The 72,089-nt window shown below is 41.6% G+C and overlaps 1 protein-coding gene across 1 annotated transcript; it reads right to left on the bottom strand.

Annotated features, from left to right (window-relative positions):
* Nucleotides 1–36,612: 36,612 nt before the first annotated feature.
* LOC104271005 (myosin light chain kinase 3-like) lies at nt 36,613–61,563 on the bottom strand. Its single transcript, XM_009865541.1, has 13 exons — nt 60,904–61,563; nt 50,650–50,716; nt 49,712–50,177; nt 48,878–48,897; nt 45,953–46,058; nt 45,055–45,148; nt 43,844–43,953; nt 42,623–42,764; nt 40,127–40,197; nt 39,271–39,399; nt 38,656–38,808; nt 38,228–38,300; nt 36,613–36,660 (listed from the first exon to the last, which is right to left on the bottom strand). Exons 1-13 carry the CDS (start codon nt 61,561–61,563, stop codon nt 36,613–36,615), a joined length of 2,139 nt encoding a protein of 712 aa, XP_009863843.1.
* Between the last annotated feature and the right edge of the window lie 10,526 nt (nt 61,564–72,089).

Raw genomic sequence — 72,089 nt, 5'->3', positions numbered from 1 at the left:
GATTCATGAAGGGCTGGCACAGCGGCCGCAGCTGAGAAGACAGTCCCTGCTGGTATTTCCCATCCCATGTGTGCAAACCTCTGACTCGCCATGATTCCTAGAGAGGCACTAAAAGGTGAAGGGAGATCAGTGAGGGTTTACCTTAAAATCCCGCGTTGTCAGGCACAGCTGTTCAGCAGCTCCTCCACAAGCACTTTAGCCATCTGCTTGGGACCGGGTGCAGCCTCTCCCAGGCCAACAAATCTCATCTCCGCTTTGTGAATCTGCACGTCCACTCATCACAGACTTTAAATCCAGAAGGGGAGACCATTGACCTCGTTTGTGGGTTACAAGGCAACCTGATTTAGCGGTGTTATTACAATTAAATAGTGACTTTTTTCATTACATCTTGAACACTTTCCCCCACAGAAGAAAGCTGAGCGTGTTGGAAAAGCTGCTGTGCCCACAAGCCCTGACACTGAGTTCACAGAGGGAAGCGTAGTACAGACTGGAGCAGGTTATAGATGCAGGAGTTTCTTGTCATTCCTGTACTCAAACAAAAAAAAAACACAAACATTTGCTGATTTTTTTTTTTTTTGCACTGAGCTCTATCTACTGTCATTTTTGCATGGTCAAAATGCTACAAAAATTAAGCATAGACAGATCTATAGTGAAAGCAGTCTGTGAGGTGCATAATTAGCAGCAATAAAGAGCCCCTTAAAGTTAGTGGCTGTTGTGGCCTGAGTGTGCCTGAAGGAACAGCATTTGCGGGGCTAAAGTTGAAAGCTAGTGTCCTAAGAAAGTTTGGAAGATTTTAAGTCCAAACTAATTCCAATCAGACACCCACTAACTCGTTTGTTCAAGAGGTGTACAAGAACCTAAGTATCGTTTTGGTGCAGTCAGAAGAGAAGCAGTGGAATAGTAGATCTTGTGCCCTATAAACCTGTCTGAGTATTTCTGGCATTATTGTTAAATTGAAGTTATATTAAAATGAAACACTTCACTATTTAGCTTTCTGTCTGCCTGGAAGGTTTTGCCACATTAATCTAGTTGGAGAAAATTGGCCCATTTGTATTGGACATTGGATATGGCATTTCTGCACCATCAAGAAAATGGCTGCACATTTTTTCAATTGTTTGCCTCGCGTATAATTTTTAAGCAGTCTTATAAAAATGTTTTCCTTGTTTCCCTCCCCACTGAATTAAGAATGCACATGAATAGGTGCCAGTTGGCCTATGCAATAGTCATTCCAGCAGGCAGCAATAAGAAAGTATGAAGTGGTTTTTGGAAGAACTACCTTTCTTCGCAAACTGCACTAGACTTCACATAGCTTGAAAGAGATGCCTTTTATTCCCTGCAGACCACTTCCTTCAGCTTGAGAAGAAAGAACAATTTCCTAACCAGTGAACATAAAGGATAAACATAAGAAGTCTTGCATGTACTTCTTGCACTCTGCTTTGCAAGTAAACAAACTTTTGCTATTTCATTGAAATTCAAGTGACTTGTATTCTCCAAAGATCTTGACTGTGTGTTAAAAGAGAAGTCTCTTGTTGGTGTAGGCATGAGTGGCATTTAATTCCTTCCATGTCCCCTCCAAATTCTGCCTTTCTCACCAACACACACGTACATACACGTATCCATTAACAAACTTGTGAATGCCATGTAGTTGCTCGGTTATAATTCTTTTTTTAGGGGGGTGGGGGTGAGTCACAGTTTCCTGCAAAAAATCATCATCATACTGACATAAAAAATGACATTTCAGATATATGGAAAGTAAGGACAACGACCCAAATGTTTTGTGCTGCTAGTTAATCAGACAAAAGCTGCATGCAAAGGTGCAAGTGGTGTTTCTGTTCTGTCACTGGAAGAGAGAGAGAGAGGAAGGAAATTCTCACCAGGTCTGGCCTCGCCACCGATGTCTCCAGAGCTATGCAAAGTGAGCAGATAAGGAGACGGCTATTGTGTTTCATTGTATTAAAAATAAAAATATAATTTAAAAGTGAGTTTTTAAAAATAAAGTCAAAAAAGTCTTCTCAGATTAAAAAAAAAAAAAGGATAGCTGCAAGCGCGCGCAGGCAGGATGGTTACATGGTGTGACCGAAGGCAGCAGTGTTAGACTGGGCTACGGGAGCTCCCTGCCCTGCTCCACCGACCCCCTACTTGCGGGGCACAGAGGCTCCCCAGGGCCCCAGGGCCACCAGACAATGGCTGGCTTGTTGCAGGGACGGGCTCAAGCCCAGCTGGAATAACACTCCCTGCTCCCAGACTGGCCTGGGGAGCTCCTCCGCTGGGTAACGGTAACACCAGGCAAACCTACAGGAAGTGTGAATAATTGAAGGCTTTTAAAAACAACAACAAAAAAAGTCTCTCAACTAATTTTCCACTCTAGAACTCGCTTGATGCTTTCAGCTCTTGAGTAGCCCTGAAAGATAACCACACCCTGGGATGGAAGCCCAACCCTGACCCCAGCAGAAGAGCAGGGACCTCTGACTGATTTTTCAGGAGTCGCTACCACACAGGAACATCTTCGTGCGCTGCCCAGCTCCTCATCCAGTGCAGCTGATTTATTTGTGAGCACCATGACAGTTCAAGTGCAGCAGCCACAGAGGACGTGCACCCACCTCTGTCCTGGAGCTCTGCCTTGAGCAAATCAGCGTTTTTTCTCAGGAGCTCCTGGCCTGCAGTACAGGCACCGTTGGTCTGCTCCATCTTCCATGAAGCTCTCATGGCAGTTGCAAGAGCTTCCAGAGAAAAGCCACGAAAACCTGGAAAAGGCACCTTTTAAAACGCTCTTTTCTTGTTTCTGCTTTTGAGTGTTTGGTTTCTTTCAGCATGCTCTGAACTGTGTCATCTGGCAAGAGCTGGCTTTATCTAGATCTAATTGTTTTCTCAATTAAGCCTAGAGAGAGCTATTTTCCCTCTTGGATTACTAGGCTCATTTTAAGAAGATAATTTGTGGCTTAATTTAGTGACATTAAAATTAAATTTTTACTTAAGTTTTTCCTCCCATGCGGAGGCATGTAATGAATAAGTTGTCTCCTGGGAGGGGTAAATTTCTCTGTTTTACCATAGTGGAGAAGACACTGGAGAGGAAGGACTTAAGAGGCGAGTTGAAAAAACTAATGTTTTCATGTTTGGATCCTAATTCAGAGAATGAAGACTAAGGCTAAGAAAAATACAGGTTAATCCTGACACCCCAGCATGTCATCAACAGCAAGATCTTCCTGCTGCCACCAGGCTGCTTCTACTCAGGTCAGGCTGTCAGGATTAAAACAAATGGGGAAGGTATCTTCTATCGCACTCTGTGCCCTCTTTTGAGGTTAAATTGAGGAGACCGAGGAGTGAGTAGCACATTCCCCTCTTTCCTGGCTTCACCTGTGAAGGTGATGAGGCTGTGAAGGGCCAGGTGGAGAGACGGAGCTGCTTGTTTTCTTCCACACCAACAGCCTCCAAATAAGAATAAAATCAGTTAGCTGACTCAGGCTATTTAGTTTTACCTCTCCCCTCCTGAGGTCCTGTCTCCCGTTCCTCCAACTCCAAACCATTCCTCCGTCCCATTTCACCATCCTCAGTGCTGCCAGATCCCCAGCAAGCTTCCGCACAGCGGCCAATGGAGCGGTTCTGACTTCGCCGTCCCCACTAGCACAGAGAAATCCTGTGGGTAACCAGTCATCTTTGCATAAATTCCGCTCCTTCAGACAGGCCTGGTCAGTAGTCATTTGAAGTTAATAATTTCACTGGGATTTGCACGATGACCTGGAAGTTTCCAGTGTGGGATGCTGCTAAGCGTCCAAATCTTGTGCTAATCTCTGCTGTGATGGATGGTTTTTGACGTTTCTGAAAATCTAGGTCTGAAGGGAGGCAGGGCACAAGTCTGGAGGAGCAAACAAAGAGAGCGGCAGAACCATCCATCCACTGCTTCCTCACAGAAGGACTGGAGTTTAAGTGGATTTATACTATTGTAAGTTATTTTTCTGGATTCTATTCAGATCCCCTTTCTTATGCTTTGCACAGACAAATCAGTTGACTGCAGCTGAGGTCAATGTGAACTCTGTCTTACAAGAATGTTAGGAACATTGAACAGGGCCTTTTGTTCCTGTACTCGTTTTTATATTTCAAAACACACAGTGACAAATCGTAAGCAAATGATGATAGAGCTTTAGAAAAAGCTGACAAAATAATAACGTGCAAAAAAATCAGTTAGAATCTGTTAAAAAATGGCGATTCCACAAAGAAAATTAGCACCTGAGAGTTGAAATGATGGTTCAACACTGCTGTCAAAGGACTGGAAACACTTCAGTGGCATCTGTATTGTAAAACATGTGTGCTGTTCTCCAAATTTTTAAACTAAAAGATTTAATTTTGTTGGGCACTGTTTTCTTTTCTGTAATGCAATTCAGAAAGTACGGATAACACATTTTCTTCTTTCTTCCCTACCCGAATCTTTACCCATATTTTTAAAACATTAACACTGTTACTAACCGCCTACCTTACAGAATTATTAGCAATTTTGTCTTCCTAAGAAAATCTACCTTTGAGACATGTTCCTCATCACATATCCCTTTATGTATCATACACAAAAGTTCCTTTTCACACCCCACGTCTCCCACACATAACCCCTCACTCATGCTCCACACACTGAGGTAAAGAACAGAGAAATGGCAGAGTAAAAAGCATTAAGAAAATTATCACAAAGGAATGTAATAAATTTGACCATTTAAATGTCCTAATACTTCATAAATAAATAAATTACATTTAAACACAAATCTTATTTCACATTTGAGTACTAATTGAAATTATTATTTTCTAGAGAATTTTTCCTCAGAAGTTAGATAATTCATAATGAAGCCTTTCAGTAGTTAATGGATTATATTTTTTTTTACTAAAAGCCAAAAACAAAGTAATTGCCTCTATGAAAAATCTGTAAGACTATTTCTTCATAATTCTGTTTGTCAATCTTGTGAGATCCTACTTAGGACCAGTTGTACTTTTTATTTCTAGGTGTGCTTCTAGAAACTATTCCCATACACGTAAAAGCTAGATTTTAAAACTGAAACTCTAATGCTCTGTAATAATTTTGGACCCCTCTGCGCACGCTGAGCCTGTTTTGTGTTGATCGCTGCACAGAAAGCAGCAGGCAAAAAATTCATCTCCCTTGTGACTGTTCAAAGGAGACCCCAAGATGATTCTACTCCATGAGTACGGGTGTTGAATCAGTAGTGGTGGATTCAGAGGTGCAGTGAGGCCTCTGAAATGCTTTTCAAATATTTTTACAAGAAATGGAGAGATTTTGTCCTTGAGAATTCCCTGTGCCTTGCGGAGGGCTCATAAATAAACAGCTTTCAGGATAATGTTTCACACTTCAGCTAACTCAAGAAAGGAGAATATGTTACTCCAACAGTTTTTAAGGAAAAGAGTTCCTCACAGAGCCTCATAAAATACAGGAGTGCTTTCTGTCAAGCCTTGCCTCCATATGACTGTGTTTTCTTTGGTGTGAATTAATTACCTGTATTTTTTGGTCTCTTAAGTCACCCTAGTCACATAACTACCTGTGATTTTATTACCTAGCTTTCAGTGTTTGCTTGTTCCACCCTCTCCCCCCTCCCAAAGTGTTTCTCAAACCCCTCAACACTTCTTTTTTGTTTTTTGCTTGGTTTGGGGTTTTGTTGATTTTGTGAGGGTTTTTTTAAACATTTCCTGTTTCTCTTGATTCTGAATTGTCAGCTCCATCATACCAGCAAAATATGTACCAGGTCACAGATCACACACGCATCTGTTCCCACCGGGCACCAACAAGAATATACCAATCAATAAAAAGTGCCTTCTCTTCAATTTGCAATTTAAGCAGCCGTTAGAGGGAACACTACAGAAAATCCCTACTGTAAAAAGTGCCGATTGTCTGCTTAGGTATTAATTTGTTCCAAAATATTTGATCTATCCTGCTACAAGAGAAAAAGGTTTTATGTCTCACCTTGCTATACAATTTAGGAAACCTCTGTGCTGCGTTTGACGATCCCATTCGGCGTGAACTGTGGTTCTCTGCTCAGGGATCTGAGCTACAGCTTCTGAGAGACTTCGATCCACTTTATCAGGTTCCAAATCAGGTTGAAGTTATGAAGTCTGCATTTTTCTTCACTGCATACTGCTGCTTCTAGTGGGGTTTCTTGACAGCTTTTCAGCTCCTAATTCAGGCTACCTATGAAATGCACAGAAGCGTGCTGTAGGGATCAACTGGCCGCTCTTTTTCCCCAAGATTAGCAAAAAAAAGTGAATATTCCTGACCAAAACCAAATGTTTCATCTAAGAATGAGAAAAGTCTGTGGTAAATAAATGTGACAACATGTTGGTTTGTCTTGCTCCCTTCTCCTCTGCTGCTTCCAGTTTTACCTCCAAGAATATAAAAACTATTCAAACTGTGTTGTCTCATTCCTGTGCCTGTGTCAGAGGATGATAACAGCATGTTATAAGCAGCTGCTCACTTCTTTACATTAAGGTATAAATTGTTGATTTATATCTATATTAGTGCAGATATAGCAATCCGAATTAACATAAAGCTATTTGATTTTTCAGGTCATTAGTAAAACCACAATTTTTCCTTCATCATTTCCCCCTCATCCTGCAAATAATATTTTTTCACCCTACTGAGATAAAAACGTCATTGTGAACCAAGTATTTTATTCAAGGCATTTAATTTCCTGGATTGCCATGCCAATCAAAATTTCATTTCAGTAAATTATATATTGATTTTTTTTTTATTTTTGGAAGAAAAGCTGAGCCACTTTGGAGTGTCAAATCAGTATTGTTAAGCTCTCTCACATTCTGTGCAGGGGCTTTTTTTCCCAGTTAAGAAAAAAAAAAAACCAGGAAAGAGACCAAAACACCAAGGACATGGACCATGGCACAGCAGGTCCCACAACTTAAAGTTGTGGTTGAACCTTCTTGTATGATTTTTCATGCTACCCCCCTTCCCTTTTTCATGCAGGTGAGCTAAAAGAGAGATATTTGATGAAAAAAAAAACAAAACTGTCAAATTGAAGAACAAAATTAACAAAACCAGTGACATCTCGTAGGGACAGAGCAGGGGTGGCCTCAATGACAGCAAAGTTCAAAAGAGAAACGTGCCTTTTCAGTAACTTTTCAGCTTGCCTGGCAGGTTTCTAACTGGCAGCTATATCTGCACGCTGTTTTACAGAGGGAGGGACAGGGCTCCTTACGAACACCATTCCACAGGAAAATTTGGAAAACCTGCCTGCAACTCCTTTTCTCCTTTCACCTGCAGCCAGGACACAGAGGATGGAGAGGGACGACGGGGGCTGCCGCAGCGACGGGCGTTACCGTCCTCTCACCCCGGGCAGAGCGAAGGACTGCCGGTGTGGCGGTGGCCTCGGCTGGCTGGCTGACCTCCCCCTGACTCGAGGCAGGCAGAAACAGAAAGATTTTGTGCTTCGGAGGAGCTGGGCCTTCCCGTGACCCGGACGAAACCCTCCAGCCGCTTTCCCACAACGCCGCGCCGAAGCCTGGCTGCAGCTCTCCGTTTATTTTTTCAGGTGAGTAGAGGCTGTATCAAGTACTGGTTTCTCAGTTGCTTTTAATTAGGCTTCTGGAAGCCGCTCTTTCATCTCAGGCAAAGCCTGCGTCACTTCACTCCAGCTATTTTCGGTCCTAAAGCCGCGGGTTTGCTTTCATGCGGCTAATTGAAGGCACACGGGAAAGCAGAAAAGGGCTAATCCCAACAATTTGAGATATTTTACGGTTAGGGTAAAACCACACGTTTTTTAGCTGCAGAGAACCACTTTCTAAATTTTAGCCTCACAACCGCTTCCCTGAGGGGATGAGGATCGCTCATGGGAGAAACCATCTATAATGACACGAGACGCCCACGGGGTCCCACACACTGTATGGGAAGGTTGAGCAGGTGATGGAGACCTGACGTGCTATAATAGACTGTCTCTGTTTCAAAGCTCCCGTCCTTCTGGTCAGCTTCTCCTTATCTCCCAGGTAAGCAGGTGAAGAAAGCTGAGGGATGTCCAACAAGTTGCCAACTAAACCTTCAAGGTGCCGTGCAGGGATGTTCAAGGTGTGTGACTGCCGTTAATGTTGGTTGGACTTCGGTAGTGGGAATTGCCTTCATGGGTTTGAAAATGAAGCGACAAAGGCATTTCACCAGCTTACAGGAGACATTCATAGCAACCGGCCAAGGTTTGGGCTGTGCCATACGTGGCCTTTGCATTCATTGCTCTGTCCTGCTCAAATCTGCTGCATGACCACGTCACCTTGGCATGCATCAGGCCATCAGTACTCTGCAGCTGCTGTGTGCTGCTATGTGCTGCTGCGCACGTTGTTGGTACTCCCAGGTGTAGGCCCCAGGCAGACACATGCAACCTCTGCTGCTGAAGCGCTGCATGTAGCACACGTTACAGACAGCCATCGCTTACGAAACGTCTTATCACCTCTGTGTTTCTCAACCCATGAACAAATCATTGCAATGACAACTTTGGCGCTGTGCTTACGGACGCATACGCTTTAGAGGCAGCTGAGTGAAAGCTGGTGCAAACTTACTTAAAATGCATGTACTGGGTACTAGTTTATACCTGTTGTCAACCCAGCCTGCAGTCTGATACATCTGAAATACCTTCTCACACCAACAACCATTTGCGGTCAGAGTCCGTCACCCTCATGTTCTCAGTAGTGCCACTGAAGTGCATAAGAGCTTTTGACAAGTGCTTCTCTAACTTCAGCACCTGGCACTTACTAAACGGCATCTCTTACTGAACTTTGAGGCAGATAATTCAGAGCAACACTCTTGTATTGATTTTTAGACATACACGTGTATATATACATACATGCAGATAACAATGTATACACCAGTAGCAGTATGTTTTGTGTAGCAGTTGAACGCACAGCACAAGCACTAAGGAGGAGAAATCCCTCCACCCTAAAATGTGACAGTGCTACAAATTGCTGGAGAAAGCCCACAAAACCTTGAAGAAACAGTCATTTTCTGCCCTGGCTGTTCCACAGACCTTTGATAGCTTTTGTCTTTCATGTTACTGGACTTACATTTTCTTTTTCTGGCTAGACCGTGTAGTGCACAACACATCAAGTATGGGAGGAGCAGTGAAGAAGTGTGATGAACCAGAGAGATCATACATTACTGGTATGCCGAGCTCTGGAAGAACTCCAAGTTAGGGCACTTTTCTTCCTCTGGCAGTTCAGAGACCTGCAAGAATTCAGGAAAGAGCCAAGTTTCTGTTCATTGTACCTCAATTAAATTATTGAGGTGAATGGACAAAGTTTTGCTGCTTTTTAATTCATCCCCACACTCCCTACATACCATGGGGCAAACTTTGCCTCTCCAGAACATAGTGAAACCTCAGGGTGCTGTATTCCTGTACAAGGGGGGAAAACAGTTTTCTGCTCAGGTGTTGGTGGCAGGAATACAGACGAAGCGATGGCTGTGCTCCAGGCTAGCGTTAACCAACCCAGCCCCAAAGGCTTGCGACCCAAAGGATGCAAATGGGTGGACAGTGTAGGGTAGAAAGATAGCAATCAGGCAGAGGGGTCAGCGTAGCAGTCATCAAGAAACACAGTCGTCTGGTTTTGGTCTTTTCTTTCCTTTTTTTGAACAATAAATGCATTTAAAAATGCATTTCTAGGACAATGTTTATGGCAAATTTAGAAAAAAAGTAACATGCTTATAGGGACATTACAAGTTGCTGAAGGATTTTGTCCTGATAGTCTTATAAAGCAGTAAGTTTTAGGACGCTAGACCTCTCTGTTTGAAGGCTGAAGTAACACCGTGACTTTTCTCTCTGAAATGATATTTTTCACTTCACAGGCAATCTACAGTTTCTAAAGCATTTTAAAAATATTAAGTAATTTGAAACAGAAAATAAGTAATTCCTGTCCTTTGCCTTTCAAGAAAATCTGAAAAATTCTGCTTTGGTTTAAACCAAATATTTTTTCCTCCAATAGTTCTGCTCAGTGACTGAACTGAAAACCCTCTATTCATCCAGTCCCTACATTGGTAATTGCAGTTTTCAAATGGGAAGGGTTACATAAATTATGCTCAACAGTCCTTCTACTTAATTATTTGCTGGCTATTTTCTTGTAGCTTCAAAGCAGAAGTGGCTCTCAAAGCAGGATTTGAACGATGTGAAGGTATGGGGCTAGCTTACAGTGGTTATGGGTTCATATTTTGCATATGGAGCCTTTATTCCAACTAATAGATCACCACCAAGAGAAGCCATTTAAAATATCTTTATGGCCTATATCCTGACAGGGAAGGAGTTGTAAAAAGGTCATAAACCGTGCCAAGAAGCATAAAAAGAAGTTGGTGTTCTGCATTACAAGAAATGCAAGATAAGGTACTTGCACGTTCCAGGCATGGTGGGTGGGTGGGCAGGGGGCCTAACAACATCCAGATGGGCCCCGGAGCAGGGGCTGGAGGTGGCTCTGCAGAGCTTACCCTTTTCGTCTGCATTTCTTACCCACGTCACCACCGCCTTGCCCCTGGGTTTCAGCCTTTGCCTTTCCTCTGCCCGTTCTTTAGCCCTCGCTGGACTTGCTGCCTTGTGTCCCTATAACCTTCTTCCTTCGGTGCCTGGGCTTCTGCCCTGTTGTTCCCAACTAGCCAGGACCCTCCAGGGCTCTGCTTCTCCAGCCGTGCCCTCTTAGGAGACCACAAACCCTCTCCTCAGCCCCCATCAGAACAGGTGCCTGCTCTCTCAGGGCTTGCTCCAGGGGTGGCACAGGGGCAGAGGAAGCCAAACTGGTGGGCTGGTTATGCAGGAGTTTCCAGTTCTTGGTCTCATTCCCTGACAACAGTGAGGTTGGGGATTCGGTAACTCTGTCTTAAATCCTGCGCCTACATCCTCTCCCAGTTTCCCCAGGGAGCCTCTAATGAAAACATTGTGGCAGCTGGTGGCTGAGTGGGGTTTGTCTGCTTTTGCCTCACCACAGATTTCCAGGCAGGACACACTTATACCCCCACAGGATTTAGCTCTGACACAGTATTCCTGCTTTAAATTTTGTTCTTTCTGTTTCAAGCAGAATCTTAATTTTGAATTTCTGATCTGACTAATATTTGGATGTTTTGAGAAAGGTTTGGTACCCTTAAAATGGTTTGACTTTTTTTTTTACCTGAAGGAATATGCTTTTTCCAGTCTTTTAATCTAAATCTATCAAAGGAAACTGCAAAGACACAGATCCCCATTTATGATGTGACTATTTTACCTAATGCTGCCTGTTTAGACGGACCATATGCTGAGTAAGTTGAGTCTCAGGCTCTTTTGAGATATCACAACTGTGCAGAAGAACATTAGTGTAAATAAGAAACAGGCTGTAATGATCCAAAGTTTGGGTATTAATTCAGTCTTTACTTTGGCAAAAATCTCCCATTGCCTTAAATGAGAATTTCTGTGCACGAGAACAGAGCAATTGCTATATGTTAGTTTTCATAACCTTTGTACACACTTGTGAGCACTTATGCAGATGCTTAGTCACACCGGGATGAATTTGAACTGCTTACCTATCTTGTTGTAGGTTGCACTGTCCACTTCTGAGTAAAGCCCATGAAGAACTTTGACTCAGAAGAAACAACATGACCATGTTTGGGACACTCAGGGCTTCCCTGTCAAATTAGGTCTTCTATAGATAGTAACAGCAGAGCTCTGGTTATAGCTGTGCTTGCATAACTCCTGCAACTGTGATTCACTGAATCTGAAGTGGCAGGCTCAGTGTTATGCCATGATCGCATTTTAACCCTCTGCTGCAGAGACTCACAAACCTGCTGGCGCTAAATAATCTCTCCCTTTCAGTCTCTTCACTTGCACTGCTCCTTGCCAGACTCCAGTGGAGATGGCTTAGCCAACACCAAACTCTGCAGGAGAGCCCAAGTCTCAATACCCACGTTTGTTTCTGACAGACCTCAGCCAACGTGCCTCTTTTTCCTGCAAGAGGGAAAAACATACTTTACCATTCCTAGCTCTGCTCCCTGCTATGCCGTCTTATGAGCTTTTTGTCTGACCTATATATTATATAGCTATCCTACTTACGTAATGAGTCTACTGAAGCCAGGGCCAGAGGAAGCAAATCCATGGATTTAGGCTCATTATGGTATGGGGTCGCCTGGAGCCTCTCCTTCCACTTGCAGCAGAGATGGCCAGAAAACTCCCTCACTCTGGTAAAGGTGGCCATTGCAGGCAGTAACGCCCTTTCTCCAAATGTGCACTGAGCACCAAGGGAGTGTGTGTGGGACTGGAGATGGCAATGGGCTCGTTTTGGATACTACTGGAATTGTAGCTGGCACCGAGGATTTGGCTTTGCATGATAAGACCCCTGGTGAAATCTTGAGACTCAAGGCTCTACCTGAGGAAAACACACCGCTCTCAATTTCAAAAGGCTGCAGAGGCTTAAAAATCCCAAGAATGCCTAAAATCCTTGCTCATTTACCATTCTGGGTTGCAAAGCAAGTCCTCCACCCCCAAGGTTTGCCATGATCCACAAAAAACTTGTCCCTCACCTGTTTGACTTGTAAAGTTGATCTTGGACACTCCAACTGTGTTGGTGCCTACAGAAGAAGGAAGGTGGTCCCCCCTCACCAACCTTGCCCAAGGACTGAAAGGTTAAAGCACTCATTCAGGATCTGGGAGACCCTGGTTCAGACTTTTCCTCCATCTGCAGTAATTTGAACCTGCATAAATAGCCGGTGTGCCAGAGAGAAAGTGAGTGATAATGTCATAGGCCACACACAAAGCCTCCCCTTGGGATGAATGACGCAGATCTCCATGTTCCCACATAAATGTCCTGACCTCTAGGCCTCAGCTTCTCCAGTCTGGTGAAGAGTTATTACTGACAAAATGAAATAGTGGTGGGAAAGGCTGAGCCTGGAATACCATATACAGCTTGGTCATGGCTTACACGGACCTTCACCGAAAGTAGAAGGTGTGCATTCAGATCCCCTCACACAAAAGTAAAAATCAAGCTAAGATCTGACACACCCCAGAGTACTTTTCAGTGACTCCATCTGTGCCTCAAGGCCACGGCTGGGAGATCCATCACAACTTCTAGCATTAAGGCTTCCTATAAAAGTCTTCTAACAAATGACCTAGCACCTGACAGAGAAGTGCACTTACCAGCTTTACCAGTCATTGACTACCCAACAAGCAAGTAGTTGTTGCCACTCACCAGCTGTAGGAAAGACCTGGGTTAGGTAGTTAGGGTCAGAGCTGCAGATCTCAAACTGATGCAGGTGTTTTTCTGGATGTGCTTTAATGTTGGTGTCACTGTCCTGAACACTGTGGCAATGAAAAGTTTTGAGGATCCTTTGGGTGTGCTGTGATAAGAGAGGCAAAAACAATTTCTGTATTGTCCTTTTACGGGAGAGGAATGATGAAACAGAGAGGTGGAGCCTTGCACATTTCTGATCCTATTCAGATTTTCCTCTTTTGTATGTGTGATGCCAGAGTCACTCCTACCGCAGTGAGCCTGCTGGGCATGCCCACACACAGGTCCTCAGGCAGGCTCCTTGTGCCCCATGTGGAGACATCCAGCTGTATCAGTCTTGCGTGAGTGTCCATCTGGTGAGAGTCAGATAAAAATACAGCAATAATCCTTTTTGATTATGAGGAAAACCTTGTAGTTCAAGAGTTTTATGTGCATTAATGAAGAACCTTTATATGTATATTCACAAAGTCGTTCAAAAATATAATCCTTTTGCAGGCAAACGTTTTCCGACTGACCAGTGTGCTGTGAGGGCAGCCAATGCTCAAGTGATACTGAAGGGGACAGTCTAATTTTCATTTTTGGACCATGGTGGGCAATAGATTTCGACTTCTTTAATGCTTAAAATTTGGAGTGTTGTTTTTTTGATGACGTCATTTCACAGATTCATGCAAAATGACAACTAAACCATCATGGGAGAAACTCTAGCCAGAGGTGAACTGAAATTCAAAGGTTTGAGGTTTACATGTAAAGTTGCTCCTGAAGAGCTTTTGTGTTTTCTATGTTCACTACCTCTGGAAAGCTAGGTAACTCACAGCAAACAGAAAAGGTTCATGGCTTCCCTGGACTAATCACCAGCTGTGACTTTTAACCTCATAATCCTTTATTTTCTTCTCATTTACCCATGGTATTTTCAGAGCAAGAAGACTGTGTCAGCAAAAGAAGAACTAAGACCTCACTTTTTACCCCTCCTCTACTTAATTTTCTGACTTTTAGGCAAGACTCCTTGGACCATGGTCCCAGAGACTGCAATCAGTGAAAAAAGGGATGAAGAAAATGTTGAGAACCTTCAGGATCAATCCTTCAGGTCACAAGACCTAGCTGTTCACTATCGCATTTCTGCTCTCCAGATGGATGTTCCTTTCCAGCAAAATGTGGGAGGGAACAAAGGAACCAAGGGTTTTGTCCCCGCCTTCATATGTGCACACGGTCCTTGAAGAGTGTGCCTATGTCAAATACATGTGTAAACCAGCACTCTAATGCACAGTATTTTCAAAGCAATACAAGAGCCCTGGAAAGATAGTATGCAGATGAGCAGTATCAGCATGTTAAATTGCCTGGACATGGAGAGTTGATCTATGGTCTCATCATTAATTTGTGACTTCTTTCAATTCCTGATAATATTTCTGAGACATCATGCACCTCCAGAAGACTGACCTATGGCCTTTTCAGATTCTCAGATCGCAACAGAATTTCTAACTTCAGGAGAAAAGCCCCAACTGCTCCTTCAGTTATTTCTGGAACTGCAGGATGTGACAGAAAACAGAGTGAAGAATTTGATTTTAAGAATCCTTATTATTAATACTGTCTCAGAAGCCAGCAAGAGCTTAGTTTGACTTTTTTTAGATCCAGTGGTGAAACTAGAGAAAATTAGTTTTCTATTTGTTAATCAATACATTCAATTCCATGTTTATTTTTCAGACTACAAAGGCATGTTTTTTTGGAGCATAACTGTGCTGTCCAAATTTTTAGAAAAATGCCTTTTCTTTTACTGTCACCCCAGTCCATTAAATAACAGTTTTCAGGCAGAAAGCGTGCCATAAAATATAGCATTGTGTTCTGCTAAATACTTTGGTGATTATCTCAGATCTAAAAGCAGCATTGGCTTCAACCTTTGGTTATAGACTGCTTCTCTGTTGGAGAAACATAATTCAACCCATTCCCTTGATAAATAATTTTCTGTAGTTTTTGTCCCCTTGCATTTTAGCCTTTTGTTACAGAGTTAGCAGAAATGACTGAGGAAGGCAACATTTCTTAAGAGCTTCTTGTGTGATAGACTGGGAAAATAAGCATTCACATGCTGCCAAGATTGGAACGTAAGGAGAGAAAGGGCATGTTTTGGGCAAGGTCCTTTGGCAGGATGGAGATTTTTTGTGGTAAACTGTCATTTTAATCTGAGGTATTTTAGACCAGACAACTACAGCTGCTGTCAAAGAGAAAAGCTCCTCATTTCTGCTGATCTTGCAGCTTTGGCTAACGTGTGTATTTGCCGCTGCCAGTAAGAGCAAAGGGTTCTTCCAGAGGGCACTGCTGATCCAGAGGGCAAAGCTATGTATAATATTTTTTGGTATACCATGATACACTGGTCCTAAGGGAACTCAAGCATCCAGGAAAGACTGAAGTTAGAAATGTGGGTGGAAGTTTTGCAGCCCACAGATATTTCTAAATCCAAACGACATCCTGAGGAAGTGAGTCTGGAAAGGGACTTTCTCATGCTGTATTCTTTCCCAGCTATTAACAGCGTTATGTGCTTCGCAGCACCATTCATGCACCAGAAATGCAACCACTTATCAGAGATGAAGGCTATTTAATCTACTAAGGAATTCAGCCTTTGGATTAATGGATGGCATGCTGCTGATACTCTCTCTCCAAACATAATGTATTGCAGCCATAAATGGTGAAATTAGGCATGACAGATTGAGACTTGCAGTCTAACTGCCTGCCAGGCGGATCTGAGACTCGTTTAGCCACCCACACTGAAAAGAGCGTCTTTGGCCTCTCAGATGTTTTAGGTACAGTTGGAGCAGGCAAATCTTTAAAGAAGTCTGTTTGCAAGAGGTACTGGTCAACTCTGAGCACTTATGATGAGACATGTAAATGTAAAAGATGTTTTGCAAGAGGTACTGGTCAACTCTGAGCACTTATAATGAGATATGTAAATGTAAAAGATGTTTCTGTAGTGTCCCATGCGTGCACTTTATGCACTCATTTTTTGATTTTTTGACCCAAGCCTATGTTACTAGCAGTCAGGGAGCCCAAAGTACATGACAATAAGCTAATTGGACTAATAACATTTCCTTCATTTGACTCTTAGGTGAAAATTTATTTGGGACTCTCTTTCTTTAGACCACCTGACTCAGTACAAAGGATGACTCTGTCTGTTCCAGATAGCCTAAAAGTGAGGCCGTTTACAGTTGCTGTACATTACTGTCTCATCTCTTTTCCCTCCAGGGAGACAAATGAATAGTTCAAAGAAACAAAATGAGGGAAAAGGCAAAAATAGCAGCTACAGCAGAAAGAGCGATGAAGCATACATACTGCTTTTAAAACATGCTTTGTCAGAAAGGGGTTTGTAGTAATGCAGTTTGAGTCTGCAAAGGACTGGACTGCTGGGGAGGTCATGGCTTTATGGTCTGACAGCAGTTCTAGGGAAGTGCCTAGGGAAGAGGTACCAGCACCACTCACACACACCAACATGTACACACGCATGCCCACGCAGCCTGCACCATTGCCAGCATGACCTGGCACTACAGGAACATCATGGTTAGCAAATGTTTCACCCGGAAGTCTTGGAAATATTTCACATTGCCCTTTCCAGCCCAACATGTTTGACGATTCTATGCTATTCTATGATTCTATTCTATTATTTTATTCTATTCTATGATTCTCTTCTTGAATTTATGGCACCCTTATGGCACAGAATTAGTTCTGTTTTACAGATTAAGAGATTCAGAGGGAGTATACCTTGTGAATTAGGAATGGGTTAGAAGAAAAGGGTTAGGCTGATAGGGACAAATATGGAAGGCAACTACAAAGAAGCCATGGTTTTCTGGAGCCCAGATAATTTCCAACTTTCATAATTCACTGTTCCTCATCAAAAAGGCTAAGGACTTAAGAAATGTGGAAAAAATAGAGATCTCAAAAGCTGAGATGAAGCCCCTTGGAAGGGCTTTATCAAGGTTTTTTCAGTACTTACATTTTTCACAACAAGGATGTGCCTTCAAAGAAAGGACCACGAATTATCTGCAGATGACTTAGTGGCCTGTACAAAAAAAGATACATTTCAGAAACTCTTACAGGAATGGTACAGATTTTCTGACATTGTAAAGAGAAAAACTGCTTTGGAGACATGTCTTGCCTTTACAGATACTATATGGCTGCTGCTTACTTGGCTGATACAGATGTCACAATGTTCTGAGCATTTATCATGTATCTTTTCAAATGTTATGTGATGCATTAACCCTTTACATTCATTTAGTTGCATTAATATCCTGCCTACTGTGGTCCTTCACTTTCCTGTTATTCTGTGGTAACATCTGCTGGTGGAAAAGTCTCTACTACAGTAAATGACCCTCAAATACCCAACAGTCACTAAGCAAGTTCTAGAGCCAGTTTAGCAAGCTGGTTTAATAAAATAGTTCTAGGGAATGCTTTTAGGTGGTGTAGATTTCAAATAAAAAATCAGTTCAGATCTTACAAATAAACAAGAGGGGAGGAAGGTCAGTATGTTCCAGCAGAGGAGCAGAATGTATTTCCACAGCCTCAAAGTTACAATAATATTCAGGGTTCCAGAGATTTTTCTGATCCAATATTAAAACTCTGCTTTCTACAACGCACGGATGGCAGATGTTCCTATTTTGTACAGGAGCAAGGCCAGAGAGCTGGGCGAGAGTGACATGGTAGTGCTGGAGTTGGCTAGTAAGGAAAAGAAATTTAATTCATATTAGGACACTTGATTTTCTCTTTCTAGCAAAAATGTGCTGTTCTAGATGGGGACACTCACAAAAAATGGTCTGTGGATATAGGTGCATCCAGATTTTTTGCATCTAAAATTCAGAAGTCTGACCAGCTTAGGACATGAAGGACTGTGTTCAGGTCAGACACCTATGGGCAAGCTGAACATCCATGGACACATTAAATTATGTAAAAATGGAGGGATCGTGAAGCTTCCTTCACCAGACCTTACACCTTAGGAACAAACCTGTGCAGAGGAGAAGTGACTTCTGGAAGTTACGCAGACGTCTTCATCAGGCATAGGGCTGCTGGACTGAAGACCTGCCTCTCCCACTTGTCTTTGCTCAGGCTTTTCTGGCAGCAATACTGATGTCACATCAAAGGGCTTCTTCATACGTCAGCACCTGTGACTCCTAGTGTGATGAGGAATGTTTCTTTTCTTCCTCTCCGGATGCCTCTGGTGCATCCTGAAGTTCCCAGCAGATTACTTCCTGCTGTCTCCCTGCAAGTTTTGAATGAGATGGAAAAAGAAGGAAAAGAGTTTTCCATGTTGCAGAAGTGACAAAGGAAACAGGTTTCCTATGCGCTATGGGGCTCAAATTGCAAGGATGGATTTGGTGCTATCTCCCAGTCGCAGGTCAAGATGTTTTTTACCAGAGAGGTGAGGTTGGGGGGGAACTCAACAAACTCATTTGCATTTTCTTTAGTTCAAGCATTTCTTGTCAGAACTTACTGAGGGGCAAAAAAGTACTAAAAGAGCAAAAGCAGGAAAGGGCCATTTGGCTTATCTTGTTCACTTCCTGAAATCCAAACAAACTTTCAAAAAAAATTGTATCACACCCTATCCATTCACCCTGTTTCCCTGCGCTGAGGATGGGAGAGTCTAGACAAATCTGGGCTTTGGGAAACCTTTGGAACTTTTTCTGAAAATAGGTTCCAAATATTTTGCTAAAGGCTTCAAACATGTTGGAAAACACTAGCTGGGGGGTTGAGGGAGGTTTTTTGGTTTTATTTATTTGTTTTCACTCTAAGCACCATTGCCAAGAGCACAGGAGAGACAGGCTAGGAGGTCTGTGCCAGCGAGCAATTACTCACATGAGGCAGTCTCAGTGACTTCCCTGGGACACCATTTGCCAGCAGTGACTCAGCCAGTATCACCAAAAGCCAAGAGCCAGCCTCAGCTGGATGTGACAGCTCCTCTGGCCATGCCACACCAGGTGCCTTGGGAGAGCTCCTGACTTTATATCTCTCACTCCAGGTGAAGGAGCACGGTTTTTCAGGGTTTACCTACCTGGTCTTCCTCCAGCTGTGTCCTGTGGCTCCTCGTTTGCTCTGGTGTCCAGCTGTATGGCTTCTCTTTCTGGCAGGAGATTTTTGTCCCTTGGGGTGAGAAGCAGCAGCCCTTCACCAGTCCCCGTGCCTCGAAGCCAGGTCCAAAGGCAGGTACTCCGTTTCAAATGAGGTGCCTAAAAGCCCGTATGTATCTGGACTTTGCTCTCTGTTGACCCAAAGTGTATTTTGATGAGTGGCTGGCAGTTTCTAGATAAGTGAAATTAAAATAATCTAAACAAAAAAAAAAGAAAAAAGAAAGAAGAGCAGCAGCATCAGAGATATCTGCCACAATATTGCAGAAGAGAATTTCCTCAGGGTGTACACTCACTTCCTTTCCCTGCTCACTCCTCTGGCCTTTTGCTATGGTTGTCAGCTCATAAATATATTCCTCTTTTCTTAAATCCCAGTCTTTGCAAATACTCTGTTCTTTCTCATGTCCTGATGGAAGAATGCTCCAAAAACGAGCCAATCTTGCTGACTGTCCTGGAAAACATATGGCTGCCAAACATATGGCTGCCATGTCGTAAAATAGAAGAAAGCAGGGAAGTCTCTTCAGTCCATGGAGATTTAATTGACAATTCACTGAGCTAAGTGACGAAAGTTGGAAGCCTTCATCACAGATTTGACTTCTTAATGTCTTAAGCCTCTCTTGTCAGAACCAGAGAATGGGCATGTTCAATCCTAGCTGGTTTAAGTGCTAATCAACCTACTTTCGCCAATGCAACAAAAATATATAGGAGTATTTCAGAACACTTTTACTACTTGTGCCAACTTTTAAGTTCTCTTTTGAACAGTCTGCAAATCCTGATGCTGCAGAACATTTTTGACCAGCTCCATAAGGCAATTAACAAATGTAGAAAAGCTGTCAGGAAAAAATCATGGGGCAATGCTTCTGGGAGACAACGGAGGATTTAAAGGAAAGTGTCACCACGAAGGTAACAAAAAGGAAGCTTTGACCAGTGTCCACTTAATATGAAAATCAACAAACATAATGCCACGTTGTGACATTCTGAAATAGCCCGACTCCTTCTCTTATTTAGTGGAGGCTGGATGGCTTTGGGAAAAAGTTAGCTCACATGTTCCCCTGGAATAGAGGCTGGGCTTTGGGAAAGTGTGGGAAATGCATGCAAATGTTTTTCACACACTTCAGCATATCTTACACTGAGAAGTGGAAGAAGAGAGGGTGAAACCAGGGGTGTGTGAATAGATTTTGTTGGATCGGCACTTCTCAGCTCTCCAAAACCAAGACATCCCAGAGAACTTATAGGGAATCTCTTTCTCCTATGAAACAAGGATCAATTTCTAGTTTGGCCACGCAAAGTACCAAGATTGGCTAATTGCCTGAAAGTTTGGATTAAACTGTTAATAAATTAAACCTAAGGAACAGCCAAAAAATCACATCTTGCTGCTAAAATCCGTATTTGATTGAAAAATCCTGTGGTTTGAAAAAGAAAGGAATGTTGTGCCAGTTTTATATTGTTTTCTGGATTGGGACTTAATTGTCTTTTCAGGAGAGGCTCATCTGTGGTCTGCCCTGTGCTGGGGCAGAGGCGAGGGAGGGGGACAGACCTCCCCACCCTCCCCTCTGGCCCCTCACCTGGCTCACGACACAACACTTTTTTCATTGGCAAGCTACAGGGCCTAAGTGGACCATGCCTCATTTCAGAAAGAGGAAGACAAATCCAAGGCTCTCAGCAAGCTTCTAGGGATTAACGGGCATAAATAGACCTGGAAATGCCTGGAACTCCATTGAAGAGAAAAAGGAAGGAAAAAGAAGGAAAGGAAAGGAAAGGAAAGGAAAGGAAAGGAAAGGAAAGGAAAGGATAGGAAAGGAAAGGAAAGGAAAGGAAAGGAAAGGAAAGAAAAGAAAAGAAAAGAAAAGAAAAGAAAAGAAAAGAAAAGAAAAGAAAAGAAAAGAAAAGAAAAGAAAAGAAAAGAAAAGAAAAGAAAAGAAAAGAAAAGAAAAGAAAAGAAAAGAAAAGAAAAGAAAAGAAAAGAAAAGAAAAGAAAAGAAAAGAAAAGAAAAGAAAAGAAAAGAAAAGAAAAGAAAAGAAAAGAAAAGAAAAGAAAAGAAAAGAAAAGAAAAGAAAAGAAAAGAAAAGAAAAGAAAAGAAAAGAAAAGAAAAGAAAAGAAAGAAAAGAGAAAAGAAAAGAAAAGAAAAGAAAAGAAAAGAAAAGAAAAGAAAAGAAAAGAAAAGAAAAGAAAAGAAAAGAAAAGAAAAGAAAAGAAAAGAAAAGAAAAGAAGAGGAAAAAATAGTTAAAAAAAAATCAAAGACCCAGCTCATCCTGTAACTTGCAGCACTAGCACAGAACTCAAAAATTCAGATGTGTGGTCCTCGTGTTCAAAAAGAGGTCTTCCACTGGGCAAAAAGTGTAGGAGATGTTTTTCCCAGATTACATCTCGTAGCATATTCCTGACAGGAACAGTGATAGGATTATAAACCAGAGCAGTCCAATACAAACTGTGGTCTCAAAAAAAATAAAAAAAATTAATTTCCAAATATTGCACCATAAGCCTTTTACACTTTCCTGGCCAAAAATCCCTTTAGATGGATTAGTTTCTGAACACCTTCATCTGGTAACAGAGATTCGGTCAGGTATATCTCCCTGAATACCACAGAGACAGCAGTGCTTTCTGAGAGTTAAAAAAGGGAGGTGTGGGGGAAAAGGGACAAAACCATTTTTTTGGCAGAGATTCCCCTTTTGTAGACTGCTACTGTTCACCTGAGCCCATCCTGTTGCACAAGTATGACCAGCCAAAAAAGGTCAGGCTGGTAGAGCCTTAACTTTGGGATAAAGGGAGACACTGGTGTTACATTTTGCTGTTTTCTTTGGTTTCTTTGTTGGGAGGGTAGAGTTTTTTTTGTTCCTCCTAGTCTGAGCTCCAGTGATCCATCCATCTCTAAATGTTGACACTTTAACCCGATACAAATCCCCCTGCCTAGCTTTCTGTCTTTTCCATTTTCAGTTCAGATTTCCCTTGTGGACTTGCAATTCACTCTCAGATCATTAATATCCTTTGCTGGCAAATCCCTCTCGATGTACGGAGCAAGAGTGCTTGCCGCCGACTGATCTTCCTTCACCTCTTACTTCCAATGAGGAATGTAACCTCAGCTGCCTTTTGACGTTTCCAGCTCCTATTTTTCTGCCTCTGTCACTCGTAGTTGCATAATGGTCACTTCACCTCAGTTATCAAGGCTCTTTATTTCTACTCACTCATTGCTGATGTTTGCCTGTAACCTCACTTTGGAGGGCTGGCAGACAGGAGGCAAGATGGGCTCAGGCAGCTGAGCATGGGCTTTTCTGACTATCCAGGATGTGGCATAAGCCAAGAAAGTTCACCCTCCTTCTGAAGCAATAAGGACAGGAGGGAAAAGAAAAAAAAAAGCAGCAGCAATCAAGTCTCAAGACCAATTTAAGAAGAATGAATGGTTCTTTGTTCTCTAGGGCAGGGTTTGCATTTATATTTGCTGTGTTAGCCACGGTCGTGATTTAATTGCACATCTTAATGACTTTTGGTGTTTCCCTTAAAGACCCAGAAGCTGGAATCAAGGGAGTCCATACGGCCCTTTGCATTCATTCAGAGCAAAAGGTAAACCTTTACTTTTGCAACAGAGAGGAAGCAAATTCTCCCCAAAAGGCTTCAAAACCCAAAGGAAAATAAAAGGAAATTGACATTTGTTTTTTTTAAGAAGTCTCAGGATCTTTAAGCCACTCTCAGGATTTTGGAGGGCGTGACGCCTTGATGCCCAGAATTGACAATGCTGCCTTTATGTTGAGTGTGTCATTATGCACAAGTTTGCTCAAGGAGCTAAGAGTAAGGACCTTCATCAGCTTCATCAACCCTTTCAGCTTGTTTCGTATTCTCTTGGTTCAAGTGGTGGCAAAAAGAGCAGACACTGCCCATTTCACCTTCCCACCTTTTGAGGTTGCCCATATCCCTCATGCCTTTGCTAGTCAGACACTTGTGACATCTCACCGCTTACAAGAAAGCTGGTGGCAGCACACACTCTACCATGTTCAGCTTTTTTGTTACTCAAATAGGAACAGAAGAACACAGGGTTGGGGTCTACAGGAGAATGAGGCCAATGGCTGATTCCTGACTGTCCTGGGGTGAGAGCCTTCCCCATAAACCAGAACAACCAACGGCCCTGACCGTGTCTAGCAAAATCACCGGTAATGTTGCCATAACTTCAGTGCTGATCACCACGGCAGGAAGCAAAGTGTGAGTGGGATGATCTGCATCCTCCTCCTGCTGCTGTCTGGTTTTGCATATTTTTAACAAACTGCTTTCAGCCTTCCTTTACCCATTTTATCCTCTAATAAATTTATCACTGACTGACTGTGTTGCTGGGGCTTACATTCAATTTTTTTTCAAGGGAGCTAGCCCCATTTCCTGCCCGTGCCAGGGATTTATGCAGACAGCATGCCTGAGACTCCAGCTGAACCTCTTCCACAGAACATGCTGGGCCACCAGGCTGTGGCTGAGCTGGCTGCAAACACAAGGAGCTTCATCCCACCCTGGCTGTTCATTATCTTCCTTCTGCCAGAGCTGCTGCCAGAGCTGCTTTTTGAGTGTTTATTGACCACTCTCTGTCACCATGAGCTGGGCTAGTAATGATCTACCAGTCTCAGGACTTCTGTCCTGGCCAGCAGTGAAAGTCAAGCACTTGGAAACTTGCAAGTCATAACTGAGAATTAGTGACCTAATGACCAGTGGGTCTAACAGTGATCAAGAGCATGGGAAGAGCCAACTGGGGAATGAATAGGAAGGACCCCATGCTCACATTCTACCCGACACCGAGGTGGCAGCTCCTGGCATGCTGTGCTGTATTACAGTGCCTGCAGTGTAAGAATGGCCTCAGAAGACCAACATGTATATGCAAAAGAGACCCGTGAGAATGAATCAAAGGTTCTATGGGGAAAGACAGGAAAGAGCAAGCCTGCTTATCTTAAGGAGAAGGTGGAAAGGGGGCTTGAACAGTCAGTCTAGAAGTATATAGGTGAGGAGACATTTGCTAGTAGGGATTTTTCAACCTGGCAAATGTAAAGCAAGAGCCAATGGCTTGAATGTGAACAAACTCTGACAAGAAGTAAGATTTGTTGGGTTTTTTTTAGTGTCCTGTAGTTCAAAAAGAATTAATTTGGAGAAGGCCTTAGGTCATCCAACATACTGAAAATCAGACAAGGCCATCACAGAGGTCTTCTCTGACCGTATAATTTCCAGTTCTATTTAATGAATAATCATTCAGCTTCCATACAAGTAGAGAAAGAGATAATATACGGAACTCAAAACCTGCACTCTTGCTCTTTTTCTCAGGACAGCAACAGGACTTCTGTGCACAGAGCAAAACCAAAACAGGTAATACGAGTACTTGCCTAATTACATCCCATACAAGCCACCAGAGGAGTACTCATTTTCTGATTTGATGTGCTTAACTTCTTCCAGAATCTCTTTCTCAGCATATAAAATATAAAGTGTGGAGATTTCTACTTATAACAGGAGTATGCACACTTGTCAGATGATTTACATCCAAATCCTCAATGACACCTATTTTCTGTTCATGTTCTGCAAAGGACCTAATATAGTGCTGTTGTCAAAGGCAGAATGGTGTAAAAACACAGTAACAAGAGTTCCCAGCTCCACCATCAATTTCCCCACATTTGCCTTGGCCAGCCTCACGTTGCGCAAACTCACCAACCCTTTTCCGAAATCATACCTCAGGCATTTCCCTGTGTTCTCCTTGGTGTGCAAGAGCAGGCTTGGGGCAGTGAGCGATAAAAAGCTGCGTTTAGTGTAGCTTGTGCCTGAAAATAAAAAGACTTATATTAGAAATATGTTAAAAGTCACCCATCTATACATACATGTGCTGGCAAGGTGATTCCTAAATGGGCTTTGAGAGTGCCACAGCACTACACATCTCAGCTGGTGCTGGCAGTCTCTGTGTAACTTGTCTTTCCAAAGCAGCCCTTCAACAAAGGGATGGAAGTGACCCTTTTATTAAATAAAAAAACAACAATGCTGACCTCTGGTGGCTATATTAGCCGTTTGCAGCAAAGTATCACAAGTGGCATCCACACATCAGCCGCATAGGCTCTGCTGGGCACAGGCAGGGCAGAGGCTTCCTGGCCCTGGGAAGGAAGCGCAAAGGGAACTGGCATCTGACCCACACACCCTCTCTTGAGATCTTCCTCATAATGGGGACATCACCTTCTCATTGCTACCAGCTCCACCCCTCTGGTACTGACTGACTGCTAGTTTTGGCCCCACGGTCAGGACACAACTTGCAGCTATTGCACAGAAACCAAGCTGGGTGTCCAGGTTGACTTGCCGGCTGAACCTATCTGGAGAAGAGTGATTCGGGAGCACTGAGCACAGCCAAGTGCTGCTGAAGTTGAACATACAATTGCAATGCAATGGCAATAATGAAAAAGGACTGGGACAACAGGTTATAACAACATAAAGTCCTACCATGCATTGATGTAAAATACATGACAGAAAATTTTCTTGGTCATTTACATGTGGCAGTGCCACCCAAACAACAATCTGCAGCTTTTTGTGACATATCACATTTTTAATTTGCTTCTGAACTTTATTTTTTTTCTCTGACTACTAATGCTTCTGGGACTAAGTTTAATATTTCAGACCCTCTGAATAGCCCTTAGACAGTGCTTTCACTGGGAAAACCCACATAAAATAAATTAAAAAAATACAACTCCTACAACTGGAAAGCCTCTTGTCTCTTGAAGCACGGGCATCTGCAGAGATTAAGAACAGAGTAGGTGAAACCTCCTTGCAATGGATATTTCTCAGGTCTGCACAAGTGAAACATAACAAAAAATAAAGCTAAAAGCAAAATGCAGAAACTTAGCAAATGTTGATGCCAGTTAAATAGCTCCTTTCAGCAGTCTGGTGGTTTGGCATATTCAAGTGTTACCCATGAATGAGCTTTGCTGGTGAGGGATCAGAAACTCTTTACAAACTGCCCCATGAAGCAGAGGAGTACCAAGTGGTGCTGCAGTAGGAATGCTCGGTTGTCACATTGAGGCCATCACATGAGGCAAGACCTCGCCACTTGCCTTTAAATCATCTCTGACTCCTGAGCCCACACAGTCTGAAATGGGGTTGATGCATTCAAGGTCCAGAGCAGGGAGTCTTGGTAACTCCTCTTTGAAAGTGCTCCCATTTCTGGAGGACAGAGGTCACCTCGAAGGACACTTGCTATGAGTTGCTTGCAGCAGTCAGACGACACATGGACATCTAGTATGGAGACAGCCAAAGGTAAGAGTTTGTGAAACAGAGACTGCACACCTAAAGCAAAGAGGGGACGTGCATTTAAGTCAGCCACTGAGGAGTGGATGGCTCTGGAAAACGACGTCCACAACAGACAACAGTACGTTGTGCCCTGGAGACTGCTTCGCATCTGCTTTGCTGGTGGCAGGGAAGATGTTCGTGGAGCACCCGCTAGCGATGGCTGCAAGCTGGGAGCCTGAGGGCAGACAGGGTCAGCTCTGCTGGGGAGTGGTGCTGCTGGGGGTGGTGGCCCTGCTGGTGGCCCTACTGCGCCCAGAAGAGCCTGGAAACGGTGACTCAGGGAGGGAGCAAACCCTCCAGCACGGCCTCCCCCTGCAGTGAGTGCCCTCACGGGTGGTGGGGGCAGACCCCCACGCACTACGCTCCCTGCCAAGGCTGTCATTGATTTAGAACCTGGTCTAAAGGAGGTCAAGGTGCTACCAGCTTTCTGCAGGCTTTACAGCAGGCCCTCAGAGAGCAGAGCCTGGAGCGGTGAGGGCTGGATTCTGCCCGTGGCCAGGCACCCTCCTCCTCATTGCAGTCACCCAGCACTAAGGAGGGTCTTGCCCTTCGCCCCCATGTACATCAACAGCCTGTACCCCAAGTACAAGATGCCTTATTTCTCAGGTAAATACCTGCTGCTCGCAAGAGATGTGAGTCACCTCTGATGAAGTGATTTCTTTTTTTCCCCTTCCCGCTTTTTTTTTGGATGGGGAGGCTTCAAGAGAGAAATTTGGAAATCTCCAGTCGCTTTCCAAAAGCTTTCATTAAAACAGCCCATAAAAACAGTCTCTGGAAACTTTAGGAGACCTTTACAGAAAAAAATAAAATATTAAAATTCAGTTTTATTGAACAAATGGGTAGCACTGAAAATATTCAGAAAATTAAAATTAATTTGAAAATAATTAAAAATAAGAGAAGCTTAGTGTATGTTTCCAAGTCCTGGGTAATATTAAAGCAGCATTAAAAAAATTGCAAAGGAAATTTACTGTGAGCAGGTGTTTGAAATAATTGGGAGAGAAAAAGGGTTGACTATTAATTAATGAAGAATTATGAATGTCCCTTGTTGGATTTTTTTCCTGTAGTCAACGTATTTTTAACCACACGAACTTAGTTGAACACATTTTAAAAACGTGTGGAGTTGCTTTACAGACACATATAGGGAGCTGAGTGTTATTTTATCCCCATTTATTTTATTTTTGCCAGTGGCATGCATTTAGCAGGAGCTGTTGAGAGGACCGAGGTACTGTGGCAAAGTCTTCCTCATCAGCCATAAAGCACAGGCACTTATATTTTCAGGACAAAACCTCCCGTGCCAAGGTCAAAGGCACTGAAAACTAAAGCGCAGGGACTGGCTTCAGGAGAGGCAAATGAAGAGCAATTGCATAAGGCCTGGTCATGCACAGGTTCTCATTCCAGGGCTTCACACCAAAACATTTTTGGTTACATTGGTGACCACTTTTGTTCACCAACATCAGGGCCCTGTGCAGAGACATGCCAGCGCCTGAGCACAGGCCTAAGATGCGGCTACAGTGCCACCGTGTTCCCAGCAGTGCTGAGCACATCAGGGACCCCATTAGAAGACATTTTTCAGGAGAAAGGGGAAATAAAGCCTTTGTGTACAGGCCACCAATTCAGAAGGGAAATATCTCACTTACCTGCACAGGAATGATACCAGGAAAAGAGGTTTTGTCTGGGCTAATCAGCACGGTGCTGTTGAAATGATTGGTGGTCCCAGGGTTGGCTTGAGTGGATGTAAAGGAGAAACAGCCACACGTCCTCCGCTCAGCTGCTGTAGAATTCTCTGGCCTCTTCAGTTCCTCCAGCCTCCAAGCTCTGCCAGCTGGACTGCGATGGCTCTGCTCTGTGTTGGCCAGGAGCGCAGAGCAACCAGTGCAACCCTTCAGTTAATTTAACCTGCAGCTGAATCAGGAGGGTGTCTTGTTGCACACTTAGATCTTACACCTGCAAAGCTCAGGCTCATCAAATACAGGCTGATATTAAATGGGAGCCTTCCTAAGTAAGAAGATAAATTTACTCCTCAAACATGGTGAATGTCTCGAGTGCTGCAACCAGAGCTGTGGATAAACCACGCAGATAAAGTGCTACTTACTGAATGTAGGCCAGTGCCAGTCAGAGGTTGCTTCCTGCTTTCTTACCCTGCAACTTCTTCTCAGTTTTTACTCTTGCTCTTCGTTTTTCCACTAGCCAGCTCAATTTAAGGTTGATTTAACTCTGCAGGAAACATTCCTTCTGATTTCAGGCTATTTTATTAGTCAGTGAACCCCTAGATGGCGTAAGGTTAATGCGTGTTCCCCGGACAGCAATACTTAATACCAAGCCAAGGGTCCAAGTGTGACAGTTTAGGGCGAAAAGAGTGACATCAGGTCCCCAGGGTGACCGAGCACCAGAAATTCCAGTCATTTCTTCTTTTTTCTTTAGTGACCTGGTCTAAGGACCCGGAGCAAGATTGCAGCCAAGAGCAACTCAAGTCCTAGGTATTTGCAGAGAGAGCTGAGGCTTTCTTAAAAGGTATGAGTACAAGCTGTGACCCTGAGCAAACCTTCAACTTAGGTATATTTTTGTTTCAGTGGAAATTACTCCTTTTTTATCTTCACATATCTAGAGACAGCAGGTGGGAAAAATGCCGTGTTTTTCCGTACTACTTACTAGTATAAATAACAGGCACATTAAATAGAGCAAACGAAAACCCTGGAGTAAACAAAATCTCCATTTATTCCTCAGTCATCTTTTTACAAGATTGCTTCATGTTTTTCACGAAAGAACACATACCGGAGATACATGAGTGAATCTACAAAACCAGATATGCAAGCCAAAGTGATACGGTACACGAAAATCCACATGCTTCGTAATTTAGTTCTCACATGCCCGTCATCTGAATTTAAGAGAAGTTGCTGTGGGGGTACACAAACATGAGTTCTGCCACACCAAAATGTGCCCGCTAACTACAGGTACAGCTAAACAATTTATTTACAGAGCGTTATCGCTACCAGTCTTCATCTAAGATTTGAAACAGGTAGTTGTTCAGCTACCAAGCCTTCACAGAAGGTGAAACAGTCTAACGTCCCTAAACGGATTCATGCAGCGTTTAATTTTATTCACACAACACATAAGGACAAGTATCTATCGGTGATGACAGAAGTCGTATGTGAAGATGCAGCATCCTCCTGGGAGGATTTTGGAGCATCGTCACTCTTTCATTCGTCACTGCTGTGGGTTTGACACTAAGCAAAACTCCAATCCTTATCACATATTAAGAGTTCACAAGCTAAGCCCTGCTCACTGGTGGGGCCAGGGGAAGGGGATGGGATATTTTTAGGTCTCCCTCGGCAGAGGAGAGCTGACAAACACCTGCTTTTCTCACAACTCCTGCTGGTAGGGGCCATGTTGCTCAAAGAGGCTGTCAGTAATTTGTAATAGCAGCAGTAAGTTGAAGATGCTACTTTGAAGATGCACTTTGATTCTTACTGCAGCAATTTAACCACTGCAGAAAAACGGCATCCTGATTAAGATTCTGTTAAAAAAATTAAGGTTATTTTTATTTTTACTGGTCAGGACTGGTGCAAAGTAGATTTTTTTGGCATGGAGGGGGATGGTAAACTGGACTCTTGTGCTACTCACATCACAAAAGGTGGACCAAGCACTTCATTACTTAATTCTGTGGAGCTGCACTGTTATTCCTGATTGGAATCAAGTTATGCCAGAACTTGTCTTAGGGTCTAACTTTATTCAGCTTCTGACATTAGAAGGAATATGAAAAAGGAATTAAGAAGTAGCTTCTGTTGTAATCTCCAGAGAGGATTACGACAGATTATCGACTGCTTGTGCTGTGAGGGTACTCAAGGGAATGACTGGCTGCAGGTGCTCACAAACATAAGATATGATAGTATGGACATCTTTCTGCAGTAAAGGTTTTTACCCATTTCATAACCTGCAGGTTGCTCAACATGCAAAAAGAGTTGGAAGGCCAAGAATGTCTCACCTTGAGTCAAGTAAGTTTGCTTCTAATCCTAATGCTACTGTTAGACGACTCTAGAACTCTGAGATTTTCTCTAGCTGAATTTCTCTGCTGCATCTATAGGAATGGGAATAACAGCATCCTAATTCTTATAAGCGCCAGCTGACAGCTGTCTTTCAGTGCCTGACCAGTGAAATCATGCTTTTCTGAGCACAGCTACACCTGAGACCCTGGGAAAATCCGTCTGTTACAGAGTACCTTCAACTGCCAGTGACATCCCACAGGTCATCCCTGCAGAACAGCCCCTAGGTAATATCCCTGCTAAAGCTGCCTTCCCAAACAGAAAGCCCCTCTGCCTTCTTGCAATACAGCAGGGATTCTGTATGCAAACCTGGGGGTCAAATCATCACCTAGTATACATCACCATGTTCCCATGATATGGCCTTTGAGTTTTACATGTCAGGAAGAATATAATGGTGTTCACAGACCAAATACTGCATCTTGACACTCTATCCCTTCCACCACAACTGATGTTTCTGTATCAGTCTTGTAGTACCTGCAGCCATCACTGACTCTCTGTAGGTATACAACTAAATGGAGTAAAAACAGCCAGTATGGTGCCTTTCACACCCAAACCTGCTTTCAAACACAGTAATTCACAGTTTCTGAATGCACAGCTCAACAAAAATGAAAATAAGCAAACCCACATAGATGCAGTTGACTTGTTAGAATCTAGTCAACTTATTATTACCTAGTAGAAAATAAATAATGATGTGTCAGACCACTAATTTAATATAGCAGTCTCTAGCTATTAGTCATTAAAGTACGTATTTAAGGAAAACAGAATCAAAACCAAACTTGCGCGCACACGCACACAAAACAGCATGCTGCTCAAAGTGCAATGAGACAGAACCAGAATGCCACTGAAAAGAAGCTGTGTCAAGTTACTATTTAACTAAAATTACAAGAGCCAGAAAACAAACAAAGAAACATCTCTGGAGACATTTTTCTTGGGCAAATTGCTGCACCTGTGATAATTACAGAGTAGTATAGGTTTTTTTACCCTTGATAACAACAATCCTAGTAATGTGCCTCCCTTTTGACTTGATGCTGCAGAGCTACAGTCTATGGGGCAATAACAAGAAGGACACTCAGGATTTTTTTCCTCTGCTGCTGGATACCCGCAGAGCTACACTTGTGCTTAATCCTGGGCACCAAACAGCACCTTCAGTCACTGTAGAGACTCGCTCAATCCAACCTCCTCCAGCTGTCCCCACCCCAACCTCATCCCGCGCTCCAGGAGCTGTTCCAAGGATGAAACAGCGGAGCAGTTCACAGATAAGACTCAAGAGTCTTATCCATCATTATCCATGTCAGTAAGAATGGAAGTTAAATCCTTTGAGTGCAACACTGCCCTGTTGCACAAGCAAGGGGCTAGTGAGGCACCACCTCCTCAGCTCATGCCTTCTGAACGGCTCTGGCCTCCCAAAGCATGGGAAGGATGTCAGGCTCTTCCACTCTCTCCAGCAACTCACACGTTTGTATTTCTGAGGGATCGCTGTACAGACCAACTCCGTGGATGTGTGTAACAGAGGCCGTGTTCTCCCACACCTCCTGAAGGATTTGTGGCTGACTCAGTGCAACACACTCTAACACCGGGCTGATCTTCAGGGCACTAAGCTCTTAATCACTACTCAGATGTCTATATCCACAAAAGACAAATCTTCTTAACTTAACTGAGTAACAAAGCAGGTAAGACTGTAGTCACATTGTTGTTTTAGTATAGTTAATAAGATTCAAAATGAAATGCAATTTATTCACACTAACAGGGTATGAATAAATTGAATTGCAATTTATTCTACCTCAGGGAAAACAAAACTTCCAGCCCAATCCTACAATACTGGCACTAAAGCGTGTAACAAGATCTTGTCATTCCAAAGTGCTCTGATGCATTTTAGTCTGAAGGGTGTCCAAACTCAGGAGTGGGAACTCCAGCCCTGACAGAAAGGCAGATTTCTATTTATTTTGCACAGGCAAACATAAATGGTGACTAAAAAGAAGCAGCCCAGTTTATATCTAAAAGTCATATGCTTGTTTTCTTGCTTTGAGACTGCTTAGTCTTTTCCCAGAGAAACTTCCATTTCTGCTATTGAAAGTTTACTTTAGTGAAGGCTACACATGAGGATTTAAAGGTGGTAGTGCTCTACACGGTATCATAGTTACATGGTGAGTCATTCTGTGATAGCAGTAATGGGTCTCATGTATTTGCAACAACTACTACAACACATGGGTATTTCTTAGATTTCACAGCAGTAGGAAGCCATATTTGTTTACAGGAGCAATCTTAAAAGATCTGCTACAACATCTTCAAAACATTGGATCAAACTGGCTGTAGAGAATGTCATGGCCATGATGTCCCATTAATGAGACTCTTTTATTTCAATATGAATCCCATGCACGAAGGAAAAAGGTATGAAAAACAATTCATTGGGTGGTGTTGAATAATACTGTTTTGTCTTTATGTTGTTCCCCTTTATAAAAAGACACAATTTAAACATAAACACATATGACATGTGTAGATAAATATATAGAGATAGCTATGCTAATATGTAGTTTGACCAGAACTGGATTAATCTAAGAAAATCTAAAGGCACCACAATATGTCAGTATCATTGAATAAAATACTCACTGTACTTTACATTTATGTAGTTCTGAAACCAAGCAGTCAGAAAGCCATATACAACAGGGAATAAGTCTCACTATTTTAACCTCACAGCCTGGGCAACTAAGACTCAGATTCACTTAATGAATCTGAGCCATGCTCAAACAATCTCAGGTAAAGAATTCAGCTGTTCTGACTCTCAATTTCTTATCTAGTTAAGAATCAGAAAGGCTTGTTAACAAATAAGAAAAGAAAACTTTAAAAAAACAGAGGATTTTAATTTGGGCCTGTACCCAGAGATTATAATAAGCAGAGGACTGACTCTCCTCTTTGCCAATGGTCTTTATCAGTTCAATTAGCACTGAACAAATCAGATGTTATAAAATCACTCTCTGTTAAAATAACTCTGAATTATACTTGCATATTGGAGAATAGACTCTGCATGGGTACAAGTGAACAGCACCTTGTTCTCTTTCTTGTTTGATTAATCCAGGTGTATTTAAATAGAACAGTAATTCATCAGGCTAAAAGATCCTAAAATGTATCGTATCATGGTTGCAGCAAATTCACGTACGTGCAAGGAAAGCTTCATTTCTCACTTCCATTGGTGTCACATTAACAAGTCTTTAACTTTCGTTGAGCTAATCCTTAGCTCATTTTAGTGTGACAGGAAAAACAAACTTCAAATCGTCTACATAAGGTAGCTTTAAACTGGCTGCATTTTTTTTAAAAATTATTTGACTTCAGTGTCAAATCAACCTTGGCTATAGATATAACACAGTGACAGACTGCATTCTGGGCCAAAATGAGAAACAGTCAATTTAATCTGAAAATTTGAACCTTAAGGAGCCTTTCATTAAGTAAATGAGAACGTAAGACAAGATAGAGAGAAGTTCATTATGAAACCAGGCTAATGTAGCACTCCCAGACACAGAGAATATGGTGCTCCAGAAGAAATACCTTCCTGCAACCCGAAGAAATACTTTCCTTCCTTGAACAGCTGAATAGAGAAGAAGCAGCTCAACAATGCTGGGACTCATCCTGCAGCTAAAGTGCTGTTGGTCCATTTAGAAGAAGTCTCGGTCATGGCAGGAGGGTAAAGCACCAAGACTGCTGATATTTTCAAATCTCTTAGACCAGTAACCACACAGCAGCTTTTCTGCAAAATAAATAAAACAAGAATCCAGTTAATTCAGCAGTACACTTTTTTTAATTTGGTTAAACGTTCTAGAACAACCACATGGTGGTTTCTTTGTGCATAAGAAAGTAAGAAAGCAGCACTGAAGCTTCTTGCTTACAAGGGGTTCTTGCAGCCACTTTATTTGTGAGATGTTTTATACAACATTAAAAAGACAAGGCCTCTTTGTTAAGCGAAGGAGCTGTCCTGGAGGTCTCTCTTTAAGTGCAGCTACTCTGCTTTTTTGCCCCTCTTGTCACACAGATCACAGCACGAAAAGGCATGCTGCAAACCTCTCCATTTATTTGTGTTACCACTGCAAGCATTCATAATGCCAGGTCTAAATCAACTGGCACTTGAGTGTATTATTTTGGGTGAAATGTGGTAATCGTATCACTTGCCTGATAAAAATAGCTAAAGGGATTCTTTAAAAACAAAGCACTGCTATGACTTTAGATCCACTCATTAAGTAAACTCAAATAAATTCCAAAAAGAAAAACACACACAGAGGAAATAACACTACAAAAGCCAAAACCAGGTTTTTCCTACAAGTTAGATCATGGATAGGTCAATACATTACAAAGCTATAAAAAGTTCTCTTAAAAATAATTTTGACTTCTGTTGGACAGTCAATTTATCTCCAAGTTGATGTTGGTTGTGATAGAAAGTTGTGTAATACAATGCTTCCTGCATTAGAGAGGGAGAATTGTCACCATTTGGTTACTGTCCTTAGTGGCTGGAAGTAGGAAATGCAGATAAAAACAGTAGTCCTGTAACAGCTCAGGAAAACGTGTTTAGAAAACCGCTACGTAGAAGCACACAGGCGAATGGACAGGCTTCATGTAACCTGCCCCAGCACCAGTGAAGTGAGGAGGAATGCTCAGATGTTACTGTATCAGTGAGTTATGTGGCTCTGAAGAGCAGGTAGGATATAATAATGGTACCTTAGCCCTCCCTGACCTCCAGTTTACCATGCAAAGACAGTCTCAAGTCCTCAGGGTGGCTAATGTAAAGATCACTAGCTTCTGTATTGCTACAGTACGCTGTATAAAATCTGTTTTGATCTGTTTAGTCAAAACAGAACAGAATTTTCCACCTCTCTTTTTCATGTTTGTGAACAAAACCTGTTGCAACCAAAACCCAGCACATCACTTACCCTACCAAGCAGATCATGGATGGTGGCAACATTAAAAGCTTGCTTGTGGTGAAAGGTGGACTACTTTCATTTTGGCATCCTGGGTGTTACTCATGACGCATGACTAAAAGGAAGTGGTTTTACAGTGTGTGTGTTCTCAGCCTCGTTCACATCTTGACCCTCCACTGAATTTTGTCCAGAGATGCCCTGAGAACCTTTGAATGGTTCCCATGGTCCTTCAACAGAGGCATCAGCTTCCTGTGGTAGTTGGTAAAAGCGGCTGTGGGAATTGGTGTACTGGTTTATGGAGATACTGTACTGCCTGAGGCAGCCACATTTCGAAGTGGCTGAGTGAGTATGCTGTGGTCAAAGACCAGAGACAGAACATGAGAGAAGATTTGAGTCTCCCTGATCCTCAAGGGAGGCACCCAAGCCAACCTGAGAACCACTAATGAAGTGTTAATGAAAGGGCAAAGACAGGGAGTCAGAAAAAAAGGACAGAGAGAGATGCCCTGTCAAAATTATTTGGGTTGCTACAGGTTCAGAGGGCAGAGAAGTGCCCTGTCAGAGCTGCATCCTCAAACATGTGGGGCAGCTTTTTTAGGGGACACTTTGCTTTCATTTCACTCTAGTTAGAGGAGCTGTCCTGAGGGTCTGACCTGTGCCTCTGCTAAAAAGTAATTACTTTTCATATTTCTGTCATTTTTAAACCATACTCCTAGCCACAGCATGAAAACCCGAAAGCTTTCAACACTGAAAAATTATTGGGTGAAATCCTGTCCCCTGACAGCCTGTGGGAGCATAATCATTCCCTCTAAAATGTCAGGGTTTGCAGCACATGCGGCTTCATATGTACGATTTTTTTTTTGCACATTACTGTAACTTGGTATAAGTGATAGGGCCAGTTTACATTTTGAATGCTTTCCAGACAATAGCAGGGATGGTGGTGGTGAATACAGTTTGCAGCATGCACTTCAGACTATGCAAGGTTTTCAGCCACCAACTGATCCTTTCCACAGAGGCTACAGTATTAATGCCTGAAGAAACACCTGAGACCTGAAACAAACCTTCCGTTTGGCAGCTCTTTCGGAGAGGTTATTGAGCTGGGGGTGCTGGGGACACACAGTCATCCTTAGCTTTCTTCTAGGGGAAAAGAAAAACAAAAATAAAGAAAGATGCCATTATTGGAGCATTAATTGAAGATCAATCACATCTTACCTCTAGTTAAGGTAATGGCAGAACACTTTCACATCAGTATGTTTAGTGAAGCTATTTAGCAAAGCACAAGAATTATGAACAAAAAATACCATGGGAGGAGCTGCAAAGGATGACACGAGTTGTAAGGTTTCTACTAGGGCAGGGTTTCCCCAGAGGAAAGATGGCGATCGAAAGCAGCGCAGCAGGTAAGCAGCCTGTGTTCCTGCAGCACTGTAAAAACACAGCCTGTTCCTCAGGTCATAGGAATTGGAGCTTCATCAGAACCCAGATAAAGGAGTCAAATTGTATCCTATGGAATTCTCTGAAGAGATATCTAATGAGGACAAACTCTTATTATTACTATGTAAGCACACTTACAAACCTTCTAATAATCTCATGGCATTGCTGCTCTGGAAGACTATAACAAAAACTAAAGTTCAACGAAAACTATAGTAATTAATTTGATTGTTATTATTTCCCATTTTATACTATCTCTTGTTATCCTTACCCTGTATAACAGGAACGTCTTGCAAGGACAGAGATGTCAGGACACTACTCAGTCCACCCTGCCCAGAACCCACCTCACCTCATCAGCAGAGCTGGGACTGCTTTATTTTCATCATAATCTTTGCTCTTATTTTAATAAGATATTCTGTCAATTAATAACATGGTCTCCTAATTTATATGATGGCAGTAGTTCAAAAGTCAACTTGACTCATACATTCTAGACAATAAAGCAGTCATTTTATTTAACAGAGATGTGCTTTGCCTTAAAGGGAAAAGTGAATAATGCACATCAAATGCTGTAAAAATTCTGAAACCTGCTTAAAATTATCCTCTCATGAACCACTTAACCACAGAGTGGACTCACTTAGAATCAGCTAACAGCAAGCTCATCAACAGCATGAATCTCCCAGTCTCACTAACTACTTAAAAAAGGAATAATCAAAATTATTTAAAATTTTGTTGATCCTCCAGCTCAGCCCAACTAAACTGTTTGTGCGAACAAACAACTGATTGTTCTGTGTTGGCCCCTAAACTGGCAATCTCTGAAGGGCAAGAAGTTGCTTAAGTACAAGGATATGCACTGGGTGAGGTATCCCTTGGGAAAAGGCAGGATGGAATCTAACAGCACTCATGGGGGTCCGCAGAAGAGCTTGAAAGAGTTTTCAAAGCAGGAAGCACAATCATCCCCAGCTGGAAAACTCTTTTCATATGGTAATTCAGTACTCACTTTGTAAACGGTCTCATTTTGCTAGGAAAAGGATCCACTCAGCAACGCACAGCAACTGCATGATCTTATATTTCTTTCCAGACATGCAAGAATTGATGAGCAAGTTTGAGCATGCAAACTGTAACAGCTTAAAAAAAGGCAAGGGGACACACGTGGCCCAATGGAGCAGCAAGGAAGACTCAAAACCAGTTAATAAAAATGTCAAAGCAAATAGTGATGTGGCAACACAAGAAGGCAACAGCAGATCTACAATGCACAAGGATATTTAAATTTAGGGACCTGGAGTCTGCAGTGGAGCTTGTGGTCTGATAACCATGGGTGTTTTAAGGCAGCAGTTGCACTTATTCTCCAGCTAAAGGAAAACCAGAATGCTGTAAGTGTTTTTCCCAGAACCTTACAATTCAACAGTTATCTCCTACAGGTCATGTGCTCTGCCATTACGTAATGCTGTCATTTCAGGACACTACACCAGATGGCAGCTAATCCACAAAGCAAGTTTTGCTTCACAGCAAAAATGCATTTGGGTAACTTCAGAGCATTTTGTGGACACAATGAACAGCACCCGTGAAGTGGCATCCTAATGTTCTACATGGACATAAAAAACAACTTAGGCAAGTCATGACAGTTCTGCAATGGAGCATCACAAGTGACAGAACTGTGACATGATGGCACAGAACACACATTTCAAAGACACAGGGATCATATACCTTTTTTCCTTGATGAGAAGCTTTGAGATGAAATCTTTGGCCGGATCAGAAACACCTCGAAATTCCTCAACTTCAAAATCCCAGCTACAGGACAGGATATTGTTGAGGGTCTCGTTGTCGTCATCACCCAGAAAAGGAGACAATCCAGTGAGGCTAAAGTAAAAAGAAATATGTTTAATCCTCCTGTCTTTCTCCCTTGCTGTACATCACTTCCAATGTGCCACCTATGATTTATTCCTGGCCTATCTTGCAATATGTTATTAAATAATCACTCTTTTTCCCTAACAAACAAAGCATTACTCTCTTTCATGGCAGGTCATATTTTCTAGACCTCTGATCGCTCTCACACAAACCTACTGGGAACACACCAAGCAGTCTACAGTATTCTGGAAGCAGGATGCTCAAACATTGATGGGAGATGTGCAGCGTAACAGAAGAAAAGGTCATGGTGCTTGGAAAGAAGGAGAGATTACTGAATACAGAACTTGGAAAGAAACTTACATTTTCTCCTTTGGGTACAGATTGTGTCAATCTTCCAGTATAGCAACAAATTTGGATGACTGACACAGTTCAACCTAGAAAAACCTTATGAGGCAGATACTGAATCCTACTTACAGCATATAAGCGATAACTCCTACACTCCACATGTCTGTAGAAAAGGAGACACACTCATAATTCACAACTTCGGGAGCAAGAAATTCTGGGGTCCCAAAGTTAACTCGAAGTTTTTCCCTGGGTTTATATCTAGGAAGTGGAAACATTAACAGAGGACATAAATTGGAGCTCTGAAGTTGTATCATAAGTTGTACAGCACTTAGTAGGATTTCAGAATCACACAGGAAATTCAGTTGGAAGACAAAGACAGACAGGTACAAAGTAAAAGTAAATACACCCATATACAGAATGAAAAATATTTGCAAGCTTTATATCATACTTTAGGGCAATCCTCAACTGCTATATAAAGCAAGAAATTCAAATTTCAAGGACTCTTCGGAGCAGCTGTTAACATCCCTTCGGGACTTCTCCATATACTAGGCATGGAATTTTTAACCAATAAATCCTTCACTGAGGTTATGGTATCTAATTAAACTAGAAAGTGATACAGCATAGAATATATTGTAACAAACCTTGATGGTCTCTTACACTCTTTTCTGAAGAATCTTAACACTGGAGATGAGACCAGACAAGATGTACCTACTGATTTTTTCCATTGTAGCTATTCCAAGATACTTATGTGCATGCTTAGCCCTCTTTCAACCTTCTATTTAAAAAAAATGCTTTACAACAAATGTTTTTCACTCGGCTCCAAGCATTCCTCATTAAAAGATACCTCCAGTTAAATGAGACACATTAAAATTGTTCTAAGAACAGTAGGAGACCATTATGTATCAAATACGTCATTGTAGAGATGCGATACTTCTTTTTGCTGTTTCTTAATTCATTTATGATTAGCAGGAACAAATGTACATACCTTCTTGCCAATCCAAAGTCAATAATTTTTATTTGATTTGCTGCTCGGTTCACGCACAGGATATTCTCAGGCTGCCAAGAGACACCAAAAAACCACTTTAATGAGAAACAAGTATGAAAAAACAGACTTTCAGCAAACTGTATGGAGAAAAACAATAAAAACCATCACAAGCATCTAATCAGCACCTTTTGTTTTCCTCCTTGTTTGGATTTCTCTGCATCGGTACCCTTCTCCACACACACTATCACACCGTAGTTTGAGTTTTGTGTTCTGTGCCTTGCAACTGCTTTTTCTTCTTCTTGGCTTTTCAGTTTGACATAAGGCAGTAGCTCAGATAAAGAGCTCATAGGGAGAGGGGGTCAGAGAATGCAGATTTCCAAAGAAGAGTTTCAGGATGCTGACATTGTGATTTTACAGACCTTAATAAGCTGACACTGTTTAAAAACAACAAAACAAAACAAACCCCAAAACACACCAAACCCCAGAATTTTATGGGCTTTGAAGTTTATCTTAGAGCTTTAAGTTTCTGAGTTAATGAATGTTCTGGCAGTAACTGTCTGATTGTACACTGACACATTAAACTAGTCCTATTAACTTAATGCTTTTCTCAGATATTTTTGCAAAAGGTAGGATTCACAGGTTCAGTCCCTCTGGATTTTCATAGGGCCAAATGCTGTTCTTCACTTCCCTGGCAGGAATCCTAGAATTACTCCAAATTCATACAGAAGGGATTAAGAACACAAATTGGCCAATTGTGTTTGAAATGTAAGTACCTAAAATACAGTCTTCTATTCACTGCCAGCAGTTTTATGGCTACTCTGCCTTGTTGCTCATTGAGTCCTCTGAAACAAAACTGCCCTCAACACTTAAAGTATTAGTTAACCTTTGTCACCATTATTAATTCCTTTTTCATGGAGGACTTTTAAACACCATAGGACTTTTAAACACTGTATGTCCATAGTTTCTGAAGTCCTGGGTAATTATGGTCAGGATGACTTTTTTTTCAATTTCAAGCTTTCTTCCCCAAACTCACTTGTTCCTGACATCAATCTATGAACAAGCGAAACAGAAGGGAGAAACCATAGTTGGCAAGCACATGAGAAGAGGTCTCTGGGAAGAATTTCTTGGATTTTATATGTCCCTTTTTGTCAGCAGTCTGAGCTCATATTAAAACTGCCATCTCCCAGAACATAATTAATGTGTCCCAAAGAACCATGCAAACTTCCATTTGACAGGTTTCTAGGTTAATGGATGTTCGTAAGGAAAGAGAAAAGAGAGTTTGGTCATTGATTAGCAACTGAAGCAAGTGCCAACAAGCATCTGCTCCTTTGCTCAACTACTGTAATAATATATATATATATACAACATTAAAGATGTACTATGTAATTCAGTTATTACAAGCCAAAACCAGCAGCCATAATAAAAATCTCACCAAAGAGAAAACTGTCTTGTGCACTTTTTGTTTCTTTTTGCTTTGTTGCAAAGCTCAGGGATCATGAGGAAGCTTTATAGCCAGTCATAAAAATAAAGATTTCATCCTATTTTGTTCTTATGCTAAACCAAGGTGAGAAACAAGTTTTTATTTGATAAAAACTTGAGTTAAGGGAGAAAGATGTACATCTCAGATGTACAGTCTACTGAAAAATACCTTTACATTAAATGTTTTCTAAGGGGTGACAGTTAGCTGTTATCAACCAGTTAACTGTGTCAACTGGAGTAAGAATACGCAATTGTTTTTAAAAAGAAGTGAGTGGACTTTTTTGTGTACAAAGTTGAATAGTTCAGATAACTAAGGAATTACATGGTACCCTTCACTCGGGCTTCAGCTGCAGCACCAGCTACTGCCTAACCCAACACAGATGCATTGCATTTGTTACATCAGCCACCGACTGTTTTTCTTTCATTTTAGCAAGTACATTTTAAGGTATTTTCCCTTAAGCTGGCAATATATTTACTGTCTTTCATGACCACAACCGTGTAGTGTAGTCCTCAGAAAGATGTGCAGGGTTTCTACTGATCCTGAATGACCCTTGAATTCAGTTCCACTCACTCATGCTTTTGTTTCTACATGGTAAAAAAATGGGATAATGGCCACCCTATGGCTGATGTGTAAAAGTGAGATCTCGTGCAGTTGAATTAAATAATATTTGCACAACATCTTGAGATCCAAATATCAAAATTGAAAATAGCAAGATATCTGTAGTCAGCTGGTGTCTTTCTGTAAAATCAGCGTTGGGAAAATTCAAATGCTATGAGGCTTGATGATGTGACCATAACTCTCATTTAATTTACTTGCTCCTGTAGTGATTTACCTGATCTTAGTGTCATTAAAGTAAACACACCTTGGTCTAAGAAAAGCTGAATAAGGCCCTTTGTAGTTTCTGCCATGGGAATCTGCTAAGCTGTATGACCTACCGTTAAGAATAAGATTTTCCACAGCTATTCCATTAAGAATAAGAGCTGTCATTGCATGAAACATACATCTGAATTCTCTACCTTGAGATCCAAATGAAGAATGTACATTTGGTGCATGTACTGAATTCCCTCGCAGATATGTTTCATGAACAAGATAGTATCCATCTCTGTCAAATTGTAGTTTTCATCAATAATCCGGTCAAATAACTCTCCTCCTTCCACACTGATGAGAAAAAGACAGTAAGTGGTGACCAAGTCCAAATCCAACCCCATGCAGTTAGAGTAATAGTGAGTTTATTCTACTGACCATTTCAATTTTTCATAGTCAGGTTCAGTAAGGTGGGTCTACAATATAAGCTTGTACTCTGATCTGAGATTTCAAAAAACTGAGTTCTGATGCATACTGGCCTGAACTTCTTTGACGTATGAGAGGCCAATCTCCCACCCACTGATAAGTACAAAAGCCTTGAAATTTGAACCTTGTGCTATGTTCAGTCATCATTTTGTACAAATGAAATTAATGAAGTCACATAGAAAAAGAACATAATATGCTGGATAATCCACAGTTAAATCTGAAGTCTGCCCCCTCAGAGATTAAGACCCAAAATTTCAATTTGAAACTACCTAAAGCCAACAATGTCTCATCACATTTAAGAATGACTCCATCTTACCCATTCATGGCTACACAGACATTTACCTTCTGGGATACACTAATTGTGTAGACCAAATTCAGAGAACTGAGAATGTCCAGGATAGGCAAATTCACGTAACTTTGAACCTTCTGACATGCCTTTCAACAATTTAATTATGCCCTTTTTGACTTCCTTAAGACAACATCTGCTTAACTTGATATTTTGCACCTAATCAGCCTGATGAACCAGCATAAAAAACAGATTCATCCATTCAGGCATGCAGTATAAAGATTAGGCACAACACCTACAGCTGGTTCCTCTTTTGTGTAAGAAGTCTTCTCTGTTGTTTCACAGAACTGGAGATATTCTGAGAGGTGTGTTTCTTAGCTGACACAAATTAGAATTCGAAATTAAAGAGAAGATATATAACACAGCTCTACCTGCAAACAGAGCAATGGCTATACAGCACATCAGCGGAAAAAAAAATGGATAAATGGCTGCATAGAAAAACTTTCCAATTCCATTTTTAATTTTGTTTCTGAGAACATCTTTCATATGTCTTTTCTACCTGTATAAGGCTCTATTCCTTATTTCAGGAGAAAGTAGGGAGGAACTGGACAATTTAGCCAAAGTGGTAAAGAGAGAAAGGGAAGGAAAAGAACACACTTACTATTCCATAACTAATACGATGTTGTTTTTTGATTCAAAGGCATCATATAGCTGGATGAGGTTCACATGATTCAGCTGGTTCATGACATTGATTTCATTCTTCACTTCATCCTGTAAAGGGTCATGAGCATTGTTACATGAGCCTTTTCTCAAAGAAAGCTACATGAAACAGGACATGGTTTGAACCAGACATCTACATTATCTTCATGTTTTCACTTGCAGCAACCAAACACAGGGTTTGCCTTTGATTGCTCCTTGCAGCGGTAGATGTCAAGGCCATAGGAGCTTGAGTTCAGAGCTTGAGTGGGGACTGCTTCAGTAATAAGGTATTTGGGGGAAAAAGAAGGGGAGAGCCCACATGGTGCGTTCACAGGGGTGTAAAGAAAAGAAAGAAGTGAAAAACGACTTGGTTCAACTCATTGTAGGTACACAAAATCAAGCTGTGTAAGAGAAGTTCAGGCCAGTCCTCAAAATCTCCCTTTGCAGTCAGGGGAGAGAGACCAATCCAGCCCAACCTATTTCAGACGTGCTGCTTAGGATGGGCTGAATCATTCTCTGGTGGTGCCAAACTCTCTTCACTGACTCTTAGGGCACTTGGTGACCAGCTTTGCCACAGCTATACTTCAGCAATCCCCGTCAGCTGAGCCAAATCCCACCTTTGAGTGCCATTAATGACACCGTTCTCACACAAAGGATCCTGTGCATGTCTGTCTTGTGAAAGCAAGACCCAGATGGCCGTGAGGTTTGCAAAACAGAGCAGACTAATTATTCTCATCCAGATTTGTGCTGTGTCAGCCCAGATGGTGCCTGTTATCAGCAACCCTCACAGTGACATCGAGTCATTGCAGCAAATACTACAGTATGCTTGGGAGCGAATATGCCACGCCACAGGCTTGATGAATGTTTTTACCATTAAAGCAAACACTAATAGAATTAACAGTAGAAAGCAAAAAAGGAAAGCCAAATAAACACAAAGAGCTGAAAAGAATGTTGAAAATTAAGATTTAAAAAAGAAAAAAAAAGAAATAACCACTTATTAGATGAGTTACTGAAAGTTCTGGAGGAGAAGGGAAATAGAAATAGAGCCAATGGTGATCCAGTAGGTCCTGAGTGTGATGGATTGTGAGCCACTTGGCCTTGGTCTGCTGTGCAGCTGAAGAACTGTGTAGGATCCACTGGAGAAAAAAAAGACTTATATAACTCTCTACCAACCTTCTGTTTAGGGCCACTTGCTTTTATAATTTTGGCTGCTAGCTTGAGACCTGTTGCTTTCTCTTCACATTTGTACACTTGACCAAATCGTCCTCTAGGGAAAAAAAGAAAAAAAAATTCACCTATTGTTACTGGTGTCAGCCCTGAATGTAAACTAGGTTATTATGTTATCCTCTCCCTACTGGGTTCCATTTCAATTGCTCTATTGCTGCTACTTCGTTGTGTAGGTTAGATTCCCTACTAATCTAGACATCCCAAAATCAAACACTGTTATAATTGATATTATCCTACTTGTGTGATTCACTATACTCACCTCATAACATGTAATGACTGATCCCAGGGAAGTTACCATACTGCAAGGATAAAAACTCACTTAGGTGCACAATCTGCCCCTCTCCATGTCATCATCATCCTCCAAGGGAGGGTTGTGATTTCATGACGAAACAAAGCCTTACCATACTGACATCAGAAATTACAGTATCACTCTGTCCTAAGCAATGTCAGCATGAGAGAACAAGTAAGCACATGGCCTGTCAGATTAGCCTGCTTATCTATCTGAACACATCCATGTATTTTCAGGGATGGGATCCACTGAGAGAAAGAAGGCTGCAACATGTCTCTACGTCCTGCTGACTGCAATGTGAGGCAGAAGCCCCATCATAGAACCTGAGGGCAGCTGGCTGACCTAGATCAACATCCAAAACAGGCCAAGTCTGCTGATGTCAAACTTTAAGCCAAAATTCAGTTCCCCATTTTCATCCCTCTCTGAAGCACTGTTGGAGCTTAGACTTTCATGACTTCATCTCTAGTGAGGCATGTTACTTCCATTCACCTCTCAGGGTGCTTGGCTGCAAATTTGTGCCTTGCTTTCCATGTTGATTAGGTTCACATGACTTACCCGCCCAGGATTTCATTCTCGCTGACATTATAATAATTGCTGATCCCCACCCTTTTGGCCGAGACAATCCGGTGATCAAACGGTGCTGGTGGAGTAGGGCTATTATCTGCAAAAGACAAAACAGATAGATACCATATGAGTGGTAACATGCAGTGCTTGTCTATCTCATATTTTAGACCCTCAAGCTCACTTCCCAAACAAGCTCATTTAAGACCTGAATACTGCAAATTTTATACATAGGTAATTATCTGTTATTTAAGAAGAGTTTTATTCAAGGAGCTCTGGTCCGGAAAACAGGGTGTTGTTGGGGAGCTACACTACTAAGACAAGGACTCTTTGATTAGGCTAACATCATCTGCACAAGAGGCAAAGTGAAGACCGCTAGACTAAACCAACGCAGCTTCATGTGCAGAAAGGGCCTCAGCAAAGCGTTTGGAAGGAATTCAACTTTTTCTTTGATTTGTCTTTTTTACGTTTTCCTCAGAGACTGTTAATAGGTGAGAATGTACTGTAACTCTCCAGCAGGATGGGATGAGAGAATGAACTCTCCTAGGCCCAGTTTGAGGAGGCTCTTTTACAAATTTTACTGTTGAGTAAAATGAAGTATAGTGAAGAATCCCCTTCTCTACTCTTTGACACAACTTGTCATTCTCCACAGTGTCGTCATCAGCGTTAAAGATCACATTTAGAGCTTGTGCGTATGAGGGAGTTTCACCTGGCAGCCAGTGCCTAGGATTTCCAGTATGGCTCAGGAGCTGCTGTGATAGGACACACAGTAACTGTCACATGCCGCTCTGAAGAATTTCTGTCCTTAAAAAGAGATGGCAGATAAAAGGTAAGGATGGTCACAGAGAAGTGCTGGGTTCCCAACATCACGCTGTAGCAGCTATGGAGTTTTGATACAAATGCCGGTCTCTGTTATTATCGTCCAGACCTCCACAAGCTGGACCATTCTGCCATCCTGACGTCAAAATCCCTGCTGGAGACCAGCCCTGCACACCTGATTTCTCTTTGGATTTTTTGCAGGGTGTTGCGACTTCAGTTTCATACCCATGTTGTTTTCCATTTGATTGATATTCCAGAGAGTGACCTTTGGCTGACCAAGGTGACGAATACTTCTTCAACTGGTTGGGAGGGCTAGAGCCCCAGCTTTTCAACATGAGCTCTCTGGTTTGGAATACTGGCTCCCTTTTGTGAGGCTTGTTGAGCAATTTTAAAACCTTACAATACTCCAGTGAAAATGATTAAAAACACAAACAAAAACCCCAAACATTCAACAGCATGTAGCTGGCAGGAACACTTTAGTCATTAACGTAGCAGTAGATTGTCCTTATTCACAGTGAATGTCCATTTTTCCAGGACACCAGCTGTGTACCTAGATTTTTTTTTGTCAGTATTAATAACTTACATGGTCAGGAAGTTAGTTCACAGTCAAGGAATTGTGAAAAGCTGGGGCTTCTGGAACTTTGCCACCTACTTGGAATTCTGCAGAGTTTGACTTGCATGACCTTAAGTATAGGCTTTTGTGTGTTACCAAAACCCACAAAATGCGAAGAAAACCTCTACCTTAAAGGCAGAATTTGACTCTTAACAACAAAAAACTCCAAGGGCCTCAGCTTGTAAGTGACAGAAGAAAATGTCTTTCTGAAAGCTTAGGTCCCAAATATTACCAAACTTCGGTCAAGGGTGTGTTCTCTTCAAGAGGCCAGAGTGCCTCTTTAAAACTATGCCTAAGTTTTGGCCTTCAAGATTTTCCCAGTGACAGACTCTCTGCTTTTCTTTTCCTGCACACCAGAGGGGATTTCTCCCTATTCGAGAATGACCTCCCATGACAGACCACAGATGCTGCAAGTGAGACACTCTAACCTTAATGTCATTCCTAATGATCTGCCAGAGCTCAGGACAGGTGATGGTGTTTAAAGTTTTCATATGCTATCTCCTGTTTCCTGCTACAAGAGCCTAGCACAGACACTTAATAAATGTTCCCCACTCTCTCCCCATTCCCAAAGCAAAGAAATTAATTCTGAGTTCTATGCATGCACACACACATACACACACATGTATCTTCAAATCCTGCAGGTCATCCTCTCACAAGACATTATTTCATATAGAGGGATAGGCACTGAAATTCTCCAGACGGAGGTCTAATATTAGAAATCTCTGCCTCACCCTGGTAAACAGTGCTTCAGAGCTCCATGCCTGAGCATCATTTATCCAGCTGTTCAACAGCATCGGTCAGGCTTCCACACAAAAATCTGTATTTTTCTATTTTGCAGGCTGCAGTTGTTCTCACTTCAGGTTGCAGTGCTGTGAATATGAGCAAGCTGATTTTGCAGGCTATACTCAGAGCATTGCAGATTCTGTGTAAGCACATGTTCTCAGCACTTCCACAGGCCAAACAATTTTGCCACATGATATAATTTCTGCCATCACTCTATAATTAGGAGTATTAGCTCTGCTGTTAAAATAAGAGGGAAAAAAGACAGTATTAGTGGAGTAGTTGTGGCAGAAGCAAATTAGCTGCAACTAATTTCTGCCGGAAGAGAAGCCTCTAAGATGGAAGCAAACAGAACTGTGTTATTTCCCATGAGTTGAGGATGCGGCCCATGAACAACTGCTTCCCATCAGAGCTACCATACACACCTTTTCCCCTCTTAATTGTAATCACAAAAACATTCTCTTTACAGATGTCTCTCTCTGATTGTCACTGTAATACCAGTGGAATTAAACGGAATCAAATGCTTTGCCTTTAGGAATAGTTCCTGTAAGAGCTGGGGTTTTTTTAGTTTTACATATTTCATCAGCACTTTCTGCATCTAGCATGCTTTTTTTGTTGTCATCTTTCATCATTCACTCGGTGCTTACTGCTACCACTATGCTCAAATTGGCAGGTCTGCTCAGTGACTGAACTATAATTTCCTGTACCTTTTTCGCAGCCTTTACACCTGCAAGGACAAAACATGGCATTAGAGCAGGGTACACTTAAAGCAGAGCAAATTTAGAAACACAGGTGAAAAATGCCTACACATACATTGCATTCAAATAACGTAAGGTTATTTTTCTTCATGGTGTAAACCAAACTGGTTTAATATTCACTTTGAGAAATAAAATTTACCCCTACGTTAATCATGGCAGCAAAATGTTTCACCATTACAGAAATCCTCACCTCAGATCTTCTAAATTTAACATTTGACTATCAATCTCACCTTTAAAGCAATGGGAGAGCATTGGGATTTCACTCTGTTCATATAGGTTCTTGAGACCTTAAACTGGTTTATCCCTGAAGGGGTATATCAATGCAGCAAAGAAAGAATTACAACAAGCAAATTTATCAGTTTAATTGCCTGGGCAAAGTTTCGTAGTTTTATGTTATTTCTTACGTTACTACATTTTGCAGTAACTTAATTCCCAGTTTGTACTTGGCCTAATCTAACCTTACTTTACTCACAGATTATTTGATGCTGCAGTATACAAACAGTATACAAACAGTATACAAAGAGGGCAGAATTCTCCTCAGAGATGAAGAGCAGCCTAACATATTTGCCATGTTCCCAGCCTATTTCCCAAGCAAACTATGAAAGCACACTACTAGTACCATGTACCATAGATCAGAGAGATAAACTCATTTTAAACTTTTGTATCAGGGTGAATTTTCATCAATATTTATATTAACCAGTCACTTGGACTTGAATCTTGAACTATGCATTTTTCTAAAGCATAGGTCCCTTATGAATGAGCAGATTAAGCTTCAGACCTTACCTTCCGTCTGCTTCCTCTTGATCATGGCTTTGTCCTGCCTCATCTTCATTTTGGGAAGGAGCTGGTGGTTCCTCAACAACTTTTTCACTCTGATCAGTATTTCCCTCCCCTTGTTTCTCCCTCTCCTCTTGCCTTTCATCTCCAGACACCTGATGTTCCTCCTTCCTCTCTTCATCTGCTGGAGACTCACACTCTATCTCCTGCCTAGTTATCCTTTGACAAGCATCATCAACAGCATCTTCTTCTTGCTGCTTTTCTGTAGTTAAGGATTCCTGAACAGAGCTTCTCCTGTGTTCAGAACAGCTTTCAAAAGGCAAACTTTCTGCTTTCTCCTCTGGCTCTTCAGTATGAAATCTGGGAGGATCCGTTTCAAGCAGAAGGGAACTTTCCCTCTCGACATTTTCCTTGTTGAGCTTATCAACTTCTTCTTCCTGAGAGCAGGACTGGCTGTTCTGGATGGCCCCCTCTGTAACTAAACAGATTACCAAGGAATCTCTCAGTAATTCTCTGGTAGTCAGTAACAATATTAAAACAGGGTTGTGCCCTTAGCATAAATTCTCTGGCATTTTGAACCAGGCACTTGCTTTCCTCTCCCACTTTCAAGGTCAGTGTAAATATCTCCTAAGCAAGAGCAGACTAGTTCTTTAAAACAGAGATATCATGGGTCACAAACTCTTCCTTTCAGACACAGCACCAGCAAACATTTTTGTCACTCAGATTTACTGTCAGCCAAGTCAAAACTGAAGAATTTATTTGAGCAGTTGTCATAATGTGCACAGGCACATGAAAAGCAGATTGATGTTACCTGATATTGCTGATGAGCACATACATAACCCAATCAACTTCTCTGGAACTGCTCAGAAAAAAACAGCTATTTCTGTGCAGCTGTACCCTTATGAACTAGAAAATGATCAAAAAAAAAATTAAAATATTCTAACCTGTTGAATCTGGTGGCTTCTTTGCTTTTGTTCCTGTCTCATTCAAACGTGACTTTTCTTTGATGACCTGTGGAGAAGGCAAGTGACGTATTAATCAGTCTATACAGTGTTCATGTTGTATTGTTCCACATGAAATTGCAGCCCAATTGTTTTGGTCAAGTCCACATACTCTGTAGTCTAACTATGCTCTTCATCTAAATGATGGTGCTTATTTTAATTACTGTCAAGTTGATTGCATTGGTACCAGTGTCAAGAAAGAGACATTATCTCGGTTGTAATCAACATCAGTGTTGGCATAAACACAGCCCAGAAAAGATTAGGACTGAGCCTCAGATACTAAAAGAAAAAAGCATCCAGAAATGAGCTGTTGCCCTGCTCTAGTTTTTGCAGCTAAAAACTAGGTTAGTTAAACCAAAGCTTGGAATATTTAATATTCTAGTAAAATGTTCAGTAACAGTCTTAGTGACAGATTTCAAAAATTTTTTTGCTGTTAATCAACATCTGGTAATGGCATTTTTAATGATCCAATAATTTATCACAGGCTGACTGAAACAGTTACCAGGGATCGGAGTGTATAAACCATAGTCAGCTTTTTAGCTTTCTCCTACTTACACTTTACAATGTTACAGTGACATCTAGAGGTGCTTTATACCACACCAGCTCCTCATAAAAACTGCTGTTACTGTTACCTTTATGACTATTTACTCATATTCCTATGCCATTTGCTCAGTGTGCTTTTTCATCAGCCACTCCCAGACTTCTGGTAGGACAGTGAACACAGTAAACCATGGTCTCTGCTGTTGCTTGGTGCTCTAATTCCACCTGCCTTCTTCATCTCCCAGTACCACGAAATTGGAACTATATGTATTAGTAATAGATCCGAGGGGCGTGAAAAATGCAGATACCTCCAAATATTTTCCAGAGAGACTGCTTATGGTCTTTGAGCTACCAGCTGAAGCAGCATAATACGTATTTCAACAAAATATACTGGGCCAGGCGCTTAATTTTGAGTGTCTTAATCATGCAAGCTGTCCCACTGCTTACTCTCATTGTACTCTGGGCATGAATCACTCCCATTACTAAACATTTGTTCTGGTAAGCCATCTGCATTTTTTATGCTTTATTTTTTAGGGGTTTAATTTCATCAGGCTATACAGAAAATAGGCATGTAATTAAAGCAATGTGTATCCACTATAAGCACCAAGTTCAAGGGAAAGGAAACTCCATGAGAAACAAAAAGACTTGAGGAAGACTGAATGAAAGGATTTCAGCAGGACTTGTTCAGAAAATCTTGATCTGCAAGGGACAAAGAAACAGTAATATGAGAATAAGAACTGAGCCTGACAACTGTTTGGGATGCAGTTGGTCCCAGGAAGTTGGAAGCCACAATATAAAAGACACCTAAATACAGCTAGGTAAGCACCCCTGAAGTATAAATTGGAGCCTTGTTCACACAGAACTTAAATATAAATGTCGCAATTCCAGATGGATCACATGGAGCCAACCAATGTTCACTCTGTTTTTTTAATGGTGAAAAGCACAAAGAGAAGTAGGGAAAAGCCTCAGACTTATTCATTCTGCAAGGCAACCGCAATTAGTAATGCACTCGGATTCCTGTAAGTACATCAACCTCACCGTGCCACTGAGGACATCAGCTCTGATCAAATACAGTCAGCTGAGCAAATAACCAGAGAAACGGCCTCCAAGCTCTTTGATGCACGGGGCCAGATTTCCCTTCTGCATTCAGAATTAATTGCAGGCATACAGCACTTCCTACTAAATATTGCTGTAGTTTGCAGGTGTGAAATACAGAAGCCAGCTTTTGAAAATCCGTCTAGTGGAAGGAACACTGGACGACGCCAAACATCTGAAACTGCCAGGGTGTTACAAAAATTACTACAGTGTTTATTCAAGCTCACTTCTGATCACTTACATTTTAACAGCAGATGAGGCATTCATACTAATTTCAGTAAGAAAAAAAAATGCAAAACCACCACAGATGAAACATTTATTGACGTTCTTCAGAATCAATAAATGTAGCTATTTGCAATAAATATAAGGCCAATAGTGCACTAGAATAAGAAACACATATATAAGGACTACACAGTGGACTATCTGTAGACACATGAATAGTCTATACATGAGCATCCTAGCTTTCTCCATGCTTTGCTATTTGTAATAACACATGGCATTTACTTGTCAAATCTTGACCAGGCAAATTTTGCTCATTATTCCTTCCTTGTAAAGGCTGGGGTTGCGCCAGGTTCTCTGGAGCTGACAGAAGTTAACGCGTCCCTCCCAGCCCAGGCACAGAAGGCACGAAGACCAAGTTGTCATTTGTCACAGGCATGAGAGCACCCAAAGCCATCACCTGCTCCTCAGACTCTCACCCAGATGGTGTAGTGGTTTGTTAACGACACCCATCCTACCTGACTGCTCATCCTAGTACTCCCCTTCCTCCAGTCTGTTAGTCGTGACATGTCACTTCTTTCAGTCGGTAATTTCTAAAATATTTTTTAGTGGAAATTATACCCTGACCTTATTTCTTCCCTTCTCTTTAATAACCTGAATATGCACAATGGGGTTAATGGCACTACAGTCATTTTCCCTATTCGTACAAGACAAAAGCTTTCAATGAAGTTTTCATTTTAATTCCACAAAACATTTAACATGAAAAGCTGCATTGTGACTGCAAAATATACCACAGGAAAAAGGTTTCTGTACCTACACCAGCTGGTATTGTGTCTTCAAAAATACATTTCCTAGACTTAAACATATTCTTTTATACAGACCACTGCTAGACCCTTAGTAATAGAGACAGAATAAAAGCCTGCATGATGATAATACAAAAATGCAAGATACTCCAAAGGCTGAAACGTCAGTATAGACCAATGGAAAAGAATACCCTTTCGGAAATTATTTAAATTGACTTTAGAAACCTGAAAAAATCAAGCAAAAGAAATTATAAATATAAAATATTTTAACATAAATTTCAAATGCAGCAAGAAATTAATGTTTTTTTATAGACATCTGACTCCTTTTTAATGAGCTGTAGTTAGTTAAATTCCTTCTTTACACTGTAGCAGTCTTACGCTTGGAATGTTTTCCTAGCTAACTTTCAAATTTTTTTTATTCACCTAGTAAAACTCTTTGATTTTTTTTCCTACTGCAATTTTTTTTTTTTAACGAATGGCTTCATGAAGCAGCCCCAACCTTTTACTCAGAGGCCCTTGATCACCACATCACATTTCACTTAATGTCAGGACATTATTCTCAACTTCAGTCAGCCGATACCACGACACGTTGCCTATGCCTAAACCACATTTCTTACTTGCTGTCCCTTTCTTGTATTCTTAGATACTTTGCAGAGCTTTATTATGGTAAGACATCTTAGTCTTGTACAAGGCCTGATCACTGTCCATTTATCGACGTGATTAAGTTGCTTGAGCTTTGTGATGAACTCATTTCACTTACAGCCAGAAATCGGCCATGGGTTTTGCCTCCTGGGCACGGTGCTGTGGGTGCTCCCAGCACCTCCACATGGATTTAGCGGGACAAAGCATCACATGTGACAGAGACCCTGGGGCAACAGCTCTTGTACTATCCCAGGCTGGAATCCATCCCCTTCTTCCCATTTATGTTCCTCTTCTTCCCTCCCCTCCCTGCCCCCCAACAATGTAAAATATTCAGTGAATGTATTTCTGATAGAAACTTAAAAAATATACAAACCATACCCGTCTGCTTCAGTGTCACTACTTTTTGCCACACTATAAAAAATGCTGGCACCTTCTGGCAAAGATTTTGACTCTTCCATGATCATTATAGAGCTTCTGGAACTAGATAAAGAAACTGTTCCTCTGCATAAACTAAACTCAAGTCACAAGTATCTTTAAATCACACACAAAAATAGCCTCTGAGCCATGAGAATCATGATTCCCCCCAAAGGAAATATACGAGAATTTCTGTGTGATCTGCTGCCTTGCAAATACATTGGTAATGAGGTAACAACCTCTGCACGGAGACACATACTAAATATTGAAAAATCCCTTGGAATAACACCATCCTAGGCAAGAAGCTGAGGATCAGGGAAGACAAAGCTTTGTCCATTCCCCACTTTGGTTTGCTGACTTGCCACCCACTACACCGGAGAAGCAGTATAATTTCCATGTTTCTGGAATATACAGAGATCTGTAATAAGGATCAACAAACCTGAGGCTGCCAATCCACCTCCTAAGACCAGAGCATTCAGCATTACCCGGCTTTGACACGTGCAGTTTCACTGCATCTGGGAAACCAAAGCAGCGTGTTACTATCACTTTCAAGTTTTTCACGTGAACAAATCAGGGGCAAGGTCAGGCAAGCACGGCCACTGGAGACACTGGCTGCTTGTCTTACCAACATACTGGACAGCGTCACATCTACCCCTTCTTTACACTGCTCAGCGTCCTCATGTGTGTGATGAAGGGTCCCATGTGCTTCACAGGTGCATCATATGTATCCCTGCCATAATTCCAAAATTCTCTAGGTGCTATTCTCCACATTTTCCCCTTCATCATTCAAAGGATCATCCTTTAAAGGGGGCTCCACTGTTGCCACAGCATGAGAAAAGAAGAAAAAAATCCAGCTTGAGAGGCACATCAGTGGCAGATCTTTTTAACTGCAGGCATAAACCACGTATCTGTCAAACGACTGGGACAATTTTTTTCTGCAGTATCAGTTATGTAGCCTCATCGTTAACAGTCTTTTTCAGCTTTACTAGCTTATCTGAGCTAAGCACACAATGATACGAACGTCAAATACCTTCAGACTTCTTGAACCATCCTTCCTAAGCTGCTTTTGGGAAAACACACTGCTGGGAGATTTCCGAAGGGTTACAAACTTAAGAAATCAGCTGTAGGGGATTTGAACTGGACTCCAGAAATGCAGGTTTCCTAACAACGCACTTCATTTAACAAGAAGGAAGTTTGGGGCAAAGGGAAAGACCCCTACAGATCTCAAGATCTGCCTTGTCATGCTCTCCAGCACTTCCTAGTTAGTTCTTCATCTTCACCATGAAGTTTTGTAAAGGAATTGCAATGATTTCTAAAACAGTCGCTGTTAACACCTGGGTGTTAATATTACACCCATAAGCCACTCGAGGAGGCATGCAGGTATTTAGAAATAGCTGCATCTGCTTCGATTCCGCATGTTTGTCAGAGTTGTAGAGAAAGCAAAACCACAACAACATCCTGCAGGGCAGGATCCCACCCAGGCAACCCTGTAGAGCAGACAGCAAGTTCCAAGGCAAAATGAAAGAAAAACTAAACAACATTCTGAATAGGAAGGGCATGAAAAACCTCCTACGTCTGTCAGCAAGGGAGAGAACAGGGCAAAACAAGATGAAAATGTCACGTGGATAAAATATACTGGGTTTATAGACAGAGAAAGTCAGAGAGAGAATTATAAATCTAATATATTGTAGCTCACTCAAAAGCAGGAATACCTCTACCAAGAACATATCTAGGTAAAGGCATCAGCCCTGAGGGGAAGAAGAGCATTGCCCAGCATAACGGCAGCTGAAGGCACTGACTGGCTGCTTTGCCCAAGCAGCAGATAACGCATCTGCTGAGATTCCACAGAGAGCCTCTGCCCTCAGAGCCACTGAGTGTGGCAGAAACTCTTGTAGACAGATCAAAAAAACAACCCCCAAAATGAAACAATTCTGCCTATTTGTCTGAAACATGAAAAAATACACAGAACACAGCCAATCTGGAGAGAATTTAAATAATACACGAGGGACACACTAGTGTTTGTAGGCAAAATGAAGTAATCGGAAGAACAGTTATAGACTAAATGGATCTTGAAATACGCGTGACAAACAGCAGTTTGATTGCACACTCCTACTACAGCAGACAGTGAGTTGCAATTGAAGGGTGATACCTGTTCGAAAGAGACACAGGGTTCAAAGAGAAAACACAGCTCCCAATGCTGGGGTGTTTTTAGGGTGGGAAACAGTCTCAAATGGCTAAAAGTTATTAGTCCTATGGCAAAGCCTGTAGAAATGGCAGGAGGCCGAAGTTACAGCAACCTGCAGGCAACTCCAGAAAGTTCAACACTGCTTTACGATGGCAACAAGAGGGACTTTCTGACTCTCCAGGTGAGTATTTGCAGGTTAATGGTATACAATCTCTAAACTGTTTAATTTGGAGGAAATAAGTGAAGTATTATTTTACCCCTTTTCTCTGTAAGTGTAAGAAATAGGGCTGAAAACAGAGTTACAGAGTCATTTCGCAACAGGATTATCACAGACTACTTAAAAAGGTGAATTTGAGGAAAACCTCAAGACTTTTAAGACCCTTACTGTAGACCTGCTGATTTCCCTGGGTGGTAGTAGCAAGAAAATAACTTAAAATTATAAGTAATACATGCGACTCCCCTCAACCATGTGGTGACAGTGTCACGCCGCACTCGGTGGAAAACGGCTGGGAGGCATTTGGCAGCACTGACAAAGCATGAAGTGTCTGCAGGCTACACAATATTATAACTCCAACCCAAACCAGAAATAAACTAGCCTCCTGTACAAGGCACTGGAGGTATTTGAGGATGGCAGTAAAAGGCAGGAAAGCAGAAATTTTGCTTCAGAGGACAGAGACCCCTATATTTTGCAAGAGCACAAAAAGTCCCTGTGGAGCCTGCGATCTGGAAATGGTTCCAGCTGCTGCTGAAGCCAGAAGAGAGGTTACATACCACAGCTGTTTATCATCCCTTCTTTGCCTCTTCCCCATTCCCCCTCTTCCTACCCTTTTCCATGGGGCTCTGCTTAATCCAGTTCTGTAAAATGACCCAGTTAGGAAAAAATCAGAACCAATCTTACAATTAATAAAGCAAAGAACAGCACCTCTCTAGAGAGAGAAGGATGGGAAGGCAGGTGATTAAAGCAGTAGGTAAACACAATGCAGATGTATCCACAGCCACCTGTTGCACCACCTACAAGTACTTAAGAATGATCAGATTATTTTGCAGACGATGATTGGATTATTTTGCAGAATGAGGCTGGGAACAGCCAAGTATTTGCCATACAGCTCAGCCTCAGAATGAAGAAGTAGTATTTGCTTGTAACTGATGCACGGTGGATGACAAACAGGCACATCATCCAAAACATCTGACCATCTCCAGCAGCGCAAAGAAGTGGGTACTGTCCTTCTGAATTAACTGTAGTGAACGGATCACCTTGCTCATGGCCCTAAGGGAACAGAATAGGGATGTGTAGGTCTAAAGCAAGTGAAAGGTTGCTCAGTGCTGCTGTACGGAGTCCACCAAGGAGAAAAAGAGATGCTGGTCTCACTGTCTGGAGGCCTGCACTTCTGCAGGGTCCACACTGTTCAAAACAGTTGTCAGGTAGGGCGAGAGACAGTGGTGAGGATTGTGTTAACAGAAGCAAGGATTGATTTCTGCATAATCAGGTAGGTTTGTTTATTGCTATGCCAACAGGTATCAGTGGTACATTTCAGGTGTAAAACACTGCAAGGGTTAGGTTCTCTATTCCTTTGCTTTTCTTTTTGCTTTTTCACAATTTAAAACCTCATTCGTAAAACCACACACTGTTCAAAACAGGGCGAGAGACAGTGGTGAGGATTGTGTTAACAGAAGCAAGGATTGATTTCTGCATAATCAGGTAGGTTTGTTTATTGCTATGCCAACAGGTATCAGTGGTACATTTCAGGTGTAAAACACTGCAAGGGTTAGGTTTTCTATTTCTTTGCTTTTCTTTTTGCTTTTGTCACAACAATTTGTAAAACCAGTCTGAATATGCAGCTTGCAGAGGCACAAGCAACCAACTTTACAGAGTCTCATGGACCAGGCTTTCCACTAACTTGCTCGGAGATCCTGTTCCTATCCCCTCACACAGAGAAAAGACTATTTGCCCTGAATGCTGGTAAATACTGGCTCCTACTAAACTGACAGCCAAGCTCAGCAGTCTCTGATGGAGGATATCATACTGTGCCCCATTATTCTTAATGCAGGACTGAATTCAAGTCTGTTTTCACTTAAACCCAAGATGACTAAGTGTTTACTGAAGCCAGCTGTTGTTCACAGGATAGCCTGGTAATTTTATGATGGGCTTTTACTAATAAATCAAATGCACAGAGAGGAATGTAATGACAAGCTAACATATGTATGCTATCTCATAAAACAAACAAAATTTTAACAACATAATAATATCACCAGCATGACTCCAGACATGCTCATGACGCCTTTTCTAAGCCCTCATGCTAGACAAGCTCCTACCAAGTCCTCTCAACACCGCAGAGAGCCTGCCTAAACAAAAATGAATCAGTGAGGTGATTACAAACAGAGCTGCTGCTGGAAAAAGACCGAGGTTCTGCGTGCTTATCTTCTCGTTTGGTCTCTGTCAGTAGGCTGCCTCTGTTTCCATCCTGTCCAAGCCCCCTACCCTCCACCTCCAGGCCCTTTATAGCTCTGAACTTTCCACTGGGTACCTGCATCTCTGCTACCCTGGCTCCCCTCTGACCTGCCACAAGCACAACCTCCTCCTCCCCTTCTGTCCTGCCTCTTCCACTACACCCACTGGTCAGCAAAGCCTGCATGGTCCCTTCCTTTCCCTTGCCCTTCGTTCTAGCACAGCCTCATGCCTGTTCAGGCCTCCAGGAGGTGCCTGTTCATTAACATCTCAGGCCTGATTCAGTTTATATTCATAAATAGTTTAGATGAATAAGCAATTTCACCGAGTCAGGTAGAGCTCTACCACAAACTGCAGAGATCGCAGTGTTACAGAGATGGCCTGTGGGTCTCATTATGATGGGATTTTCACAGCAGATTGTTTTCACTGATGTTTTGAAAAGTAAATGTAGCCCTAAACTCAGATGCTCAAAATAAGCAATCTTTTCTCATTGAAGCAATGGTACAAAACAAGAAAATTTCTCATTTGCTGAAACTCCTTTATTGAAACAAGTCCAACCTGGTGTTTGAGAAGGGTCTGTTAAAAATGCTTATGTTGTCGGTCTCCTTTAGCAGAGCAGCAACTTTTCCCTTCAGCTGATGATGCTCTGGAAACAAGGTTGTATATTTTATATTCTTACATGTTGGAAGATCAGCCAGTTCAACCGACAGATCTTTATAAGATGCACTTCTGCTGCTACTCAGCACTGACCACTATTTTTATAGTTTCCTACAATTGCTCAAATGCTCCTTGTCCACCTAAGAAGTGGGGCTGCCTAAGAGTAACCAAGCTGAAAATCACCTAGTTTGCTGACCAGACCAGTCTGAGTAATATTGGGTCCTTCTTTTTTCAAGGAATGCCATTTCCAGTAATACCTTCACACGACATTTTTCCTGCTTAAAAAGTTTAGGAAAAAACTCTCAAAAATTATTCTTTACATGAATCGAAGAGTAAAGCCTGTATGTCGCTATTTTGAGAGGGAGAAAAAGCAAAGCAGAAAAAAAATGAAAGGCAACCTTTTTGGTCCAATGTAGGTTAATTAAATATCAACATATTCGGTTAGAAGAAATTCCTTGATTTTCTAATGCTAATTGAGCTTCTTTACCCAAAAAAGAATAGTCAAACTACCTTACAAGAGCCTATTATATTCAATGGAGCCTTTTGTAGTCTTTTAACAGGATTTGTACAGAACATGATGAAACTCCTGTTAGGGTGGCACTGGTATTTTTTTCCCCTGAGGAAGTTTACACAAGACAAAGCTCCAGTTACGGTAACCCTACCTCAGATCCAAGTTTAGAAGCCCCCCTGCCCCACAGATGTCAGCAGAAATACCAGATCGGAACAGCACACTTAAGATGTTCTTTGAAATAAAGGACATACATATGTACGTGCCTTGATCCAAGAAGGATTTTTACCAGTCTCACTAAGCTGTAGACCCCACTGCACATAACACAACTGCTGCAACTTGATTCCGCCAGATAATTATCAACTGAGAACATCATAGTAAAATGTATGGCCAGGACCCAAGCCTCCTGAAGTCCATGTCAGCCTTTGTCACCCGTGTCACTGACCCCTCATTATGTTTTACAACTGTAAAGAAATGAAGGAAAAAATGAAGATAGGTATCACTCAGTACATTTTCTATATCTATTCCACTGAAACTTGCTCAGTTTGCTTTAATACTTTTCATATTTAGAACAATTACTGGTTGCTCTTCTTTTAAATGTTACTGAAATGAAAAGCTAAGCATATAGCAGAACATATTTGTAGCTTGCAATGATTCCTGACCAGATGAAACACAAACCTGGGCTCACCTTCTCACTTTTCTCCTTGAGCAGGGCTTCAGCAGTTGTCTCCGAGAAAACGTGCATCCTAAAAACATGTCCAGTTCCTTTCCTATAATCAACTGCTTTGCGAAGTTTACGCTTCTGAACATGGTGTTTCACACTTGAATTATGAATTAGTAGTGTTTTAACCTTCTCAATCAGAGGCCCTAACAGCTTCTGTAGTCCAGAAACACTTTGTTCCAGTCCATCTAGTCTCTTAACCTGCCGCTCTGCATTCCTGTTTACATCAGAGAGAGATTTTTTCATTTTAAAGCAAAGCCTCTTCATTTCACTACTTCCCAGAGTTTTGTTCCTTTTCATCCTCGATCCAGGTTCAGCTGTTTCCGCCTTTACAGTCTCAATGTCCTTCTCAATAGAATAGATCTCTTGGGAAACGCTGTTAAGCTTCGTAAGGATAACATCTTGCAGAGTCAACAGCTTATCTATTTTCTGTTCAAGGGAGGCAAACTTCATATCCATGATGTTAAAACTTTCAGATGTGCTGACATCACTGCTCACAACGTGAAGAATTTGAGGGGGATCCATTCCATTATCAGGCCCCTGGTTTTGCAAAGCCTTTGGATCAAATATTTTGGCCAAGTTGTTGACCATAGACGCACAAGAGCTCTGCCTGCTGGATGTGGTCATTTTGCTGGTTTGGATAGGGAAAGGAAATACCCTGGTGATCAGCTGCTTGAGGCCAATATCAGGTGCAAAGGCTTCCCATCCAGACTGCTCGGACATACAGCCAAGTTTGGCAACTCCAGCTCAACTGATTTATACACTACTCTCATATATTTGACTAAAACAGAGGGAAGAGACACCCAAATTATTTAAGAAGAAAACTACCTTTGAGCCATTCTTTTTTTTACATATACATATATATATGTTTCCAAATGAAGTGAATATAGAGAAGCACATCCTAAATGCACTCGGTTCCGTGACATCAGCCCTAGCAGGGGCTCAACTATTTGCACTCCAATGGAATTTGACAGCAAAAAGGCTACACGATATGTGAGAGGTCTCTAAGGGCAGAGACACTTTGGCAGTGGTGTTGTTGCTTTTCAGAAGCCTAGTATGTAATGTGATCCCTACTCTGAAGAGAATAAGGGTCCTTACAGGGACGTTAAATGTGGCTGTTTGAAATTACTATGTCTTAGGGTGAGCTTTTCAGATGAAAACCTCTATTGCTTGAAAAGCCTGTTACATCAGGCAGGAAGTCAATACAGCTGTTAAAAAACAAATACGCTAAAGACAGTAAAAGAAAAAGGAGACACTGGAATGCAGAGATTTGAAAAAAATCAGAGCCCCCTTCTCTCTATTTCAGCTACCACATAGCCAGCTCTTTATATACAAGCAATTCTCTTCATAGCCAATATCTTAATTTACTTCTATGTTTATCAAGAGTGCACTAATTTACTGCAAATGAAGATGCTCTTACGCTTTACTATGATCTGGTCAGACAAATTTTAAAATATAAAGTTTGATACAGAGACTCAGTTCTTTGCTTTGTTCGCCTGCCAGTAAACGTCTCAAAACCAGTGATCAGTATTCAAAACGAAGAGTTTGTTTAAGTTTTGCCTTTGCAAAAGGCCTTAATTTCTTTCAGAAAGACAAGATAGGACAAAGAAGAAACACCATGACTGGGAACAGGATTTCCATGGGCATAGGTGTGAACTGTTGAAAATTTTTCGTGTTGGTTAGAAAAATAAAAACAGAATTAAAAGGGAAGAATAAACTCAGAATTTCTCAAGTCAACCACATTCCACATAAGCAAGAAGCAAATCCATATGGATCACCTTGATGGAAAAAGCTGCCTCTGAAATACAAAGAAAAGGCTACCTTGGACAAATGATTGTCAGACTGATCAACATAGGTCAGTCAATGCTTACGCAGTACCTCTTATAGAAATCAACGTGTCAAGTCAGCCAGATGGCTGGAAAACAGCCAGACTGCTGCTCTACTCAAGGAATCAAGAGCTTCCTTTGTGATCTCAGTGATTTATTTCTTTTATCAACCTCATTTTCTCCATCCTTTAAATGGGGAGCATGAGAGATAATTAGGTAGAGCACATAGTGAGTTCTGAATAAGTAACACACTAAATAGCCTTTCAAAATTGCATCTCTTCCCTAAATGAAGAATATGAAAGCTCTTCTATTTAGTTTTAGGTACAAAAGATGTCTTTAAGAGTCAATCAGAGCTACAGTTTTCAAAAGTTTCCAAAGGCATTCTCCCCCAGTCATTTACGAATCAACACGTAGTCAATGTTGACAAATTAATTCAGGAACCTGTTCTCCAGTTACCACAGGTGAATAAAAGAAAGTTCCTAGGTACATCTGTCACCTTCTGAGAGCAGCATGTTACTGTGAGTGAAAGATGAACTTTGTTCATGCACAATCCTAAAACATGGGTTGAAATCTCTTCTTTATGTAACAGACGCTACCGTGAGATGACCACCACATGTTATTGTGCACGGCATGTTCACTGCACAGACTGAGAAGGTTAAATGAATTTAAAATAGGAAACATGATAAGGGAAATTAAAAAAAAAAAAGACGACAGAGTTTGGAGATCCTTGTTTCATGGAAAGAATAATCGACAGGACAGCAGTTGAAAAAATAAAAGGCCATCGAAGCACAGAACACTACATTGGTTCCAGCAGAGAGCAGTTATGTTTGAACCCCTTTGCCTTCTTCCGTTCATCTCTGTTAGAAACATAAACTAAACCCTCCTGACAGTTTCACATCTGCAGAAGCCCTGGTTAGACACAAACTTCCAAGAGGGGTTTTTGTACATCTGTTTGCATGGCCAGGTTTAAAGAGCCATTTATCTTGGGTGAAACATCCCTGCAAGAGTTCACAGTGGCCTTTCCCTCTGTCCCCTGCATCCCTGCACAAAAAGAAGGTTAAAGGTTTATTAGACCTTGCCACCCATCCAGCTAGGACTCCTGGTCTGGGGAATTTCGTAGGCAAAGCCTGTCAGCCACAAGGATCCTTCCCAAAAGGAACATTATTTTGCAAAAGCAAGGAAATTATTTTTAAAAAAGGGAGGAAAAAAAAGAAAAAAATATATATAGATAGTAATGGTAAAATCATGTGTTATATTAGTGTGCACAGCCACATGTGTTAAACATTTAAATCTCTTCTAACAGTTGCCCAGGGAAACGTTATGTGAAATACCTCAAACCAATACTATAAACACTAATAAAATTTTTAAGCTTTGTGAGGTAAGATCCTATTATCAAGTGTCATCTGTAAAGTCCTATTGATTTAATATTACGCAACAGCATACAAAAATGCCAGACACTTTTATAATGTAGAAAGCAAACTATAAAAATGCTTCATTAAAAACTCATCAGTATGTGTTAGCAGTTCTGTCCGAAGCTCAAGTGAACTGGAAGGGAACTGCTGTGTAGTAGCTAGAAAAGGGGAACAAATTAAAGCTACCATCAGCTTCCTCTCTGGGCTCAGAAAGCTCTTGCCAGTAATGACACTGTCATGCACAACATCCTACTCTCTAAATTGGAGAGACATGGATTTGACAGATGGACCACTCGGTGAGTAAGGAACTGGCTAGATGATCATACTCAAAGAATTGCAGTCAATGGCTGGAAGTCCAAGTGGAGACCAGTGAGGAGTGATGTTCCTTGGGGGCTGGTATGGGACTGGTGCTGTTTAACATTTTCGTCAGTGACATTGACAGTGGGATTGAGTGCGCCTCCTGCAAGTTTGCAGATGACACCGAGCTGTGTGGTGCGGTCAGCACGCTGGAGAGAAGAGATGCCATCCACAGGGATCTTGACAAGCTGGACAGGTGAGCCCACGCAAACCTCATGAAGTTCAACAAGGCCAAGGGCAAGGTGCTGCACCTGGGTCAGGGCAATCCCAAGCACAGATACAGGCTGGGCAATGAGTGGATTCAGAGCAGCCCTGCAGAGAAGGACTTGGGGATGTTGGTAGATGACAAACTGAACATAAGCCAGAAAAGTGTGCTCACAGTCCAGAAGGCCAATTGCATCCTGGGCTGCACCAAAAGAAGTGTGGCCAGCTGATCCAGAGAGGTGATTCTCCCCCTCTATTCTGCTCTGGTGAGACCCCACCAGCAGTACTGTGTTCAGGCCCTCAGCATAGGAAAGACACAGGCCTGCTCGAGCGGGTCCAAAGGAGGCCACAAAGATGATCAGGGGACTGGAGCACCCTCTATATAAGGACAGGCTGAGAGGGTTGGGTCTGTTCAGACTGAAGAGAAGGCTCTAGGGAGACCTTACAGAGGCCTTCCAGTACTTAAACAGGGCCTACAGAAAATAAGGGGAGAGACTCCTTATCAGGGAGTGATAGGATGAGGGTAACGGTTTCAAACCGAAGAGGGTGGATTTAGATTAGACATTAGGAAGAGTATCTTTCCTGTGAGGGTGGTGAGGCGGTGGCCCAGAGAAGTTGTGGTGCCCCCTCCCTGGAAGTGTTCAAGGCCAGGCTGGATGAGGCTTGGAGCAACCTGGCCTGGCCGGAGGTTGGAACTAGATGATGTTTAAGTTCCCTTCCAGCCCCAAAGCATGCTGTGATTCTTCATAGATGGGAATCTGTGATCCCACTCTCTTAACGGCAAATAATCTTGAAGAGTTCAGTGAGAATGAATCACTTAAGTGAGTCTTTTGTAAAAACTAGTATTATTTAACGTATTTGAACATTTCTTTGTGCTGTGAATAATTACTGCAGCTACTTTATGAAATTCAGTAATGTTATATGTAAACAACTGGAAATATTTTTAATAACCAAATACCTGAATGCAGTTTTCTTAGTCACTGAAAGCATGTCTTAGCAACTGTACCTACCATAAACACACAGAAAAAGCCCATATAACAGCCTTCTTACTTGCATCTCACAAATTTTAGTGACGACTGAACATTTATTACTAAAATAGTGGGAAGATATGGAGGAAAGTCTTTATGCAGCTCAAAGACAATGTGGAACAAATACAGTTCTTGAACTTGTATGAAAGTTTTTCTCATGCATTGAGCTTATTCTTAAAAAATCACAGTACTTGAGCTTTCATGACTTTGCTAAGCAACCTGATGCAGTGCTGACATTTTTTTCTGTTAAGAGCATTTTCCTAAAGCATAATCTATATTTCCCTCAGAGCAACTGAAGTTAATTTCTTCTTGTGTTGTCCAGGGACGTCAAGAACACTAAATTCCCTTCTCCTTTGCAGATACCTTTTAGGTATTTGAAGCTTATTATTGCATCTCCCTCTCAGTATTCTCTCAAGTATATAGTTATATAGAACTCAAGAATTTATTTAAATTTTCTAGAAGTGGTCAGTACTAAGAAAAAAATGGAAAATTTTTCTTGAATATTTTTCTAAAGAAGCTGCCTTTCTATACGAAAAGAAACTGAAGATGCTCTGTGTGTATCTGGGGACACAGAACAAGTTCCTTTGTGAAAATGGTACAAGTGAACAAGTTATGCTGTATCTCCCAGAAAACTATGTAAGATTTAGCTTTTCTTTGAACATATTGATTTACTCTTATATTAGAAAAATTGCTCAAATTCCTAAAATAAAATCTCAGGAAAGGTAAAAGAAAAACATCAATTTATAAACATACAGCAGGAGTCAACTTTTCAGATGCTTAGATAATAAAATTAGTAGCTACTGGTTTATATTTTAATTACTTAATTTCAGACCTTTGTAATATTATCCTTATCTACCACTCTTCTGCCGACTTTTCCGTTATTTTTTGTTCCTCTTTCTTCCCTAGAAATTAATTCTCTCCAACAATCTTGACCACCTTCTTGTCTTCAGGATTTATCCTATTGTATTCATCCACTTAACGAAAACTTAGTCACAAACTAAGAGAGGGCAGGGAATACATGTTAGCAGACTTTTATGAAGCTCTATTTCAAATCTTTCATCCTAATGCTGTATGTTCTACAAATAAGAAAAAAATCAATCTTTTTCTGAAACTCTGATCAAGAGAGATGCAGCCTTTGTTTTCTGATTGGCTATAGAGGTGCACATTTTGTGGCTGGACTGGCCATAGGACTTGGCAGAGAAGTTCCAATAACATCTTTTATATTTGAATCACTAATTGTGTTTTACGGATAAATCATCTCTTTGTATTTTTTCTCACTGTGATAGTGGTCATAAACTGTAGTTATCTCCAGGAAAGAAGGCTGTCTCCTTTAACCACTTACAATAAGGTGTTTTGAAGAAGACCTTTACATTATTTACAGAATATTTCTTTAAAAATCTCACTAAAATTCAAATCTCAGTAAGCCTCAGAGAAGAAACAACTTGCTAAAGCATGTCTGCTCTTTCTCCAGTACGCAACAGCTCCCTGAGAAACAATATAATCTTACAGCTGCTCAGCTCTGAAACGGATTAGAAAGCAAGCATGAAAGCTATGAACCAGATTCAGAAAGTCAAGCTGTGTACTGAAAGTTCACAGATGTCCATGATGGTAGAACCAAAAAGCCATGCTCCCCTCCTCCCTCCCACCCTTCCATACCAGAAAAGATACATCAACATGGATCAGGGAATTTATCCCAAAAGATACATTTCTACAATCAGCATTCGTGATGGAGCCTTTCACCGTGGGGGCTGAAATAACTGTGTGACTAAGATTAAGCGACATACTGTGTCATAAGTGATATACCTTTACAGCTCCCCTGGGGTCTGCCCAAAACACTAGCCTGGAACTCTGCTTAAGGTCAGAAAAGGAAACAGCTTCATGCAGGGTAGGGGCATACAGCACGAGAAGTCTGGCACCGAACTTCATGAGGTAGGGGTAGGGAATTTACTGCTCCACAGGGCTCTCTGCATACAACTGCTCTACGACCTGTTAATTAATTATGAATTCTGACTTCCTTTGCTATAATGACCCTGGCAACTCAGTATCCTGGAGACACGCTAGTGATAAATGACAGGAGCAAGTCCCTGAAACAAACCACAGAGAGGTCCTGTTTACAGTTCAGTGATCAATCTGCAGATGCCTTTTAGATATGTTGCCACCTTCAAATCTGGAATCTCTCTGCCACTCATATGACCATTTTTTTCAGAAAGAAAAAGAAATAATTGAACTGTATATGTTTCTGTAGAAAATATCTAGATCTTTGAATATGAAACCGATAACAGAAGACACTATCCACGTTCTAGGGGTGATACTCATACTCTGGAGCTCTGCAGATCTCTTTCGTGTGGAAAAGCAAGTTGCACGGTGCAGCATTTATCCAAGTTAAGCACAACTCACTCTCCAATGGCATCCCACTGTTAATGGGTTTCTTCGGATGAGTAAGAACCGCACAGCACATGCAAAAGCCACCATAACCATCATCTGTTTGCTTCACAGCTGCAGCTGAAGTTCAAAGCACTTCACCGTCAAAGTGCACAATGTTCTTTCACTGAGGGTTGGCCTCCACTATCATCATCTCCTGCTGTTAAGATATCACATCAAGAGTCTCACCTCTGCTTAGCTGTCCCCAATTTACTATACTAAAACCAAAACAAACCTCAAAACCCAGAGTTTCTTAAGGCTGAAAAATACTGTGTGATAAACTACCCATTAATAGTCTAAAACTCTATTTCCAGGAAGGCTGTTTAAAGGAAAATTCCTGACTTTTTGAGGCTAAAGCAGAGGTGTCATAACTCTGAAAGAGAGCAATGAAAGAAGTACTGTCTCCAGGTGCAGCAGGAGCTGTACCTCATTTCATCTGCTGGGTAGACTGGTTAAAATCTTTGGTTGCAATCCAAAACTTCCTGGCAGCTAGCATCCTGTATTAAAATTTATAAACCACGAAAGGCCTTTTCTTACAAAAAAGTTAATTCAGGATGGATAGGCTGAAAAGACTTTAAAGGGACAGTCATCAGAAGTGGTTATATGGAAAATTGGATGTAAGTAACACCTTTCGCTCCATCAGAACATACTAAAAATACGGTGAATGTAAATTCAGTGAGAAAGGGAAACTGTATTGATTAAAAGATCTTTAAAAGAGCTGCAGAGAAGAGTCCCAAGGCTGCCTGGCCTGTTGGGAGGTACAGGTTTTACAAAGGGTATGTTATCTTCTCCAGAAGAGACATGCCGATAGCTCAGCTTCCCTCAGGCTGCAAAATCACCAGCTGCCCAGCCCTCGGTATCAGAGCCCTCCTGGTCAGCAACCGTGGGCAGTCTCTGCGGTGGTGCCCACTCAACAGGTAGCACTAAGAGCAAGAGCAGTGAGGATCTGTGCGTGTTTCAGGCTGTCACTCTAATCAGTGAGCTTTATGAAACTAACCTTTAAAAAGCAAGGACAGTTCTCTCTGGATTCACTATTGGTTACCTGCAGTAAGAATGCTGCAAAGACAACATCACTTGGGTTTGTGAAGGTCCCAGCATGGCAGCAAGGGGAATGTAGTGCTCTTCTGCTGAATTACTACTCATTCCTTCCCACTTGTGGTAGTTTGTTCTCTGCTGACTTCTCCTGTGAGACTGGCTACGGGACCACAGAAGTAGGAAGGATGGTTTGGGGATTTTTGCTTGTTTGTTTTCTTAAAATACCAGTAAACACTCTCCACAACTACTATTAGCCTAAGAAATTATTTTATCCTGCTCCACTGCTAAGGCACAGCACCAAACCCAGGAACCCACTCATTCTGTAGGTAAGCCAGGGCTTTGGTTATTTTACCAGGCAGGCTTTGATGAAGCAAACACTTTTTCACAGTAGTTGAAATTAAACAGATTAACTAATAAATCAGCACAAAGAGCTGTGTGCAGAAAGTACTTTTACCCATCTCTTCTTCTTCTTGAAAGTCTAGTGTCAAAAAAAGATGGACTAAATGGCACATTCATATTCAGCGTGAATGTCAGAATCCAGGACTGTGTAGATTAATGGAAAGTGCCATGAGATGCATATCCCGGAGATGAGTGTTTTTAAGGAAGGAGTATTTTTAGCTGACTTTATTTGTAGGGTTGGCTAATTCTGGTGAATATTTGCTGATATTTTAATAGATTGTAACTTGCGCCTGGCAAGTTTCCATAACACACCTTTGTGCTTTAGGGATGAAGAATTCAAAGGAAGGGTGTTACACAAAATTTAACTTCGGAGCTACATTAAAAACCCCTAAAAACCAGGAAGTTAAGTATTACAGTTTTTCTCCCCTCTGATCTGTTTGTTTTACAGCAATACAAATAACACATTCTCCTCAATATGACAAAATGAATGGATATGAGGTAAATAAAGGTCACGGAAGTCTTCCTCCATGTCTTCCTGTCCTGCCCAGGGTGCACGTGCTAATAACTTTTTGTGCTGGTGGATGTTCTCAGCAGTAGAAATTCTTTTTATCTCCATGCCTTCTTTTGCAGCTACTTTCCTCCCCCTGGAGTCTTCATTGCAAAATAAAACATGGCAAGTTCTCAGCCTTATAGCTGAACTTTGAAAGCCATCACAATCACAACCTATTTTTGCCTCCTTTAACCCCCACATATTTCAACTAAATGATCATTCCAGATTCTCGGCCACCCAGCTGTAAAGATCACCCATATTCAGAGCTCAACCGAAGGTGCTATGGTAGCTGTCAGGAGACTAATATATAAAACAAGCTGAGATTTACCAAATATCTTCTATAATAAAGCTATTTTTTTGTTTTAATTAGTCAAGCTTTAACAGTTGAACCTGATACCTTAATAAATGAACACCAGTCTTGGCATTAAAGTTGTGAAAGATTTCAAATGAAATTATTTCCGAGAAAAAAAGAAACTTTTGTTTGTGCTAAATATATGGTTTTCACTAGTTATACAAAAGCTGGGGAGAAGACTCTTGCTGACAATTACTTGCCTGAACAAAAAAAATGCTCAGACTTCACCAGCTTCTAAGGCTCTTACACCAGAGATTTCACAGAATCTTTTCATAGCTACACACAAGCTGCATGGAGTTGGTTTTCCTGGAGGCCATCGAGTCAAGGGAGGAATTTCTCTGCAGAAGGAGGATGTCTGGGCAGGATTTACCTCGCAGATGCTTCTCTCACCTTCAGGAGCCTGCAATGGCACTGACAGATGCACACTTGCACGCTGACATCTTTTCTCCTGTGCTTTCAATTCTCCCTGTGACACCCTTTAGGCAGTCTAGAATTGATAAAGAACCTGTTTAAAGGGAACGGAGTGAGTAACACAAGGAAGACGCACTCTATGGGAAGAAACACAAGTCCTGAGAATCAAGTTGTTGAGAACAGCCTTGTGTTTATCATTCAGGAGAGTCCCCAAAAAAGTAGGATGTGACCAGATGTTTGGACAGTCTGTAAGAACCAGAGGAGACACTCTTGAGTCTGCACATTTGCCATCTTTCAACTCCTCAGTGCTTTTCTGGGAAGCAGTGTTGCTTAAGGCAGGCCAGGAGTAAAATAACAGCTGCATCATACAGTAAAGCAGATGAGCTAAGTTTTTATTTTACAGAAATGCGGCAGGAAAACTGCTTTCAGAGGTCAGTTTGGGCATCTGATGAGCACATTGACACAAAAGACACACAGCTGGATTACAGAGCCTATAACTGAAACACTATTTCCCCACCATGATGTGCAGGCTAAGTAAAATCATGTAAAAATTAAAGTGCTTGGCCTTTAGGCCTTTTGGCTAAGCAAAAAGAGCACTTCCTTTGGCCAGCCATAACTTTTTGCAGATAGAAGTTTCTTTTCAAAGAAATTTTATCAACATGTAACTCTGGATAAGTCTGAAGTTTGAATAAACAATGAAGTACAGCAGTGTTACAGAAGTTGGCTACATAGAACGGTCTGGCATTCCTCATTCATTAATATTCCACTGCTGAAACAGTGTGTTTCAGCCTGTAAATGCTGAGGAATTACTTTTTTTTTTCCTTTTCGGAAAAAATATTTTATTAGTGCTACACCGCCTGCCAAGAAGCTTTAGCTCCCTACCACATGGTATCACTTACACAATTGCAGTTCTACCTCTTCAACTCCTAATTTCATGGAAATATCAGAGTTTTCTCTGTGTTGTTGTTTTTTTTTTATTTCCAGAAAGTGTAAGGAAGTCTTTCATTGGACTTTGAAGAACTCCAGTAGTCAGCATTATTCAGCTAGAGTCTAGAATGAAAGTCTTGTGTTACTAGAATAACTTAAGAATAGCTTAAACTAGCTCATAAGTGTCTAAAGACAGATTTTTTTTTTCCAATGAGTAGAGAATCAAACCGA

Source organism: Apaloderma vittatum, unplaced genomic scaffold (genome assembly GCF_000703405.1).
Source record: "Apaloderma vittatum isolate BGI_N311 unplaced genomic scaffold, ASM70340v1 scaffold12442, whole genome shotgun sequence".
Lineage (NCBI taxonomy): Eukaryota > Metazoa > Chordata > Aves > Trogoniformes > Trogonidae > Apaloderma > Apaloderma vittatum.
This window is presented reverse-complemented; position numbering and strand designations above follow the sequence as displayed.

What these genes read in the sequence shown, in the direction of transcription:
- LOC104271005 (XM_009865541.1), bottom strand. Translation starts at nt 61,563, where the DNA reads ATGACCACATCCAGCAGGCAGAGCTCTTGTGCGTCTATGGTCAACAAC. An exon ending in GAAGCCACCAGATTCAACAG is followed by an intron (nt 50,178 to 50,649) that starts GTTAGAATATTT and finishes GTTTAGTTACAG; the next exon opens with AGGGGGCCATCCAGAACAGC. An exon ending in GTGTAAAGGCTGCGAAAAAG is followed by an intron (nt 46,059 to 48,877) that starts GTACAGGAAATT and finishes TGTCTTTTGCAG; the next exon opens with ATAATAGCCCTACTCCACCA.